Consider the following 72089-nt stretch of genomic DNA (forward strand, 5'->3'; position numbering starts at 1 on the left):
AGAGCAACTAAGCCCATGCACCACCAACTACTGAGCCTGTGCTCTATAGCCCATGAGCCACAACTATTGAGCCCATGTGCCACAACTACTGAAGCCACGAGTCTAGAGCCAGTGCTCCACAACAAGAGAAGCCACCGCAATGAGAAGCCCACGCACTGCAACTAAGAGTAGCCCCTGCTCGCCGCAACTAGAGAAAGCCTGCGTGCGGCAACAAAGACCCAATGCAGCCAAAAATAAATAAATTTATTAAAAAAAAAACCCAAAAACCTGCACATGGATGTTTAGAGCAGCTTTATTGCCAAAACTTGGAAGCAACTAAGATGCCTTCAGTAGTGAAAGGATAAACAAACTGTGGTACATCCAGACAATGAAATCATTCATCAGAAATGCGCTATCAAGACAAAAAGACGTGAAGGAAACATATTCCTAAGTGAAAGAAGCCAATCTGAAAAGTCTACATACTATAAAATTCCAACTATATGAAATTCTGGAAAAGGCAAAACTATGCAGACAGTAAGATGATCAGTGGTTGCCAGGGCTTGGGACTGGGAGTAAGGTTGAAGGGGTAAATAGGCAACAGAAGATCTATAGGGCAGTGAAAATACTCTGTATGGTGAATTCACATCATACATTTGTCCAAACCCATAGAACGTACACCACCAAGAGTGAACCCTAAAGCTATGGATTTTGGGTGATTATGATGTGTCGATGTAGGTCCATCCATCGTAACAACTGTCCCACCCTGTTGGGGGATGTGGATGATAGCTGAGGCTGTGCATGTGTGGGGTGAGGGGGCATAAGGGAAATCTCTGTACCTTCCTCTCAGTTTTTCTATGAACCTAAAACTACTCTGAAAAAATGAAGTCTTTAAATAAAATCCTCAAAAAAGTGAAATAAAAATTTAAAACCATCTAAAAGAACATGTGAAAAGAAACAACCAACAATTTAGTGGATAATTAAATCAAAATTCAATTTAGTGGTTACTTCTTGTTGAGGAAGAGGGTGTGATGAGGGAAGGCATATAGGGAACTTCTAAATTAATGGAATATTCTTTTTTTTTTGAGGAGGGAATTGCTATTTACTGGTAAATTCTTATGCTAACTTGGGTATTTTATTATTCTTTAAAGGTATACTTATTTCTATACTCATTTTCACATGAATTATGGGTGAATTTTTTAAATACACAAACACAATTCAGATTTCAGTATGCTCAAGACTGTCTCTGGAACTTGATTTAACATATTATTTCCAATGTTGATGTGTTATTAATATTCTTGTTAAGGATGAGACATACTAGTTAATTCCAAGGCAGGAATAGGAGAAATGACAGACCATGCTTTTCTAAAATCCAGGTAATGTTCTTAAAATTAGCCAAGTGGGCCAAAGAGCCTCCAGGAAGGAAGTATGGCATCTCAGCCTCCATAAAGTCCACTCTGCCCTCCAAGCTGAGCCTAGTCCCTCACACTCGGCCTACACTTGGCCTCTACATTCGGCTTTTCTCCTGCAGTCACTCTCTCTTACCATTCATTTTTGGTCACAAGTCTTGGCTTTCAGACTTCATTCAATCCACTTTTCAGCCTGTTCACGAGTCAACCTGGTCTGAGGACAAATGGCACTCCTGGGCACAGGCTTGTCAGGGAAAGATTAAGCCAACAAAATCCCTTATGAAGGAGTCAAAATGGACTTGACAGCACTGTTCTCCAAATTCAGCTATCCTCAATCTAGGGGTAGCCTGAGATGCTGAGATCTCCATCTGGGGCAGTACTTCTCAAAGTGAATGTCACAGAGGTAAGAATCCCAAGGGACTTTTAAAAAAATGCATGTTACTGAGCCCACTCATTTCTACAGAGTAAGTATATCTGAGCATAGGGGCCAGGAGTCTAAATCTCTGAGAAACACCCCAGGTGATGGTTCCGATGTATTTTGACTTCCCTGTGAGACTGGGATCACTGAAACTTGACCTGTTAAATATGAGGTTGACCTAATCATTGGTAAAACCTTGGATACTGTGTGTACGGGTTTTTACTTTGTCAAAGACAGACACACCACCAATCAGAATAATGACCAGCAACCATGCCCTGTTTCAGAAAGAAAGAAAGAAAGTGCAGTTAAACTTTTCTCATTTACCAGGTATACTATTTTAATGTTGTTCAGACTTGACTGTGAAGGGGGTCTAGCTTAGGCAAAAACAAAGAGAAAATGGCCTCTGTAATTTAAATTACCCCTCCCCATTCTCACTGGTCCAGCCAGATTTATTCTGGAGGATGGGGCTAAGTTGCTAATATTAAAAATGTTTAACATGTGTGCATGGGCAGAGGGGACCAGCCCACTGGAAACAGCTGATCTGGCTTTACCAGCACAGATCAGTTGAGTGCCAGCCCTGCCTTTCTTCTACAGTAAATAGTTTCACCCAACACTGAGCCAGAATACAGCATGTCTCTATTCATTTTCTTTTGGAGAAAGATAACAGATGTGACTAGAGCCTTAATGTACTTTTGCTAGATTTGCTTTTTGTAAAGAACTGATTAAGGATTAAAACCTTCAACTTTCTGAACTGCTTGAAATGTTACTATTGCTTCAAATTTATAGAGCTTTCATGACTTCAATATCCCAGTAATGCAAGCATTTGTTCTATTGTTAAAGGTATAGTGAACTGGTATCTGGGAATTTCATATGAGAAAAGGCAATTCCTGGCACGCAGCCTTAATAGACGTGCATGTATGATACAAAGCCCCGTGTGCCTTGGGAAAGTGAACTAGAGACTCAACTGGAAAGCTTTCAGACCAGTTAAAAACATAAAATATAGCTACCACAGAGCTTAATTGTACAGTGGCAGTTTCAGTTTCTGTATTGAGAGACAATTTTTTGCATTTTCTTTAGGATTGGCCCACAGCTACAGCCATACTGGACACGTTTTTAACTCTAAATGCAATGCAGAATTGCCTATCATTTCTTTGCTATACAGACTGAATATTCTGCATGAGCATTCAAAAACGCATGTTTATAGTTTGAACTTATGTTTGTGTTCTACTACCAAATGTACTGTCTACAGAGTCTTCGATGATGGGTGGTGAGGAAGATTCAAAAAGATTCAGTTACACACAGAGAAAACATATTACACATAATGTTGGGAAGGGCTAGATTACATAGTTATCGAAATATGTACAGGAGCAATCTTCATCTAGAAGTGTTTCAGGGATTCCAAATGATCACACTCAACAGCTGGGCCTATTTGTAAGATTTGGTCAATGGGAAGCTTTTCTCTGCCTTATGGTCCCCCACCCTAATACTTCTTTTTGAAAGCAGAGTGGCATGCTGCCTTATCGCTGTTGCTAATTACCCTCAAACAATGGCAATGAAAGCAGGCAAACCGATTAAGCAATGTGGCAGCCCATTTTTATGAATTTACCTTTGAAGACAAGCAAGAGAATTTTAGAGAAGTAGGTACAGGGCTTTATAAACTACAGGGAACTGCAATGGAGTATTTATTTTTGAAACTCAATGACTTCCTTGCAATTTAAGGGTGCTAATCAATAATGAATAGTTATTTTGAACAATTACAAAGATAACATGCTCTTACTAGGAAAAGAAAAGAAAGCATGCAGAATAAAGTTACAGAGGGGACCAAACTTTTTGGAGTTCCTTTATTTTGCCGTAACTTGCAACTTTTTACAAAAAGGTGTTCTATGAAATTTTTTTCAATCCCAAAGACTTGGCTTTGTGTTGAGAATTTTGTGGTAATCCTCAACTGCAAATATGCTTAAATTATCAAGTAGATTTAAAGCCACTGTTTTAAAATATGTAGTCTAGTTTTAGGGTCTCAAAATGTTAAAAACTGTAATTTACCTTGATCAGAACTAATCAAATAATCTGGATAATGCTTAGTATATATGTATGAGTATACAAACATTTAAGTACTGCTAATCGTCAGCAAATTATACTTTAAACATCAAAATTTAATCTTTGGTGATTCAGAAGGCACTCTTTTTCATGGAGTACATGCAATATGAAAAATCTAGGTTCTATTATCAACAACTGCAATTCCCCAAAATAATAGTGTCACAGAGATTAGACCAAAAGTGTGCAACAAAGTGTTTATAAAGTCCAAGTTGTTTACAGAGAGGGACCTTGGCCATGGGACTGCAGTCATATACATGACTCTCCAGCATTCGTACTAGGCACTGCTCTGCTGATGCACTGCATTGGAACCCACTGTAAACTATCTCCAACTCAACTAAGAGAAATTATTTTCTCATGAAAATCTCTTAATTTCATGAGAGAGCAGCAAAAATACAATGTACCAAAATGTGCTTTTATAAACGAACTCGGCTAGATTAAGAAACTGAACAATATTTACACTCCTGAATTTCAAGGATCTAAATCTTGTCACATACTACCCACCCAAATCCCCACCATTTTTTTAAGATGACATGAATAAGTAGGTTAAAACACTTTTGAAAAAAGGTTTTATTTCTATTTATTCATTTATGCAAGACAGTATCAGCATAGGTAATAGGAACACACTTTTAAGTTTAAAATTAATTTTCCATTTTGAAAGGTTCAGGATTTTGTCTCTTCTTTCTACCTTACTCTTTTAAATACTTCAGTCCAACAAAACAGCAGACAAAAATTTATTTCCTTCCTTTACTTAAGGTCATATTGGGATAATCAGAATTGGCTCTTTAGAATATGGGTATCATTTACAGTAACCTGGAGATTTAATCACAGAATAATATGTGTAAGAATGTTATAGCACACACACAAAAAAGTACAAAGAATTTTAAAAAGAACAAATTTCAGGGCACTTTCAAATTTTGAGGCCTAAGAAAGCTCTCTTGGGGATCCTCAAGTTAAAAGACTCCTCCCTTCAGATTCAGAATGAAAATTATTAGGGATTATAAAACAATGGGCACTGATGATATGGCCCATGGAAGCTTCATTAGGATAAGGATAAATGGAGTTTCCATGTTTTAGTGAAGGGGCAGGCCAATGAAAGAAAAGCCAGGAAGCCACTTTAAACTCATGTCCACGGCAGGTCAAATGATGCTGATACAAGTGTTTCCCTTAGAAAGGTATTATCCCATTGCTACCTTTCCAAGGCTTAGCCCACATACTGCTTATACTGCTACTTCTCTTCTTTACATCACCTATCCTAAAAGCAAACCTCCTGGAAGAATGGTGCTACAGACTGGAAAAGCAAGACTGTGGGTAGAGCAAAGGGGCTCTGGATCTCTAGTTGTTTGTCACGATTTACAATGTCTAACCAGGAGCCTAGCTAATCTAAAAATGGATTGTTAACACAACGCTAGTATATTTTTGGGCTATGCGTATTACTCAACAACTTTTGTGGTTTAGAAACGCCAAAACTAATTCGATTCTCCTGGACGTATTTTACTTTAAAAAAGAAAATATAATAAGCTAAAAAACAAAAATAAAAATCGACCTGCTCTTTAACAAATAACTAATATTTTAATGTTTTTTATAAAAACTATTCCTTTCAGATACTCTGATTAGCTTTTAAGTGACATAAAAGAAGTTTCAGCCTTCTTTAATACCAACATTTTGCACAATTTAAGATACAGCCATTGAATTTATCATTTCAAGGAAAAAAAAAGTAAAAGAAAAAAAGGAGAATGGTAACTCACTGAGAAGCTTATGTACCTAGTAAAGTTTAGTTTGTTTTGGATTCTTTAAAAATAAAAATTAGGCCCAGAATTTTAGTTATCCTAGTTACCATCCCAATCGGATATCTCTATGTGTGGATTCTAGATAAGATTAAATATTTTGAACTAATAAATGTAAGACCCACTGATTGGACTATTTGTTTAGAATCTGTTTTACTGGGTTTAGATAAGGAAAACTTCAATAAAGCCAACTATATACTGAGTTCCACTGATTAAAAATGCAGTTTTGAAAACTCTGCTTTTGTGGTAAATTTCTAGGCAAATCATAAAAGCACAATATTGTAGATATTGTACTGGTTCATAGGTACTTGTTGGAGAAGTGAAGTGCTTGTAGTTAAACAATCAAAATTCTGACCTTTCAAAATAGGTTTTCTAAAACAATTTTTCTGGAAATCAGCATTTGCTTTTAAACTCTTAAAATGTCAATTAAAAAAATCCTTACAGATAAATCTTAAAGTTATTCCTTTCAGTCTCACTTTTTTTTACTTTTAACCATATATTCAACACAGAACCAGTTTCTAAGTAAATGTCTAATGAAAAACAGTTCTAATGTAAAATAAAACTAGGCAATCTAATATAACTTGTATAGAAAATCTAAGTGTGATTTATCAAAACTCAGAATTAAATCTCTAAAATAGTGGGAAAAACTTTCAGTCTCTTCTTACTATTCAAAACCTCCAACTTCCTGTGAGACTAGAAAGTTAGCAGAGGATCAAACAGACTTAAGCACTGCCCGACTTCTTCTGAAGTGATGAACTCGTTTATCCTAGAAAAGACAGAAATAATGCTCCATTTTACTTCACTGAAAATTCCTATTACCATTATCACCTAAGACAGTTGAAAAATATTGTACTTAAAAAAGCATTTATTTTGGGTTTAAACGCTATAAATAATGAAAGAAAAGTGATCCTTTTGGGGAAGCATTCCTGAACTTTGCGATAACCAATGTACCAATGACCAGTTTTATTCAACAATTTAGTTAAAAAAGAAGTATGAGTAACTCAGAAAAAGAGGACTTAGAATCAATACCCTCTTATGTACATTAACTCATGATTTGGCAGTGATGTCCCCAAAAGACAGCTGGTGAAAAGCACATGAGAATTTTAAAAGTCCTATTTTTACTAAAATACATCTGACAGAAATCATGGCTCTAGAAGAGTAATCCACTTCAATCTGAAACCCTATGCTTTCAGGTTAAAAGATAGAAGTTTTGGCATATTTAAAGGCATATTCTTAACCTGTAATGAAGATATATAATTTTTTTTTTTTCTTTTTGCGGTACGCGGGCCTCTCACTGTTGTGGCCTCGCCCGTTGCGGAGCACAGGCTCCAGACGCGCAGGCTCCGGACGCGCAGGCTCAGCAGCCGTGGCTCATGGGCCCAGCCGCTCCACAGCATGTGGGGATCTTCCCGGACTGGGGCACAAACCCGTGTCCCCTGCATCGGCAGGCAGACTCTCAACCACTGCGCCACCAGGGAAGCCCGATATATAATGTTTTAGGAAATGAATAGAAAAATAAAAATATATGCAAAAATTTCCTTTCACTTTATGTTGCTTGCAGATGTGCAGACAGAAGAAATGAGGCCTTACAAAGAGGAATGGAGCTGAGTAAACCAGCAATAACATAATAATAGTATTTCTTCTCTACACTTTTAGCTTAACTGTGCCCTGTTCCTAGGGATTAAATTCCATTGTCACATAAAGAAGGGTGACTTCTGGAAATTATGTAATCTGTTAACAGGGTAATATCCTATTTAGGTTAAAGCCCAGAAAACTGGTCACAAACTCAACTATCTTCAGAGATCAGGCAGGATATGAAAGATTATGAAGGAGCTGGAATTTATCATGGCAACAGTGTATATCCCGCCTCAGTGCATTCTAATTCAATTAAAACAACAATAACATTTAGCTAATCAAAGTAGGTCTAGATATGCTATACAACTTCTAACTCTTAGCTCAGAGAAGCAGAAAATTCTGGAAGGTTCAAAGAGAAACTTTTAATACCAGGTAAAAATTCAAGTTTAAAGACTTGCTGGTTAAAGATTTTCTGCTTTGCAAACAAATCCTTTAGTACTACCCATTTAACCTGCAGAACCTTGGGCAAAAGTAAGCTGTCCTACAGCTCCCAGTTCTTTCCTTTTAAATTGTCCTATGCAGAATGAAACAAGAGAACAAAGATCAACTTTAAATGAATGGGTTTACTCCCCAATGAGAAGGGGGTTAAGAACTTAACTCTGCTACAGCTCTAGCCTTCTGCATTAAAGGAACTCCTAAGTATTCCTTTTAAAAACACTTTAAGCTTTATCCAATTTCCATTCATAGATGGAAAAAGCTATTCTCCTTTCCCTGTTTTAAGATACAAAGCAATGGCTTACAAATGGTTCCAAAATGGTGCATTTTAGAAAAATTCTGGCAGCTCCTTGGAAAGTTAAACATAGTTACTATGTGACTCAGCAATTCCATTCTTAGGTATATACCCAAGAGAAATAAAAACGTATATCCACACAATAACTTGTACACGAATGTTCACAGCGTTACTCATCAGAGCCCAAAAGTGGAAACAACCCAAATGTCTATCAAATAAGTGATGAATGGATACACGCAAAGTGGCAGATCCATAAATAAAAAGAAATGAAGTCCTGATACATGCTGTAACACTGATGAACCTTGAAAACATTTCGCTAAGTTTAAGTCACTCACAAAAGGTCACATATTATACTATTTATATGAAATATCCAGAACAGGCAAATTCTTAAAGAAAGGAGGTTAGTGGTTGCCTAAGGCTAGAGAGTTTGAGAGAATAGAGAGTGACTGCTAATGGGCAGGGGCTTTATTTTGGGGGTGATTAAAATATTCTAAAATTGATTGTCGTTATGGTTGCGCAACTCTGTTAATATTCTAAAAAGTACTGAATTGCACACTTTAAAATGGGTGAACTGTGGGGTATGAAAATCGTTATCTCGATAAACCTGTTACAAAAAACAACAAAAACCTTCCCTTTACTAAAAAGCACAGTATTCTTCCCCCATTGAAGCAACCGGTTCCTTTCCATATTCAGAGACTCACAACTTAAAGGGATCTTAGAGACTCATTTCAGACTTGTAAAAACTGGAGCCTTAACAAGATTTAAATGATTTGTCCAAGGTGACAGAACCAGGATCAGAAACCAGAACTTTCTTAAATTCAAACACGCATATTCTTCTCCACTTCACCAACTCTGAGTCAACTTCCATTTCTTTCTACTCAGCTCTTTTTACTACTTCATTTTACCTCTTTTCTCCCCCTCAAAACACTGTTGGTTCAAGCATCATCTGAGTGATCAATTTCTTTTCTTCTCTTTAGTCCAATACCTACGTACTCTTAAGTTTTGCTTTCTCTTTCTAAAATTTTCTCTTTTCCTATTTGGTCAAGCCAATATTCTCATTCAACTCTCATGAACCCTATCAATTACAGTATAGGCTTCTGCTAAAGATTATCTTCCCTAAGGGCAAACTACACTATATCAAGATTTGAGCAGCTAGAATACACTGCCACTTAAAACTCACTCACAGATTTACTGGGTTACAGTCAAAAGCTAACAGTTCAATTACTGATATATGCTCTATGTAGTATCAAAATATATAGACCACAGAAAAAAGATACTTTATGGCTGACAAGTGTGCTTTTTATCCTGTACACTATTCCTTTCATACCTTGAAGTACTCTTCTTGAGTAACAAAGGAGCTTCTCAATCTGTTCTCTGGATTAAACAGACAAGATACCACTGTCTGTATGCTTCGGTCCACAGACTTCTGAAACACAGAAGTTTTCGGTAAAGACTATTCCTCCTTTTACTCACTGGGAACAAGCTTTTTGAAAAAGTTTAATGAACACATACACTTATTTCTAAAGAATTCTCAGGTAATTTTGTAATACGTGCCACATGTCACTTAGTGTGTAACTTTTGTACCAAATTTAAGAATTATTTCAGAAACTTAGTGATAGAGTACTGATTTAAAAAGCTCAATTAGTCAAGCCCTAAGATACTTGCTTAAGCCTCTTTAATTTTTCCTGTTAGATAAAAAACAGTGAACTTCAACGTTTCAAGAAACATTTAGGTTAAACTTTGGTAATATAATTATACTGTAAGTTATTTCGATATTTTTTCAAATTTTAAGTTGTGTAACAAATCTGGGAATTTTTTCACCCCACAGTTCAGTAGTTCTCAACATCTTTCCACTGAGAAACACATGAACGAAGTACACATACTCCAAGGGGAATCATCCTATGTTATTATGCACATTCCAATCACATCGATTACTTCCATATTCTCACCCATACGAGAAAACACAGAATTCAAGAGTGAGGGCACTGTTATTATAGGGATCTGCTCTAATGATAAAAAAGAAACAACTCTGCCTGTTTTAATATTTCAATTACTAGTGGCTCCACCACTCTTGAGAGCTGCTACCATATATAATGTTACGGAGAGAATACCGTAAATAACTGTATATTATTATTTAGCTAAATAAATGTTTAAATTGGCAAAAGACAAAGTAGATATAATTCGTACTAATTCCTCTTTTGAAGAGTAGGATTCTTGAGGAAACCAACCCACTCCACCAAATCATGTTAATACAATATTAAACTACGGTTAAAAAACAACAACAAAAAAACCCCAATGAAAACAGAACAGAGGGAAGGACTACTGAATCAGCAACTATATATACACACTGAAAGTTTGGGGATGCCTAAAATTTCATTAACTTTTATGTAAATTGCAAAGTTATTAGTCAATGACTCAAGCTCTGTAACGTATTTAAATTTGGGCAAAGATGCTTGCTTCTCAAATGGCCATTATTAAAACCTGAAAAACAATAAAAATATAAATATTAATAAGCAAAATTAGATGTTTGCCTTTTGTGGGCCATTTCCAGAGGATGCAGTAGCTTCATGAACTGAGCATTCACTTGGCAAAACTTCAACTCCTGGATCAACTTCATTACAGTGGTAGTTAACGGCTGTATAAGTCTACATTTAAAATGATAAAAGTGTAATTAAAGAGATGTACATTAGATACATTTCTAAATCTATTCTTCAAAATGGTGAGCTGACACTGAAAGTCTAAATGTGGATTGTGAAGTTCAATTACATTACTTCAGAAACTATTTCAAACTGTAGAGTTGAAATGCAATAAGGCAATTTTTTATTTTGAAATGTCAACACAATCAGAATTAGGACAATTTCCCTAAGAAAAAGAAACTCCAACATATAGTAAGGGAATGAGAAGGGAATTTCCTAGTGCCTGAGAATTTCAGCTCATACTATATCCTTCGAATATCCAATCTTGATGAAAGACAGAAGGTAACAAAGGCTCAGGTGTTTTAGAGGTAGCACCCTCTCTTGTTTTTTTTTCCTTTTCTTATATAACATATAACAGTACTGACAGCAAAACATTTTTGCTTCTCTTCATCACATTTTTTATGGCAAGAAAACTAGAGGCAGATTCAATACTAATTCTAAATCCCTGGAGTTAGAATTAGCATAGTTATTAAATAACTACCTTTCTTGATTACATATTCTATCAACAAGTAACTGAGCACTTGTTGTATGCAGGGCAGCCATTGCTTAAGTACACACACAACAACCTGAGAAACAAAAAGCACAGTTTCTCCCATGGGAGTATATACTTGGGTTGACAAGAAATAAAACATAACACATAATGTAAAAGAGCATTTAAAATATTTCTAGGCATACTTGATATTGCAAAAGGTCAAGAAATATATAATAACTGAACAGTAAAATACTTTAAAATATATAATAAACAGTAAAAAACTTTAAAATAGGAAGTACATGTTTTGCTAATTCACCTTACCGGAGAAATAACATAACTCCTTTGTTCCCCAACAGGCCACTGCGGTGGCATCTTAGAAAAAAAAAGGAAATAATTATTTAAATATACCTTCACATTTTCACAAAGATATGAGATAGACAATGTTGAGGTATCTGTCATGCTGGCTCCTTGACCTTGTTGTAATAAAAGAAACAAAATGGAAGAATAAAGTACTTTCTGTTTCTGATACCTAAGGATTTTATTGTTACTTTCATATATAAACTCCATCTTTTTCTCAATTTTCTGGAGTTGGTCTACAGGAAAACTCAAACATACAGTTCTTTGAATATATTACCATAGATATCGTCATATCCATGGGCAGAAATTCAGAGAACTACTATTGTAGCAGCCAGCTAAAATAAACACTATCAAACATAATTGGAGTTCAATGCTCTAAGAACTGAGTAATCATTTTATTTCAACCTATGCCATTAGAAAAACTCATAAAAGTCAGCCTCGATGTTTCAGCTATTTGACAGAAAAGATGAAGAACACATGTTGAAATATGTAAGGGGACACCAAATCTTGTACAAGAGGAAGCTTCTTCCTAAACTCATTCCTGTCAAAAGCTTCTTTCTAAGTTCATTCCCTTATTTCTAAGTAATAGAGAAGCCCTAATTCTAGACTAATTCCAACTTTTTTCTTAAATTTTAAGCACACTCAACTACTTTAAATGACAAACTATTAGGGAAATTTACATAAATAAAGGCCTCAATAATATTCCAATGTAAATCATTTTGATCCCTCTTAAATTACCTGATAATTATAAACAGGCAGCTGATATCCAGTGATAACCTGAACTGGTGAACTTGGATAAGGAGGATAAGCCTGAAAATAAATTTTACAGAAAGAATGAATGAACGAGATATATTTTTAAAAATCAGAAAGAAGGAATATTATTCCCAATGTAACAAAAATATGAAAATAAGGAAATCTTAGTTTTTTCATATACAATGCAAGATTCTATTTGAGTGACTGGCTTCATGAAGAAATAAGCATTCTCTGTCAAATGTTAGTCTTTTGGGCTGGGAGAAGGAAGAGATAAATAAGGTGAGTGACTGATTTTGCCAGCCTAAGTTTACCTTATCTGTATATTTATTCCCATCCAGAAGTTCTTTCTTACATGATGATAAGACTCTATCAGAATAGATTTCCATGTTAGAGTTGTATTAATGTATGTGTTTTCTTTTTTTGTAAAAATACTTTCAAGCAGTTTTGTATTCCTTTGACAGTATTTCGGGGTAACGTGGGATCCTCCTACAGACTTTCTGGCTCTTTCTGTATTTCACTTCTAAAAGTTAAGGGCAGTTTATTACCCCAAACTAGAAAAAAGACAATACAATGTCTTGTATCTTTCAAAAGGTATTTATTGATTGAAAATATCTAGGTAGTAGCATACATAAATATACCAGAATAGGTAATAATACCTCATGGTAAATGTTAGGAACAAGTAGGGCTTTTCTTCTATCTGTGTTTTAAGTAAGAAAAGTATAAAAAGATATATCCTACACTTCAGGTAGATGGAAAATGTAAACAAATGAGAGACACTGCAGAACTACTTCACTATTATTTTCTTTCTTTTCCTAAAAATAAAATGTCTTTTAAACTGAAGAAAGTAAACTGAACTAAGAAGAAAATAAATATTATCAATGGGAGATAAGTATTCCAAATCCCACTTCAAATATTAAAGTAACCAAGACAAGACAAATTATATGCCAGAAACTCATAGAGTTTACAAATATAGTTAAGTCACCAGAAATTTATCCATTCTAGAACCATAATACATCCAGAAATCAACAATCTATATGAGAAGGCATCTGGAAATCATTGCAAATAAAGAATAGCTGACCCTAGAAAAGAACAAACCAAACAAACACATGAGGAAAGCTGCCTTCAAATATTCTAGGAGTTATCTGGGAAAAAAAAAAAGATATATTCTATGTGGCTACAGCCATTAGTTCTAAGATAAAGGCTTACAAACTATATAGAAGCAGATTTTAGCTTAGTATAAGAAGTAACACTGGGCTTCCCTGGTGGCGCAGTGGTTGAGAGTCCGCCTGCCGATGCGGGGGACACGGGCTCGTGCCCCGGTCCGGGAGGATCCCACATGCCGCAGAGCGGCTGGGCCCGTGAGCCGTGGCCGCTGAGCCTGCGCGTCCGGAGCCTGTGCTCCGCAACGGGAGAGGCCGCAACAGTGAGAGGCCCTCGTACCGCCAAAAAAAAAAAAAAGTAACACTAAGAATGACAGATTTCTAACAGGAGTAACAGATGTCCCGTCACTCAAAAATATTCAAACAGGAATAATATTGTCACTTATTATGGAAATTGTTGACGTAATTCCACAGAGAGTAAGAAGTGAGACTGGCTTAATTTTTAAGGTGCCCCCATCTCATTGTATAAGATTTCTAATAGCATACACACAACAAACAGGAATGTAGGTAATTCTTACCTGAACATACTGAGTAATAGGGCTCATCATGGTTGGAGGCTGCATGTAAGCTTCCGTGTGTGGATTACTCCAGACACTCTGAAACTGTGGTGGAGGAGGAGGATTAAAAACCAAAGGACGTGGCTGCACATGATAAGCACCTTTTTAAAGAAAAGAAAACAAAGCCTATTTTTAGTTCTCTGAAAAGCTACACATGTCAACGAGAACAATTCCTTTCTTTACTCACATAAAGTTTGTTTCCTAATTGCAGGGCCCAGTTTCAGCTTTTTACCATGGAAATTTATCTGTGACTGAAAATAAAACAGTAACAAAACTAGAATCAATGTCTAAATCTTTACTTCCAAGACTTTGGTAAACACGCAAGTTCTCTAAAATTACTACTATCGGAGAAGATCAGTGCTAAAAACATACCAAATCAAAATTTATCAGCCTGAAGCTACCTTACTTACCTTCACTACTCTAATCAAATGTTGAGAGGTGTTGTGGAATTTGATCAAAAACCTTTACTATCTTTCCTGTCTCTGGATCATGAGGCTGGATGCCCAATCAAAAATAAACAGGTTCTCACAAGTTATGTAAGATTATTCTAAGTCTGGATTTCAAACAGAAAGTATATTTATTTCTATACATTATACAAGACTAAGTAAATATTCAGGACTCAAAAACAATACTGAACACTGCATCCATAAGGTAATTAAGAGAGTTTTTCCCAAAAGAAGATTACTTACTTCTACTATCTTCTGCACATCCACGTCATTATAAAATGAAACAAATCCATAGCTAGAAAGGCAAATAAATGAGTATAAAATCACTACCGTAACAGTACATGGTTTGAAACTTCATTATTCCATGAAATAACTGACAGAAGTAATAATGATAAAGGATGAAGAATATACTGAGATAAATAATTGTAAGACGTACATGATAGATCCTCTATAAATACTACTGTTTTATTTTCCTACGGTCATTTGTATTAGAATGCACAAAGATTAACAGAAAATTCATACCTATGAACCTGAATTTAACTTACTATCTATGGTAAGATAGTTAAAATTTAAGATACTGTGAAATGTGTGAAGAAAACAATTCTTCAATATAACTGATTAATCCACTTAAGTGAAACAAATGAAGATGGGAAACATTTAAATACAAACACTAGGCAAATGATTAAATAAAAGAGCTGGCAACAAACTTTTATCTTCTACATGAAAGGAATTACAAAGTAACAAATTACATTTATACAAATGTTATAATACCAGATTTGAAATTTTATTTTCTGAAACTCTATAGATGCTATAGTTCAGATATTTATTATAATTTATATTGAACATATGTTTCACTTACCCTTTGGACACACCACTTCGATCAGTGATTATCTTCACTTCTTTTACTGAACCATATTTAGCAAAGAAGTTTTTAATTTCGGTTTCATCCATCTATGAAGAAAAATTTGACTTCAAGATTAAAAATTCAACATTCAAAATTTTCAATTATACTATAAAGAAGATTTGATGATGTGCAAGTATCTCCTCCACGTATCCCCAAACCACCTGTAGTTCTTTGTCAAAGATATTTTTAGTCCCTATTAGGTTAAACATAAAGACAATCCCCCCAAAAAGCCTTATGTTTACAACAGGGCCCAAATCCCACTATTCACAAAATACTTTTTAAAATAAATGAAACATGAATACAATACCCTAACATCAATCCCACCAACGAAAACAGTGTTCGGCATGATTCTGCCTTCTGGTAAAACATAGCCTTGGCTGGTGGCAGCTGATGAAGACTGGGTGCTGGCCTCTCTGGAGATGGTTGAGTTTGGAGTGTCAGGATCTGCAGCAGACTGTAATTTGGAAAGCAGATATCACCACTAGACATACAGGCTAAAATGACGGATGATATGAAATATAATTTATGTTTTTAAAATACAAAATATTTTCATATAAATTACTTTCATTGTAAGTTAGTCATCAATATAGCTTAGTTCAGGCTCAAGGTCTAGGGTAATCAGCATGAAATTTTAACAGAAGGGTATATAGTACTTTCTCAAACCCAGTGTCACTCACCACTGCCCTGGTACAGTGCTGTGGCAGAATACTGATTTTATATTGAGTTTGTGAAATCCTACGTGAACTGGTTAAGTAATTAGAAAGTTCAGCTTTGTAAAAAGTAAAGTTACTAAAATCATCCTGTTGTATGTCAATAAGCAAATTCTCATTTTTCTGAGTACCTTATTCAAAAGTATGGTTTTAAAGATACCATTTTTTTTTAAAGTTGCATCAAAAAGGAAACAAGAAAGTTTTAAACCAATTTGTTTTGCCTCATCTTCCTATTCACCAAAACTAACACGGACTTTATAATTTTAACACTCCTTGTGTTAGTATGCCTGCTTTACTTTGGAAATGGATCATGAAAACATCATTTGCTCACATATCATAGCTCCTGCTTAAAAAAAAAGGGTTTATAATCCTCTTCCCTAATGGTAGGGTGTTCATAGCATCTTTAAAATAATGTTTTTCTTCTTGAATAATACCAAGTAAGTCCTACTGATAATTCTAATTTTCACAAGGGGCTGATAGATACAAATGATATCATCTTTATTTTCAGAGACCCACACAAGAAACTTATTATTTTTCTGAATTCTGGTCAGAACTCTGTCTTTAGGCTTCCCACACTGAGATTAATGTAGATTTTTCTGAATCAGAATTTACTGGTAATACATATTTCGGAAACAAAAACTGATTTAGCCAGGAGATCTAAAAATTGATTTAGTCAGACATTTGTGTCCCTTACTAAGTTATAAATCACTTACTTGGCAGTTATTTATCTCTTGGAAAACTTCTTTGAGAATGAAGTGAGATAACATCTGTGAATTCGTTTTGTAAACTATAAAGTGGTATGCCAATACGGTTAGCATCCTGGTATCTGAATTTATTTTCAATAGGTTAAAGAAAGGTTTCTTTCCTGGTTTTACGATTTATGTACTTATTTTGTAGATACTCTATTAATTAACAACTAACTTGAGTTGGAACCTCAGAAAACTAGTTTATGGCACATTTGCTCATTTGAAATTCATTTATGAAGTGCCTATTGATTATAAGTAGTAAATATAAAAGGCTGCAAGAGAGAGATATAGCTATTACACTTCAGCTTATAAAGGAAAACAAAAGCAAGGACAAAAGAAACCAACCGATACATATTTTTTAAAAGATAAGCAAAATAATTTTTACAGAAATTAGTTACAATAATGAAAAGCAGGTAGAGTTCCTACTTTGTTAAGTGTTAGAAATTACTGATAAATTTAAGATTCTACAAGCTGCTGTACTAATTAGCTATGAAATCAAAATTGTTAAATTACCAAATTTGAGTGTTTGGGCTTTTCTCTATTAATTTGTGTTCTTACTTGCTATTCAGTGTTTCTGTTTGAATAGTTCCTGATTCTTTCCTTTAACTATGGTACAGTGATATTCCAAGACAATAAAATCAGAGAAAGTAAAAACTATTTCTAAAGCTTTTCCATTTTTAAATGTTTTATAATTTTATTTTTTTTCTAAATGGGACTATATTACATAAGTCACATACCTTGAACTATCGAGAAATTTGACTAGATTTCCCTTCGTGACAGACAATTTACCAATCTCTTTCAATTAGCTCACATTCAAAAACCCAAAACAGGAATAAAACAAAATAGCGGTTCTGAAATTCTTATAGACTTTTCTCCTTCTCAATTTTCCGTTCGTTTGTGGATGAACTTTGGATACCTTTTTATCTGACAAACTATTTATAATATTAGCTGTCTGTGAACCACAATGGATAAATGTATTTTAAATTAGAGGTATAACATTAGGCCAGAAAACTGTGCCAGATTATAAAGAGTTATGATAATATACTGATTTTCAACCGGGGAAGATTTTGTGGCCCGGGGGCATTTTTGGTTGTCACAATTGAGGGGTGTACCTGGTATCTGGGTGGCAGAGGCCAGAGATACAGTAAGCATCCTATAACGCAAAGGAGAGCCTCCCACAACAAAGAATTATCTGGCCCCAAATTTGCACAGGGTCACAGCTGAGAAACCTGTGATAGTGTTGCCAGAATCGAAGAGGGAAGTTCTAATTCCTTTTTTTATGCGGTACACGGGCCTCTCACTGTTGTGGCCTCTCCCGTTGCGGAGCACAGGCTCCGTACGACGCGCAGGCTCAGTGGCCATGGCTCATGGGCCCCGCCACTCCGTGGCACGTGGGATCTTCCCGGACCGGGACACGAACCCATGTCCCCTGCATCGGCAGGCAGACTCTCAACCACCTCGCCACCAGGGAAGCCCGGAAGTTCTAATTCTTATATCCTATTTACAAAAGTAAAATGGATGTCTGAGACAACTAAACAGTAATTTGCGAAAAAGAAAAAAGCCATTAGATATTATAGAAAGTTTGGTTTCGGGTTGGGTTGTACAAATTGACTGTCTGCTTAATTGAGGTATTAAGTATAAAACTGATCAAATCATTTCACTAGTGTCATAATGTCTTAAGGAAGGCATCGTTATGTCCGTCCTAGTCCTGAGCCAGCAGATGGTGCTCAAAGCTAAAGTAAGGAAAGTACTCCATTTTAAGACGCCTGAACAATAGGGATTTTAAAACTTTGCCTGTGTGTGTATTTACATACAGTTATAACTTATATATACAAATCCAGAACCATACACAACCTTTGGTTACTTCTAAACTATTGCTAAAAATACTTCACAAATGAATTCTTAGGCTAAAGCAAAAAGTTTGGTGAAGAATTCATCTTACCTACCAACAGCATGTAGAAAATAAACTGCATGTAAATTAAATGAAAGAAATAACTATTTTTCTTAATTACACCTTCAAGTGAGTTGATGGGTTCTGAAATGAGTAATTCTGGAATATTAAGTAGGGGTGAACTTGGAGGCCATCATATACACAATTCTCGTCACTGCTATTCACAGTAATTCCCTTTTATATCTGGATGACCAAATGACAAAGATAACTAAAAGCTGGAAAAAAAACCTTTATCATTACTAAAGCTTCTGGGATGTCCGCTCTTTGACATTTTATTCAACTATTATATCTTCATGCAAGCAAACTGAAATAATTTGCAATCATCAGTGTCATATCCACAGAAGGAAGTAGTTATTAAAGAGAAAAGGAAATTCTATTAAGGAAATAGTAAATGAAAATCAGAATAAAACCCTTTAAGTAAATCAAATAATGGACTCTGGGGGGCAGGGGGAATCCAAACAATAAACAAACAATCCTGGGAAAGCTAAGGAAGAAAAGGCAAGAATAAAAAAATACACATTAGTCCTGAAAAAACGGAATATGAGTACGGATTAGAATGCTCTGTAGGAGTAAGTTTGGAAATCTTGATGATATGACTAACCTTCCAGAGAAATGAACTTTTAAAGACAATCTTAAGAAAAGAAAGAGCACTCAATTCCTGGGTCAGTTTCACTGGGAGTTTTCTCAAACTGTGAAGAAACAGGTAATTTGTGTGTGGAGGGCAAGTGGGGTGCTAAGAGGGGGGCGCACCTAGACAGAAACAACAGTAGACAGGAGAGAGAGTGGAAGAGAAGGAAAATTCAAATGTTTTAAAAATTTTTTCAGAGAAAAGAAAAAGAATATTTCTCAATGCATTTAATAAAACTAATACCATCTAAATAGCAAAATCTGGTTAAGATGGTCCACCCCTGCCCCCAACACTGAGATGCAAAATTCTAGCAGCATACAAAAAAATATACAATTAAGAACAGTTTACATTGTAAATTCAAGGATGGTTCATTCTTAGGAAATCTGTTACTGTAATTCACCACTGCAAAAGCATTTGATAAAATACAGCATCCATTTCTTAATTTTTAAAAAACCCAAGTAAAATAAAAACATCTTATTTTCTATTGATCTAAATCTAGGCTATCATCAAGCTTAAAGTGAAACATGGTAGTAATTTACATTAAAATTAGAAATAAGGGTCTCTCCTTATCACACCTATAAATTTTTTCCTATATGACTAATGTATTACTATAGAGTTGTTATAAATCACCAAGAAAAGATAAATATGCAAATAGAAAGGTGGATTAAGAATTAAAAAAAAAAGAAATGGAAAAAGCTAATGACAAACTTCAACTTCACTAATGATAAAAGAAAAAGTACATCAACACAGTGAAATATTTTCCAGTTATTAGACTGGCAACTTTAAAAACTGCAATACCTTTCATTGGAAAGTGTGTGGAGAAGGGGTCACACTACACACCACCAGTGGGAATACATACTGGTACGTGCTTTATCAAGAGTTACTAAGAAAAATGTATCATAATTCAAAATCGTTATAAAATGGGCATAACCTTTTCACCCAGTGATTCCACTCCTGGCAATTTATTTCAAGTTATTAAGAGAATAAACATGCCAAAACATTTGCACAAACATACTCATTATGGTATTGTTTTAACGTAAACAAATTATTCATTATAAGGGAATTAGTAAAATTAAGTAATGGTAATATAGAAATATATAATTTTTGGTAAAATAACTAAGTATATATTCAAAATTATTTTAAATTTCTCTTTGGAATAAGGCCCACTACACTAAGTGAAGAATATAGGTTGTAAGATAGTATTATATAGCACGGGAAAATTTTTATAAAATAAAATGTACCTGTATATATGCAATACATGCTTGAAAACAATCTGAAAGGGCATGCATACGTACATCAAAACTTCAATAGTGGTTAAATGTTGGGATTAAGATGGACCTCTACTCCCTTACATTGATTACCTTCCAATGAGTTAACGTATTAATTTTTTTTTTTTTTTTGCGGTACGCGGGCCTTTCACTGTTGTGGCCTCTCCCGTCGCGGAGCACAGGCTCCGGACGCGCAGGCTCAGCGGCCATGGCTCACGGGCCCAGCCGCTCCGCGGCATGTGGGATCTTCCCGGACCGGGGCACGAACCTGTGTCCCCTGCATCGGCAGGCGGACTCTCAACCACTGTGCCACCAGGGAAGCCCAACGTATTAGTTTTGTATCAGAAAAAAAATCAATGAAGTTATTAGCATTTCCCCCCTTTTCCTCTAAAAAGAGGAGAGAACAAAGTTGGAAATAATTACAGTAACTCAGATTATTAATTATTGATATGGATACGTACATGACATAATTATTACAAAGTTACATACAATCACAAATTTTTACTTTAAAATTTATATGTTCTAATAAATTGTATATAAAGTTCCTCCCTTTGCCTCTAAAAATACAGAAAATAATAGTTATTACACTACCGACAACTACACATATATAATACACCTGTGACTTGATGGTTGGTCAAGTGTTCTCAGAGCTGTACCTTGAGGTGGTGAAATCAACTAAATGCACTTAACAAAACTCACATAAATGTCACCCAACAGAGCATGTAATACTCTAGGGACATTTTGTTGAAGGTTTCTGGTTTCTCTTTGGGAAAAGTGTTCCCCGGGGTTAAAAACTGCTAGACTTCCCCAACCTGCGGCCGCTCAGAGGCGTGGACAGCGCCGACCTCGTAGGGAAATGATGGCGTCAGGTGAGCTTCCGCCCCGCGGTCCCCGCTGCCGCCACCGCGCAGGCACAAGGCTGCCCCAGGAGCACCGTGGGATCGAGCTCTCCAGGTCTCGACACGCCCCCAAAGTCCCGCCAGGAAGCCCGACCCCAGCCCCGAGCCGGACCCGTGGGGCCCCGCCTCCCGAGGTGGCTTGGGCCCGGCTTCCGCATCTGCACGGAGGCACCCCTGAGGCCACGACACGCGGTGCTCGGCAGGCACGACGCCATCTCGCGGAGGCCTCACCGCCTAGCTCCTCAGAATAAGCGCGGGAAGAGAGACTTCTAGGGTGGGGTGGGGGTGGGGCGGAGCGGGGTCCCCGCCCCCCAGTCCACGGCGGAGGCCGAAAGCCCCTCCACACCCTGGCTGCGGTGGCGGCGGGATGGCCGCGGGGCTTGCACGTGCTGGGCGGGGCCCCGGGCACTCCCTTCCCACAGCCAGGCCTCCTGCCCCTCCGCCAGCCCTCAACGCCCTGTAGACCGTGCTGGACCGCCTCCCCCTTGCCCTCAGGCCGGGCCCAAGTACAGGAAAGCCGGGTGGCCCCGCTCTCGGCTCCCGTTCCCCCGCCCCCTTCAGCGCCCCAGCCGCCCTGAGGACCCCCTCAGGCCTCGTCCACTCACCATGATGGCGGCAGCCCGTGTTCCCACAGAGGGGCTCGAGAAGGAGCTGAGGCTGGCTTCAGGCACCGGGGCTGCTGTTAGGCCTGCTCGTACCCACCGCCCAGCTTGACTGGGCAGAGGAAGCAGAGGTGGACAAGCGAGGAGAAGCTGAGGCTGCTGGTTAGACCGAGGGGCGCAGGGGGACTGAGGCGTGGCCGGAGCGCCGGACGTGGCTCCTGCGTAGGGTGAGGGGGGCTCGTCGGAAAGACGCGTCAGCCAATGGGCGGCCGCGCCGCCGTCCCCAATGGCGGGGGGCGGGGGGACTCGCGGGGCACGACTGCGCCGGCCGGGGGGCACGCAGGGGTCGCGCGCGGGCCGGCATCGTGCCCCTCCCCCCCCTCCGCCCCAGGCACCGGCCCCAGACGAAGGGGCCCACCGACCCACAGAGACAGGCATCACCCCAAAAGTGCCTTAGAGGCATAAGTATGCATTCTCAAATATGTGTTAAAATTAAAAACAAACTTTTAATGTGTCCAGGCGCTGGGATCAAAATGGCGTCCTGAAGTCACAGGATTAGCCCGATCGATGGCGATTATTGCTATCATCGGCTGCAGAATCAATTGAAATGCCAACAGAAATAGAAAATAGAAACACCTATATGGAGAACAAGGAGGGAGACATCAGAAGTCCAGAAACTTGGACTACTTTCTGTCAAGTCTGAGGGAGATGGGGTTGGATTGGAAGGAACACCAGTTAGGGCAGGCCAACTTGGTGTTCAAGACGTTCATGTTTTCAAGAAATAGTTATCTAGGTCAGCGATTTGCCGGATACCCAAGGTGTAGGAGTGAACAAAACAGCCAAACATTCCTTCGCTCCGGGAGTTCAAGTTGTGAGGGGGAGAATTTTTCTTCTAGGCCTTACAGGAAGCTAGGCCTGCCTAGAGAATTCTAGAACTTTCTCAAGGTCGGAGAAACAGGGCCTAGAGCAAGGGAGAGCTGTGGGGCAGTTGGTGGAGAAAGTCACATAACTTTGGGAAACACTGCAGCACCCTGTATCCACAGGGGGTAACTGACTGTGACTTTTATCCTCCAACTTCACTTTGGTACTGATGAAAAGTTAGAAAATGTTACTTTGTGAGCTGGCAAAATGGTGGTCATCTGTAACCGGAAAACTGACCACAAACAGCTAGCATTACTGGATAATAACTTCATGTCTTGAGTTCAATGTGCAGTTAAACTCAAGAAATGAAGGGAAATCCCAAGAGGCCAGAAATCAAAATAAACTGAAAATCAGAGAGCAGTGATTTGTTGAACAGATTCTTCTCCGCCCCTGGGTGTCAGGGCTGGAGTGTAGGGTGACTAATCAACTGGTTTGCCCGGGACCTTCCTGGTTTTAGCCCTGAAAACCCCCAAATTCTTGGAGACCAGGTCCAAGGCAAACCAGGAGAGTTGGTTATCTTCGGTGTGGGCAAAACGTTAGTTTCTGTAACTTGAGGCCTGAAAGTATAGGGACAGGAGGTAAGGGTCTGGAATAGCTCAGGGTGGGAGCTGGTACTGAATATGCTACAAAAAGCCATTGTCCCAGAGAGACATCAGCTCACGAAAAGAGTGGACTAGGGACAATGTAAAACACCCAGTGGACAAGCAAGTGAGGAAGCTTATCCCATTTCTGAGTGAAAATGAAAATTATTTAACTCCAATGAAATTTTAAAATCCTAGACCTGCATTTCATGAGTTTGGAGTTTGGAGTTTAAATCTGGAGCACTTATTTGACGTTGGGATTTCAAAAACTAGAAATTGATTCCCCTTAACCTTCGCCTCCTCCCCAAGAAAAGATCCCAGACAGGGTGCAACTGGAATGCCTAGCAGAAAAAAATGTAAAACCAACCTGGAGGGATGCTTCCGTAAAAGGCTGAAAGGGATTCTTATGAGAAAAGAACTCTTTAAAGTTAAACTCAGAATGAAAAGTTATAACATACTGTTTACCATGAATAAGAATGGCAAAGGATGAAGATTAAAATGTCAAAAACTTAACAAAAGAAACTTCTTTTGGAGTGTGTGTGAATACACCTGGGCACATGTCTTTTTCTCTTATTTGGAGTCATACATTCTATGTACATCGTAAGGTGATTTTTCTACTATATTATAACTTGTAAACAAAGTCTCAAACAAGTAAATATCTTTGCTCTCCTCTCGAATAATTCAAAGACCTTAGGATGTTTTAAGTTGGCACACCCCTCCCAATTTATAAGCTATTATTAATCACTACTTTAGTTCTATCCTGTTTTCCTTCTATGAATTAGACATCATGTTTTTTAAAGCCACCTGCATGTGTAAAAATATTTTGCTCACCATTTCTTTGCATATCTCAGATCTTCCTTCTGCATTGTTTTCCTTGTGCCTGAAGTAAACTCTATAAATTTCCTTTAATAAGTGTGATGTGTGGTAAACTCAGGTTTTTTCTCACCCGAAATGCTTTTATTTTGCCCTTGTTCTTTGAAGATAATTCTACTGGATATAATTCTAGGTTAGCAGTTGTCTTTTTTCCTCAGAATATTGAACATATTATTCTGTTATCTTCTGGTTTCTGTTGCTACTGAGAAATCTGCTATCAATCTAATCGCTGGTTAAGATCTGTTTTTCTTTGGTGTTCTGAAATTTTACAGTAATGTGACAAGGTGTACAGTTTAAAAAATTTTTTCTCCTTAGGAGTTTTTGGGCTCTCTGGATTTGTAGATTAGCTTTCAAGAATTCTAAAAAATTTCACCCATTTTCTTGTCAAAGATTAACTGGTTAGGGAATTTAACCTATTTTTCATATTCCATAAGCAATTCTTATGGTGATTTTTGTTTAGCTCATGACTTTTTCAAAGGTTGATAGTATTTTCTTAAAACCTTATGAAATCGTCACGTAACGTAGAGAAAAAGAATTGATTTAAGTTGAAGATTGACTGTAACTATTTCTATGTGTTAAGATTGGTAGCATAATTCACATAAATTCAGAAATAAATCTCTATATTGCTTCCTTATCCTCCAAGACTGATAGGGAAGGGAGAAGAAAAAAGACTGATATTTTTAAACTCCTCTGCCAGTTCTTTTGTGCTCTTAAAGCCTGTGACTTTGGATAGAAGGCTTACAATTAGCAGTATAAACACTCTCAAACGTCATTCATTTGCAAACCATTTTCATAACTTAAGTTGTATCTGCTCTGAATCTCTATTTCATTATTTACCTAACTTTTAAAAAACTGACTTGTCATAAGCAAAAATATTTATGAAATCACATTTATTGTGTTAGTTACATTTTTCTTTTAGCAATGCATGTTAAAATATATAATTATTAACATTTAAAACAATATTGGTCTGTGGATCACTTCAGATCACACTTTCCCAGAGCAATAGAAAAAATACTGGATTAGGAGAACTTTTTACCCAGTCTTTGGATATGCAAAGTTAGGTCCCAGGAACTAGGGGGTGGAGTGTCATATCGTTCTTCATAATAAATGAGAGTAATTCGATCTGAAGAGGGAAACCAAGCAAGGCTGGAAAAGTGGAAATCTGGGAATTTGGAAAAAAGGAATAAGCTTGCAAAGTGAAAAGTTGGAGCCTGCAATGAAAGATGTTATCTGAGTACATTGGAGTCATCTGGAGGCTTTTAAAAGTTCACATTCCCAGGCCTTACCCCAGACCAAATAACTCAGGATGAGACCCAGACATTAGTATTTCTTAAAAAAAAATGTTTCTCGAGTTAATCTAATATGCAACTAAATTTGAAAATCTTTGGTATAGAGCTTTACTACTCAAAGTGTGGTCCTCAGACCAGCAGGTTTGCATCATCTGGGTGCTGTGGAATCTCAGGCCCCACCCTAGACTTACTGAATCAGAATCTGCAGTTTGATAAGATCTCCAGATGGCTCACAAACACATTAAAGTTCAGGAAGCACTGACATAGAGAATATTTGCCATAAACAACTTGCATTCTTGGTTTTGAGAATCCCTCACTTTACAGGGAGAGACTGCTTTCCCAGCCTCTCTTTCAGCTAGACCTGGGCATGTGACCTAAACAACACCAATGAGATGCACCTACTCTAAATTTTGAATAGGGGACTAATTATGCCACAAGGCAGTGACAGCAGCAGCAGCCCAGGCATCAGTCAGAGCAGCGATATCCACTGAGGTCAGTTGTGCAAGCTGTGATGCCATTCAGTACCCAGCAGTAGCAGCTGAAGCTCCTTCACTGGACCAGTTCTGCAGCATGATTCCACGTGTTGTTCCTGGAGACACAGACTTCCAACCTGGTTCTTCAGTCCTGTATGAGATTCCTTTTCTATTTAAATCAGCCGAAAGTACTGTGGCTATTGCTTGCAACAAAAAACCTTGACTGAAATAGGTGGAGAGTGAGGTCAGCCAAAGTACTTTTAAGTGGATGGTTAACAGCCAAAAGATTTATGGCTCTTTGCTCTAACTCCATAACACAATACCCCTCTATTGCTTCCAACCTTTAGTAAGCTTCTACTACATACACAAAGGCCTTGTGCCAGTGGCGTTTTGTGAGGGTTGTCAAGAAAGTGTCTCTTTTCCCTCTCCGGAGCAACATAGTATAGACAGGGACTGCACAGTCTGCAGCAGGATGATCCACAGATGAAATAATTCATCAGGAACAGAAGCTTAGAGCCAGAAGTGACCTGGAAACCATAAATCATACTTTCAGAATCCCCAGATATATAGAAAGAGATGTGTGCTATACCAACTGCGCACTGAAGTCTGAGCCAATGCCATTTAAATATCAAGGTATGGTACCTTAGCTTCTATTGGGCCTATGTTCACATGGCCCAGCATAGCAACACACATCTCAAGGGCACTTACGTGTACTTGCAGAGATGTCTGTCCACTGAGCAATGTTGCTTAAGCCCCATTTATTCACCTTTAACCCTAGTACCTGCATAATAGTTTGTTCATTTAACACTTAATCTCATAAGCAGGTTGCCTGAATTTGGCGGTTGGCCTGAGCCACGCTGACCTAATCTTCACAGTGGCTTCAAAAGACCTGCCTAAACAGATGACCGTGAAAGTGATTGACTTATTAAAAGCAACAGTAATGACAAAAATCACTGATGCTGATATGGTGCTTACTACGTACCAGGCACTATTCTAACCGTCTTACTTCTGTTAATTCATCCAATCTTTATAATAATAATAGGTACTATTATTATCATCACCATTTTATACAGAAGGAGGCAGAGGCACAGACAGGTCAAATAACTTGCCCAAGATCACACAGCTGGTAAATATCAGAGTGGCAGTTTTGATCCAGTCTGTCTTCTGAGTCTGAGTTCTTAACCATCATGCTGTATTAGCAAGCTTCGTGGAAGATGAAAGGGCTGATGTAGTGGGACAAATTAAATCCCTGACTTCCGTGAGAGTAGCCAAGTAAAGAGGAAGGTTGGGAGTGTTTTCTCACTTTAAAAAAGGTTTTTTAGTCATTTCTGATATATTCACATTAATAAGTAGGGCCAGGACCAGGACTTCAGTGGTTCCATCAAAATGAGGGAAAACCCCCAAATCTACGTTCAAACCAACCTACACCATTGAATTGCTCCAACACAATTGGCCCTTGAGGAGGCTACCCGATTAACAGAAATTTCCCTCTGAACTTTGCCAGTCAGAAAATCTTCTATTCCTTTTTCCAAGTGTTGGGGTCACAACTATACTGTTTGACAATCTCATCTCTAGCCCTGGCTCACACTGCTGGTTCCCTACTCATGCTTATACTCCTCGCAATCGCTTTGAAACTGCTTTTTTCTGAGTCAAGAGGCATCACTGAGCAGACATTTGCAAATCAGAGAAGCAGAGGCTGTTTTACACCGTGGAGGAGCAGGGAGAAAAGGCTGGTAGAACTCACTCGTCTCATTTTCCTCAGGCCTAGTCAACTTCACCTTCATTTCCATAGTTTTTCTGTATTTAAATGTTTTCTTTTCCTTATCCATTTTTTTGAGAATACAAGAATACGTTTCCCTTTCTAAAGAAATGTAAAACATTAAAGGTAAGGTTTAAATTCCCTTTGACCACCAACTCTCTATCCCAGATCCTTCCCCAGAGGTAATAACCACTGTTGGTAGTTTGGTGTGAATACTTGCACACCTTTTTCTAGGCTTTCCCTTTTGTATACCTATATGCAATATTTTCTGTTTGTATTTATAGAAAGTACTTATGCTAATGGAAATATGTACTTCTTTTAGTATACTTGTAGAAAATATACACTACTTATGCTACTTATGCTGTATATACTATATATAGTTTATATAGGACAGGTACTATATGCTATAGTATATACTTATAGACTATATATGTATATTTATAATATGTAGTACTTTATTGTATGTTGTTAACACAAATGGTATCATACTGTACACATCTTGCAACTTGATTTTTTTCCTTTAACAGTATGACTAAGAGACTTCTAATGTCAGTATATAGATCTACCTAATACCTTTTAACTGTGGCATAATCTTACATAATATGGATATACCATAGTTACTTAGCCATTCCCTGGTCAATGGACCTTTAGGTTGTTTTCACTTTTTCATTGCTACAAATATACACAATGAGCCTGTCTAATTGGAGCCACATGAGTATTCTTCTGCAGTGAACACCAAAAAGTGTAACTGCTGGGTCATGGGATATGCACGTTTCAAATTTTAACAGGTAGCAGGAAACTGCCCTTTAAAGTGCTGTGCCAGTATATACCAGCTTACAGCTGTGAGTGTGAGTCAATTCATTTGCCAATATTGATACCATTACACTTGAATTTGTCGGCCCAATGGCACAGAAACAGCATCTAATTTTCATTTTACTTTGCATTTCTTTGATTGTTCATGGGATTAATTGAGCCTCTTTTTTGCTGTCTGTTCAGTTTCTTCTTCTGGCCTGTTCTTAGCCATTGGCCATTTTTCTTTTGGGTTGCTTGTCTTTTGTATATTGTTTCGTGGGAGCCTGGCTTCTTTCTTTTCCTCCTCAGCCCCTTGGGCAAAGGTTGCAGTGGTATTGGTGCTTCCTTGAAATTCTAGTCCAGTGTAATGCATTAGAGTTACCTTCATTTCCAAGAGTTTCTTTCCCTAAATCAAAGAGATGTAAGCCACAAACAAGAGAGGAAAGGAAATCTGTGGTGTAAACGTCAACTGTTGAAGCTTTCAGTGCCTTTGAACATCAACCCGTTCCTGGACATCCTCCTAAAAACCCGATAAGAGCTCTTATTTAAATAAGTTAGTCCCTCACTTTCAAAGAAAGTGCCTAAAAAACCCCAGAGAGGGCTTCCCTGGTGGCGCAGTGGTTGAGAGTCCGCCTGCCGATGCAGGGGACACGGATTCGTGCCCCGGTCCGGGAAGATCCCACATGCCGCAGAGCGGCTGGGCCCGTGAGCCATGGCCGCTGAGCCTGCGCGTCCAGAGCCTGTGCTCCGCAAGTGGAGAGGCCACAACAGTGAGAGGCCCGCGTACCGTAAAAAAAAAAAAAAAAATCTTCCCCAGAGAAATCTGCTCAGGGCAACAATGTACTAAGATCCAACAACTTTGGAAGTCCTGTTCTTGCCCCTGGTCCCCTCTGTTTAGAGTGAGAGTACCTGTAGAGAAAAGAGGCGAGACTTCAGATGAATAAATACATCGTTCACAGGACCAGCATTTAGAGCCTAGCAGGAAAGGCTCAGAAAGCAACTTGATTAACACAAACATAAATTAATCTCTGATCACCCTAAAAAGGAGAAACTGTTTCCTTTTCCCTACTAAGGATTTTTCCTGTGTCCTATGTGGAATTGACTGAAAAAAAAAAAATCTGTCTTTAATTTTAGAGCTCCCTTTTGGCAAACATTTTGTGTTTTGTAGCTGTAGCTAGCATTTCAGCCAACGTAGACAGAGAAACGGAAGTGAAAGGGCAGAATAGAACCCAAACTGAAAGAAAATCAGAGAGTAAAGAAAGAAAAGACATAGAAAAGGAGAAAATGCACATACTTAAAAAAAGAATGGAAATAGTTAAGGGAAACATTCTTTTGTCATTTTCCATATCTGGTCAGTCAACAAGTTCTGTCAGTTTTCCTTCAAATTGATTCTCTAACAGAGCTTCCTTTCTGTTCCTACCACTTTCTTTTAGACCATGGGACATACTCTTGGTTAAAAAAAAAAAAATCAGGTCATGTTCTCTTCTTTTTGTGCCTGGATGATTCCAATAGCTCTGTGACTGGAATCCATGCCACCTAAATTTCCATCAGAAGCTACTGTCAGTGTATTGCTCTCTTGCTCTGCTCACAAACCTTCCAGCATTCCCTAGTGCTAGCTTTATTATATTAAATTTTACCTTTTCAGCCTGGCTCTTAGATCTCTTTACTATACGACCTCGCCCTATATAGCCCTAATCAGACTGTCTCACCAACTCCCTTCTCATTCTGCCTTCTGTATTCCTTCCTTTTATTTTTTTAATAAATTTATTTACTTTATTTATTTATTTTTGACTGCATGGTGTCTTCGTTGCTGTGCGCGGGCTTCTCATTGCAATGGCTTCTTCTCTTGTTGCACAGCACAGGCTCTAGGCGCGTGGGCTTCAGTTGTTGTGGCTCGTGGGCTCTAGAGCACAGGCTAGTAGTTGTAGCTAACGGGCTTTGTTGCTCTGCAGCATATGGGATCTTCCCGGACCAGGGCTTGAACCCGTGTCCCCTGCATTGACAGGCGGATTGGAGTTTAATTACTTTACAATGGTGTGTTAGTTTCTACTTTATAACAAAATGAATCAGCTATACATATACGTATATCCCCATATTCCATCCCACTTGCCGTCTCCCTCCCACCCTCCCTCTCCCACCCATCTAGGTGGTCACAAAGCACCGAGCTGATCTCCCTGTGCTATGCGGCTGCTTCCCACTAGCTATCTGTTGTACATTTGGTAGTGTATATATGTCAGTGCCGCTCTCTCACTTTGTCCCAGCTTACCCTTCCCCCTCCGCATGTCCTCAAGTCCATTCTCTACATCTGCATCTTTATTCCTGTCCTGCCTCTAGGTTCTTCAGAACCTTTTTTTTTTTTAGATTCCATATATATGTGTTAGCATACAGTATTTGTTTTTCTCTTTCTGACTTACTTCACTCTGTATGACAGGCTCTAGGTCCATCCACCTCACTACAAGTAACTCAATTTCATTTCTTTTCATGGCTGAGTAATATTCCATTGTATACATGTGCCACATCTTCTTTATCCATTCATCTGTCGACGGACACTTAGGTTGCTTCCATGTCCTGGCTATTGTAACTAGTGCTGCAGTGAACATTTTGGCACATGACTCTTTTTGAATTATGGTTTTCTCAGGGTATATGCCCAGTAGTGGGATTGCTGGGTCATATGGTAATTCTATTTGTAGTTTTTTAAGGAACCTCCATACTGTTCTCCATAGTGGCTGAACCAATTCACATTCCCACCAGCAGTGCAAGAGTGTTCCCTTTTCTCCACACCCTCTCCAGCATTTATTGTTTCTAGATTTTTTGATGATGGCCATTCTGACTGGTGTGAGATGATATCTCATTGTAGTTTTGATTTGCATTTCTCTAATGATTAATGATGTTCAGCATTCTTTCATGTGTTTGTTGGCATTCTGTATATCTTCTTTGGAGAAATGTCTGTTTAGGTCTTCTGCCCATTTTTGGATTGGGTTGTTTGCTTTTTGTTATTGAGCTGCATGAGCTGCTTGTAAATTTTGGAGATTAATCCTTTGTCAGTTGCTTCATTTGCAAATATTTTCTCCCATTCTGAGGGTTGTCTTTTCGTGTTGTTTATGGTTTCCTTTGCTGTGGAAAAGCTTTTAAGTTTCATTGGGTCCCATTTGTTTATTTCTGTTTTTATTTCCATTTCTCTAGGAGGCGGGTCAAAAAGGATCTTGCTGTGATTTATGTCATAGAGTGTTCTGCCTGTGTTTTTCTCTAAGAGTTTTATAGTGTCTGGCCTTACATTTAGGACTTTAATCCATTTTGAGTTTATTTTTGTGTGTGGTGTTAGGAAGTGTTCTAATTTCATTCTTTTACATGTAGCTGTCCAGTTTTCCCAGCACCACTTATTGAAGAGGCTCTCTTTTCTCCATTGTATATTCTTGCCTCCTTTATCAAAAATAAGGTGACCATATGTGCATGGGTTTATCTCTGGGCTTTCTCTCCTGTTCTGTTGATCTATACTTCAGTTTTTGTGCCAGTACCATACTGTCTTTATTACTGTAGCTTTGTAGTATAGTCTAAAGTCAGGGAGCCTGATTCCTCCAGGTCCATTTTTCTTTCTCAAGATTGCTTTGGCTCTTCAGGGTCTTTTGTGTTTCCATACACATTGTGAAATTTTTTGTTCTAGTTCTGTGAAAAATGCCATTGGTAGTTTGATAGGGATTGCATTGAATCTGTAGATTGCTTTGTGTAGTAGAGTCATTTTCACAGTGTTGATTCTTGCAATCCAAGAACATGGTATATCTCTCCATCTGTTTGTGTCATCTTTAATTTCTTTCATCAGTGTCTTATAGTTTTCTGCTATAGAGAGATGTTTCTTTCTTACATCTCTCTTTTATCTGGGAGGAAAATCTTTCCTAATAGACTTCCTTTTGTACCTTATTGGCCAGAACTGTGTGATGTATGTACTTCCAGCTCAAAGGGAGTCTGGGTAAGTGCATATATGGCCAAAGGGAAATGCATTTATAATAATTGACCTGAACTAGTCATGATTCATCCTCTGGGCTTGGGCACATTCCTGCTTGATACCAGAAGTGGGTTCTATTGTCAAGGAAGAAGAGGGGATGGCTACATTTTAGGTGTCAACCATTACTGTCCTTTGGGCAACTCAAGATGCCACCTGAGTTCTTCCGGCCACGACTGTATGGAAATGAACATTGATCTAACCTGGGTCAATCAGATTCTCTCCCATTAGCATTTGAATTAAGAACTCAAGAATCAGTATTTCCTGATCCCAGCACCTTACATTCTATGATAGAGCTCGGCATCTTTCCAATAAGTCTCCTTTTAGTGGGTTTCTGTTTCTTGAAATCAGAGAGCCTGATTAAGCCAGAGGCTCAATTTAATGGTCTCAATTACTAAGATAATTATTATAACATTTACTTCCTATTTTGTTTTTTAATGGTTCCATGCATGTTAGTCTCATCTTGCACATAGCCTATAAATCCCTCAAGGCCGAAATCAATTGTGTATTTTAGTTCCCGTAGTATTAACCACAAGGGGTGATGAGCTCCCTTAACACTTGTTGAATAATTGTTTGGTTGGTTTCTACTCTTTCTTAGTTAATATTTTTAACTGTTCCAGAAGTAGATAAAAAGAAAAACATGGTGATGTATAATCCATCAGATTAGCAAAATGCAGTTCCAGATTGCTGGTTTGATGAATTTAAAATCTCTTAAAATATAGCAAATTGACCAAAGAACAAAGAGACATAAACCAATACAAACAGGAGTTGTTATCTCTGAGAGGTAGTATTATGGATGTGTCATCATCATACTAATCTAAATCTTTCAGATTTTCCACACTGGCCATGAATCGCTTTCAGAATCTGAAAAGAAATAAGTTAATTTCAAAAGAGGCAATCAGGAAAAAATATATTTGGCCACTTAGTACGTGTTTTTTAATTTCCTTCTTTTGTCTAAGGGTATGCTACAAATAAACTGTAACATTAGAGACACTTTGACCTTCATTGAATAGTGTAAAATTTGGATTTTGACTTCCTTTTAACTCAGAATAACATTAATCTCATAGAAAAGTTTAACACAATTTAAAGCACACGATACCAAATCATAAGTTTTCCCTTAAAGTACTTTAAAAAATTCCTATTTAATTGAAAGCAATTTTAAAAATGAACAAAAGTCTGCTTGGCTATGTTTTAAGTCTAAAATCATTTGAGTTTTCTTGACATCTCTGCTCATTGTTTAAAAGGAATGCTACTTTGTTATCAGAACATCCAAATGTTTAATGGGCATTTGTGCAAAAGTCTGACAAGTAAAAACAAAATTTCTCCAGAATTCAGTATCACAAGAGCTTTTGTTTCAAGCCACAAATTAGACAAATCTGTTTTTCTCCTAACACTCTGAACATTTTATATCATACAGACCCCATGTAAGTAAATATCCATGTTTTTAAAAAACAAAATTAATATTAGACTTCTTTTTGTTTGTAAAAAGAGCTGGATTCAACACGTTCCAGATGTCGCAACTGGACCACAGATGTATCCACAATAACAATAAGGGTAATACATTTTTTTGGTTCTGATTCCAGGCAGAAACAATCTCCACTTATGAATTCACATTAGGGCCACAAAAAAAGTACTCTTTCACCCAGTAAATAAACGCTATTGTTTTAGCAAAGTGCTTCAAGACGTGATGTTATATGAGGACCACACCTTCCTGTCACAGGGTTGGCAACAGATACACAGGCTCCTCATCTTTAAAAATCCACTGTTGTTGATGTTACAAGAGTCACCAGGGTCCAGTGTTCACCCAGGCTACATTCAGAGGTGCAGAGAAAAGGCAGCTTCTTTAACTTTCTTCGGTAGAGCCCTCAGAATGGGACAAAATATTTGCAAATGAAGGAACCGACAAAGGATTAATCTCCAAAATTTACAAGCAGCCCATGTAGCTCAATATCAAAAAAAAACCAAACACCCCAATCCAAAAATGGGCAGAAGACCTAAACAGACATTTCTCCAAAGAAAATATACAGATAGCCAACAAACATATGAAAGGATGCTCAACATCACTAATCAGTAGAGAAATGCAAATCAAAACCACAATGAGGTCTCACCTCACACCAGTCAGAATGGCCATCATCAATAAATCAACAAACAATAAATGCTGGAGAGGGTGTGGTGAAAGGGAACCCTCCTGCCCTGTTGGTAGGAATGTAAACTGATACAGCCACTATGGAGAACAGGATGGAGGTTCCTTAGAAAACTAAAAATAGAACTACCATACGACCCAGCAATCCCACTACTGGGCATATACCCGGAGAAAACCATAATTCAAAAAGAGACATGTACCACAATGTTCATTCCAGCACTATTTACAGTACAGGACATGGAACCAACCTAAATGTCCATCAACAGATGAATGGATAAAGAAGATGTGGCACATATATACAATGGACTATTACTCAGCCATAAAAAGAAACAAAATTGAGTTATTTGTAGTGAGGTGGATGGACCTAGAGTCTGTCATACTGAGTGAGGTAAGTCAGAAAGAGAAAAACAAATACCGTATGCTAACGCATACATATGGAATCTAAAAAAAAAAAAAAATGGTACTGATGAACCTAGTTGCAGGGCAGGAATAAAGAGGTAGACATAGACGATGGACTTAAGGACACGGGGTGGGAGGGGGAAGCTGGGGCGAAGTGAGAGTAGCATCGACATATATACACTACTGAATGCAAAATAGCTGGCTGTTGGGAAGCATCAGCATAGCACAGGGAGATCAGCTCAGTGATTTGCGATGACCTAGAGGGGTGGGATAGGAAGGATGGGAGGGAGGCCTAAGAGGGAGGGGATATGGGGACATGTGTATGCATGTGGCTGATTTGCTTTGTTGTGCAACAGAAACTAACACAGTATTGTGAAGCAATTATACTCCAATAAAGATCTATTAAAAAAACATAAGGACAGTGAAAATCAGGTCATATTAATACCAACTAACATCTCTAATGTATAACAGAAAGCAAGCTTCTATTTCTTTGTATAATTTTGATCACCCAAGATTAATATGGTTATACACACTTGGATGAAAACCAACTGGCATTAGGGTATTTACCAAGGAAGGACTGCAGAGGCATCAAACAAGGAAGCTGGGGACACCAGCCACTCCCAGGAGTATAATCATGTGGTTTCTCAGGAGATAAATGTAATCTAACCAAATGCCTAATTTGGGCACAGAAGTAGGTGGCATTGTGGAAATTGTGCAGCCCGGACGCAGCAGACGTTGCTGACTGGCTGACTCAAACTCATCCTCCAACCCCCTTCTCCCTTACCTGTCTCAACTACAGAGGCTGTAAAAGGTGAAATTTTTCTTTTCTAGCCTCTATTATGGCCAGTGGAGCAAATGACACACTTCAGGTCAGTGAGATACAGGCAGAAGCTCTTGAGAGGGAGCCCCTATTGTGTCACTTCCTGCATAAAAAGGCACAGCCTCCTGAAGAGAAAGCCCCTGGCCCATCATTCTTGCTCTTTTCCCTCTTGGACACGGTTGCGTGGCTTGGAGGGGCTGCAACCATCAGAGGACCATGAATTGACAAACACGACGTGAAAATCATTATATTAAAGATGAAGGAGTAGAGAAAGAAAATGCCTGGGTCTCTGATAGCATCATGGAACTTCAGTACCACCTCTGCTTAACGTAGAAGGTCATGTTAAATGAAAAAAAACATACTCCCTTAAGGGAGTTATTTAAGTCACCAGTGCGTGCGGGGGGAGGGGGGATCTGTTATTTGCAGTGAATGCAATCTTAATTGATACAGTGATCAGAGAAAGGGAGGGTTTTAGATTTAGGATAGTAAAAACGTGCACGTTTGAGAGAACTTGTTGAGTGCTTTCGACTTGTTACGTCTCCTGCTGACTTTAGTTAATTCATTGTATGGTTTTATATCCAAGATGTGGTACTTATTCTATAATGAGTCAATGTGACTCTATGAAGGAAATCACGAACAGGGAAAATCGGTGGCTCAAACTACTAGAGCCCTCCACAACTTGGCCTGGGATTGGAGCTCGCTATGTAGCCCATTCCTGAGATGGCTCCCCTGCCCCTGACATTGCCTCTGAGCAGGGAGTAGAACAGACAGTCAGCAGAATGCTGTGCCCATTGCCAAGGAGGAAGGAGTCAAGGGCCTGCTCAGTGGGAAGAGTCTGAGACCCCAACCCCTACTTTCTGAGATTTGAAGTTAGAGGCAGATATAGAGATGGGGTAGAATGAGATGGCTTCGACCAGGAGGTGTGATCCCAGTACAGAAGGACCCAAACGATCTCAAAGAACTCACTGAGGGGAATGGAAGGTGTGGCTTGGTGACTTAGGCCCTACACGAGCGTCCAGATTTTGTGGGGCTTTCTGGTTCTGGTCCCATAGTTGACTTATTTATTGTTCACTGAAATTCAGGTCCCCTCACTGTAGTGCCCCTCCCCATGAGAGGGTTGTACATCCTCACCCCATGAATTTGGTCATGGCTGTGGGACTTGATTTGCTCTGGCCAATGAAATGCAGGAGGAAGTGATGTGTGTCACTTCTGGGCAAGGCAGAGAGCCAGGGTCTGGTTCAGCCTGCTCTCTCTTTCCTCTTGCTGGCAATGTTCCAAGAGAGTGGCTGCTTTCCATGGGGATCCTGGAGTGAGGATGACACAGAACAGAGCCACAGCAGACCCACGTGGGCATATAACTATGTGAGAAATAAACCTTTGTTATTGTAAGCCAGTTCAAGTTTGGGGTCTTTTGTTTCTGCAACATACCTAGCTATTCTAACTCCTCATTTGGGACTAGTTGAGGACATCTAGGCTCAAAATAGATCCTTTGTGTGGCCGCACGCTCCGGGGCGCTTCATTTCCAAAACTGGGTTCCATAAAGGGCTAAGGTTGTGCCAGGTGGGGGAAATTCACAGGGATACTAGTGAATGTCTTTCTTCTTAAATGTCTAAGAAAAATATCAAATCTATAGTTATTCTTAGTCTCCTGGGATAATTTATCGTTAAGAAACGGTACGGCATTACTGAGCGCACTGCTATGTGGGATAATGTTGAAAATGATCACTTCTTCTTCCTCCTTCTACTCTGAAGTTGTATATAAAAATCAGTTTCCTTTACTTGGGCTTTTCACCTCCTCCTTCCCCCAACCCAGGTAGCCAGACATGGTTACCCTCTCCTCTGGGTAGAGAGAGGCCCCGAAGACAGGAAAATACAGGTGGCATATTTGAGTCTTCAATTCAACATATGTTGGTGAAAGGTAGACAGTTGCAGAGGTGGTGAAAGGCAGGATAGTTTAAAAGAACCCAGAGGGGCTTCCCTGGTGGCGCAGTGGTTGAGAGTCCGCCTGCAGATGCAGGGGATGCGGGTTCGTGCCCCGGTCAGGGAAGATCCCACATGCCGCGGAGCGGCTGGACCCGTGAGCCATGGCCGCTGAGCCTGCACGTCCGGAGCCTGTGCTCCGCAAGGGGAGAGGCCACAACAGTGAGAGGCCCGCGTACCGAAAAAAAAAAAAAAACCCACAGCGGGTGGGAAGAAATATACTGGGAAGGATTGGGAGGAAGCACCTGAAAGGGGTGCAGCATACAAGTGAAGGACCATGAGCTCCCACCAAAATCGGCGTGGTGTGTTTCCCATGCCAGGAGGCCCTCTCAAAGCCGAGCACGGGTCCATCCGTGCCTCCTATTGAGGTGCAGAGAGGAGTGCACAATGCTCATCAATCATCCGACGTGAATGATGCCATCTGTGCTCTGAGATTTTGTTCAGGGCCCCCTCCCCAACTCATCACAAGTGGATGACAGCCAGGATGCTCAGGAGCCCCCTGGAATACAGAGTGGGGTGTGGATACCTAGTAGAGGGTGGTGGTGGTAATGGGGGCTTGAAGACAAAGCTCCTGTCTGTACCAGCTGGGTCCAAAACAGGCCAGCCGGCCGTCTCCCAGCATGCCTCTATTCCCCAGGAAGTCACCTGGCCTGATGCACAGATGCAGGACATTTAATCTGTACTTTGCTATAAGGACACCCAAATCTATGCTATGCATTTTGTCTTAAAAATTATTTTTTGTCTCAAAATTTTAATTTGACCCAAGATAATTAAAAACATATTTTCACATAAAAGCCTGTATAGGGATGCTCCTAACAGTATTATTCGTAAGTCCAAAGTGGAGGCAACCCAAATGTCCATCAACTAATGAATGGATAAACAAAATGTGATAATTCTCCATACAATGGAATATAATTCATCCATGAAAAGGAATGAAGTACTGATTCATGCTACAGCATGGATGAATCTTGAAAACATTATGCTAAGTGAAGGAGCCAGACAGAAGACCACATCTTGTATAATTTCATTTGTAAGAAATGTCCAGGAAAGGCAAATCCATGGAGACAAAAAGTAGATTAGTGGTGGCCAGGAGCTGGGGGGAGAGGGGAAGTACTGAGTGACTGCTCATGGGAATGGGGTTGCTTTTTGGGGTGATAAAAATATTCTGAAATTAGCCGTGACGGTGGCATGACTTGTGAATATACTAAAAACCACTTTAAGAGATTGTGATACATTATATCTCAATAAAAAATTAATTTGTAATAATATTTAGTACTGATTTCATGTAAAAATATTTATACTACATAAATTTGCTCCCTGTGGATCTGAGATTGAAAGAAGAAAGTTTTAAACAAAAAGCAGTCTTGATAGTTAGCGAATTGTATCAATCTAAAAGAAGCAAAAAGTGAATCCTTCAAAGTAAAAATGAAAAATCACAGACTTTGTTTTCTAAAAAAAGAAGGAAGTGAGCTATTCGGGATGAAATAATTGAATTTTGGAGAAGCCCGTTTCAGTAGTCCCCAAATATAGCAGAGCACACTGATCATATTGTTCTTCATTTTCTGGAAAAATGTTATTTTTTCAGATCATAATGTAGTAAAGACAAAATTTAGGAAACAGACTAGGTGCTAATCCTTAATCAGCAATCGTGTTTCTGATGTTGACCAGGCTCACAATTTTTAAAAAGTCACAAAATATTATTCTTATAAAAAAGTTTTGATGAAATGTAATGTATTTTTAAAGTAAAATAAATGATTTTGATTTGTTCATTCTTAACATAAAAATGATTAATTTTTGGTTTTATTCTAAGACTAGTAAGACATGCAAGTCAGATTTTGATCATTGGCTGAATTAATTGATCTGTGTGGTCGATTTTTGCTGTCTTCACAAATCTGAGTGTGCATTCTATCTCATGAACTCTAATTACTATCCTGTCAATAAATCACACCTTCAAAGTGCTCTGTGGTTAAGCAAGTTTGGGAGAACGCTGCCGTGGCATAGTTCTCTGTACACCTTTACACTAGAAAGTTATATTTAAGAATATGTTAGCTGATGCTACAGGAATGAACGATCCCCAAATCTCAATGCTGATTTTAAAAAGTTGATTTTGAGCTCACATTCCATAGCTCAGGCGAGTCAGTGGGAGCCTCAGCTCACCACAGTTTGACTGCGATTAGTCTCCACATTCACGTCCACGATTTCCTTGGAAGGCGTTACAGTGTCCTGCATGGGCAGTTAAAGGCGCTGCCCATAAAAACGCGTGTCTTCCACTCACATTTCATTGACCAAAGCCAACTACATGACCACACCTCATTGCATAGGGGGCAGGGACCTGCAATCCTAGTGTGTGCCTGGAAGGAAGAGAACTTGACTATTGAGCAACCCTAATATCCACCCTCTACCAGCCACAGTCCAATGGAAGGATAATGTACGCCCCAAATGTAATTTCCTGTTTACTAAACAACATTAAAAAAAGGAAAAAAGCAGGTGAAATTACTTTTAATAATGTATTTTATTTAAACCAATTCATCTAAAATGTTATCATTTCAACATGTAACCATAAGAAATTATTGAGACATTTTATTCTTTTTTGGACCTACGTCTTTGAAGTCAGGTGTGTATTTTACACTTACAGCCTCTCTCAACTTGTACCAGCCCTATTCCAAGTGCTCAATAGCCACAGGTGGCTAGTGGCTACCATATCGACAGAGTATCTGTAGTGTTTATGGCTTGGGAACATAGCCTTAAACAACCACCACAAGCATGGAATTTCCTTGAAGAGACTTGTTTTAATTTTTAAAAAATTAACATGCACCTTTTAGTATAAAAAATCATGCGTTAATGAATTATTATTGCATGAAAATTGCTCCAGCAGGATGGGCCGTGTTAAGCCCATTGCTCTGCTTCTTGCCAGCATGTCACCTTCAACCCCAGAAGGACCAGACCAGGACCTGGAGATTTCTGTTCCAGTTTTAGGGAATACTAATTCGTTGGAGGGCCTTGAGTAAGTCATGTGGACTGACCGAGCTCAGTTTCCTCATCTGTAAGCTGGTATGCTTAGGTGAGATCATCTCGAAAGCACTTTATAAAATCTCAATGTCTAAGATTCTAGTTAGGATAACATGGGCTATCATGACAAGGGCTGGATTATTTTTTAAAGAGAAATCAGCCTTTTGTAGTGCTTGTAGAGTAACCTGTTTGGGGCCACTTAAAAAAATTATTTTATTGGTGCGTAGTTGATTGACGATGTGTTTATTTCTGCTGTACAGGAAAGAGATTCAGCTATACATATATATACACATTCTTTTTCATATTCTTCTCCATTATGGTTTATTACAGGGTACTGAATATAGTTCCCTGTGCCATACAGTAGGACCTTCTTGTTTATCCTGGGGCCACTTTTTCCAAGGAGGAAATGGCTGTGTTCTACCCCCACTGGTTAGCCGTCTAAACTTTATCATTATTGAGCGGCCCTTGGCAAAAGGGAGTCCTGCAGTCCCCCAGGCTGTGTGGCACAGGCAACTTCTGAGAGTTGCTTTAGGTTTAGGGATTTGAAATCAAGACCTTGTTGGCAGTGGGTACCCATAAAGAATTCCCTCTTCTGGCATTGCCACTGGAGTCCCACTGGCCATTTCAACTCAAGACAGGGAAAAAGTTCAGTGTCCATAACTGATTAATGATCCATAGGGTGTTTGCAGGCCCGAGTACTTATTTGAACAGTAAAGGGGAGGAGAGTGAAACCTTCCTGCTTTGCCTGCGGGCAGTGAACTAGTCTGACTGAGGACAAAGGGGCCTGTACTTCCCAGGGGCTCTTGCCTGTGCTGGCTTCAGGTACACTGTGGACAGATCTCAGTGCAGGGAGATAATGCTGGGACGGGCCTTGGGCACAGACTTTGCACATCCTTCCGTTGCCGCCCGAGGTGGTCTTCAGCCCCTTGCCTTTACTCCTACAAATTTTGAGAGCAGCAACGGAAACAGAAGCGTCTTTCTGTGGTCTGCTCTGAATTCACTCACAAAGCAAATTTTAGTTCCTGTATTCTAAATCTCATCTCAGACAAGGCACTGGGATTAATTAGCAGAATTCACTTACTGTCACGCGTGCACTTGGGAATAAAGAATTTAGAACCAGGTGACTGGTGAGTACAATTCATTACTAGCGTGCCAGGAAAAATCATTTATTTAGAAATATTAATAATGGTTCTTTATCATATGTAATTGAATACATACGGTATTTTCTAGTTTCTTCAAGTCCATGTAAAAATATACATTGTTTTTATGAGAATCTCCGATTTAAACTGTTGGGCCCCCTTCTGCTCAAGGAGGTAAGAAATTAGGAACTGAAAACTGCCTGCTTAAATAGGAATATTTAGACTCCAAAATTTGGGCTAGGATATTGATTTCTGACGCTTTATGCAGAAGCTAACCTTCAACATTTTTCTTACCCCTTTGTGTTTCCCCTTAAGAAACGGTGCCGCTTAGCTTTCCTTCCAACTGAGACATCTTATCAGTAAATTCCTACATTCCTGGATCAGTTTCCAGCGGGCAGGACAAAATGAGAGTTCATGTGAGTTCAGGTGAGGTGAAGTGAGGCGGTTTACTTGAAAAAAATACCCGTGTTTTGGTGCTGTGACAGCTGGATATTTATTTCTGGCTCTCTCTGCCAAGCAGTACTGTTGAGTGGGCTGGTGCTGGGCTGAGCATCTGTGAGTTGACCTGTTCTCATTCTCGCTCCATCACCTGTGGACAGCCTTATGAGGGGGATACGTCAGGGCCTCCTTCAATGGAAGCAGGGTTGAAATCATTGAGGGTGACTTCCAGTCTTCTGCAGGCCTGGCCCCTCTTGATTCGAGTGCCTACCCAGACCGTCGTGGGCTCCTGACCCCCTCCTGCCTTTCCTGTCTGTCGCACCCCCGGTTTCGGCTGCCTGCCACCTCTCACACCTGCGGCTGTCCCGAGCACGCTGTGCACTTTCTCACGCCCACGCCGTCACTCTTGATGTCCTCTCTCACTGAGATCATCTTCCACTCCGTCTTCGCTTGCTTGCTAGATGACTCTCTCCTTGTCCCTCAAGACCCCACCTGAGTTCCTCTCCCTTTGTGAAGTTCTTCTAAAATCCCCTGCTCCCATCCCTACCACCCTTGTCAGAGGTAACTGCCACCGTTCCTGTGCTTTCAGAGCAGACTCAGCATCTTTCTCTCCCTAGTATAGCATTTATCACCTGGTTTTGATGAGGGAACGGGTGCTGGGGGGCGTTCAGGACACGCTACCCCCAAATATGGCAACTTGGTGTATCAAATATTTAAAGCTGAAGGACTCTGAGAAATGGCAAATGCAAGAACCCTTTGACCTTCCCCTGAAGGAGGTCATAAGCCCTGCATGTGAGAGGTGTCCTCCCTATACCTGGAAGAAGGGAGAATCCTTATCTCCAGGACACAGGGACTCCAAGAGGAATCTGAAAGAACAGGTCTTGCTAAGTTTCCCTCAGTTTACAACTTAGCACAATACTGGCTCTAATTTCTTTTTTTTTAAAGTTGGACAAAACACCAACCAACTCTAAACTTCATAGAGTTGAGAAAGCCTAACTATGGCTCATTCATTTTCTCAGGAACATGTATTGAGTCCCTCTGAGTGTTGAGGTTATGCTAGTGAGCGACCGGGTGTGGTGGAAAGAACAGATAGGAGTTGAAATCATGAATCTGATTTTAACTTTAAGCCTCAGTTACCCTTTCTGCAGAAGAGGGGTAACAGTTCCTATGCATAGGATTGCTGAGAAGATTAAATGAGACAATGCCTGTAAGATATTTGCCATGCATGACACATTGCAGACACGACGTAACTGTCTGTACCCGCTTTTAGCTAGGTGTTGGTGGTCTCACGTATGTTTTAGGTCAGGTTCCGAGAAGTGAGCCTGAAATGGGAATTCTCAGGAAAATGATTTATTGAGGGAATGTACTTCAGGACAAACCTAGAAGGGAGGGTGTGCAGCAAGATAAGACAGCAGAAGAAGCCACTCGAAGACATGGATTCAGCAGCCTTGGCCTGACTCATGGGGGCTCTGGAGTATCCATATCCCCACAGAGTTGTTCCCCACTGAGACAAGGGGGCTGGCCCTTTGCACCTCATATTAGTCAGTTGTTGGCTGTCAGCTGCCCCTGTAGGACTGGGGGAGTCACTTCCAGGGACAAGGGGGATCCTGCCAGCTGAGGTCTATTCTCAGCACAGGGAAGGCATCTGTGAGCCATTTGCAGTCAACCCTCAGAGAAGCTGGGACATGGGTGCACGGGCCTGGCAGTGGGCATCTGGGGGCGGAGGGCATAGCATTTCCTACCACAGAGCCAAAACAGACATGGATCCCTCCATACATAAGATAGCATACTCTAAGGGAGATGAGATGCATGAGTCGTTAGTGAAGGGGGGCCTTCCTCCATTTCTAACTGGAGCGATTTTGTGAAAACAGACTCCATGGAGAAGGAAGCATTTGAGCTAGGCCTTAATAAAGGAGGTGGAAACGTATATGAGGAGATGGAGGAAAGTCATCACTGGTTTCCAACTGGAGGCTCATCATTGCCCAAGACTTGGGAGGAAAACTGGGGTTCTTTCATTCAGTGTGTCAAATACTTCGCTAGGTGCTGGAGAGACCACGTGAGTATGTGGTGAGCATACTGTTTGACTTGAATTTGGATAACGTGAAAGGGAAGCAAGAGAGATGAGGATGGAAAAGTAAATCCAAAGCAGGTTGGATGGGATGTTTGGGTGCCACCATAAGGATTTTGGAGTTTATTGTGTAGAATTTATTATGTAGGAGCCACTGAAAGTTTCTGAGTAACAGTGACATTATCAGAGCTGAGCCAGGCTTATAATCCTTAATGGTGGCTTGCTGTTACAGGGCTGAAAGCCAAACTCCTCGTCCAGACTTGCCACGACTTGGCCTGCCCCTGTCTCATCTCCCCCAGTGCATCCTCAGACATGTGCTCAGCCCTGCACAGCCGCTCAAGAGAGCCGGGTGGTGTAGGCCCCACCATTCACATACTGTAGCATCCTGGGCGAGTCACTTAGCCTCTCTGGGCCCTCATGCTTCTCATTCATCAACTCCTTATTATAGACTAGAATGCATCTTACAATGACAGGGCCTGAAGAGACCCTTGAGGGGCATGGCCATCAGAGGGTTCCCTGACAATTTATCTGGGGCCACAGCAAGCAAGCAAGGTATGACTTAACAGCACATGATAAAGCCATGCCTTGGAGCACATATTCATCCAAGGGCCAGGCCGTGAGAGGGGAAGGAGTCATCAGCCCTGGGAAGGGCAAATTCTGGAAGGCCTTCAGGAGGTGACCCTTGAGCCACATTAAAGGCAGAGAGGGACCATGCCTTTGGCAGAAGCAGTAGAGGGGAAGACATTGGTCCCTGGGTGACTGCGTGAGTGCAAAGACAAGGAGAGTGCTGAGGACCCCAGAGCCTGCTTCAGTCTGCTCCATGGGCAGTCAGGCTGGAAGGGGCCTTGACAGGTGGGCAGAGTGGATGGGCTTCATAAGTCAGCACTAATGGATCAACGCAAGGTACTCAGGCAAGACGAAACACTGTAAATATGGTGCTTAAGGTTTCTGGTCTTTGAACAAATAACGGGGGAGACTTTAACTTTCATTGATTACCCCTAATGTTAACATGTTACACAGACACAGTACTATTATTAATACCAAATTAACACTGGTAAAATATGATTAAACGATCTACAGGCATTATTCAGATTTTTCCAGTTTCCCTACTAATGTCCTTTAAACTGTTCCAGGACCTCACTTCGCATACAGTGGTTATGTCTCCATGGTCTCCTCCAAATCTGTGACAGCTGCTCCGTCTTTGTCTTTCATAACCTTGACACTTTGGAAGAGTCCAGTGCCGTTGTCAGTTATTTGGTGGAACAGCCCTCAATTTGGGCTTGTCTGGTGTTTTCTCATGGTTCCAAGTGAGGTTATGGCTTTTTGGCAAGAAAACCACGGAAGTGATGATGTGCTTTTCTCAGGGCATCCTGTCATCGGGTACGTGATGTTGATATGTCTTATTACTGGTGATGTTAATTTTGATCACATGGCCAAGGTTGATCTGCCAAGCTTCTCCACTGTAAAGTTATTATTAGGAAAAGAAAATGTTTTAAATCATATTTCATGGGATCTTACTGGGTTCTTACACTTTGAACCTAATTATGTGTTCTTTTAAACAATGGGCTGTTTGTTCATTAATTCAGTTTTTATTTACTGAGGACCTACTGTGTGTCGGGCACTGTGCTGGATCCCACCGTGAACATGACAGACACAGTCCCTGCCTTGTGGAACTTGGTGGGAGGAAACATTAAGCGGAATATTGCCAGAATGGAGTAGAAGCACATAACAAGGGGTTGTACTAGCCTGGGAGGAGGGAAGTATGGTGGCCAGGGCAGGGGGAGATGGTTATGCTGAGACCTGAGGGGCAGTAAGAGTTTTCCAAAAGGGGGTTTAACTCTTTGGATGGAGCCCCCTTCCTTTTCTTTTGAGCTCCCATTTTTAATTGGATAAATTTATATTATTAGAAGGCAATGAGATTGAGAAGGCAGTATTTTGCAGTATCTGTGGTGATTGATAACAGATAATTTAATTGACAAGTTTTATAATACTCTGTGTTGAAGAAAGGTATTCTGAATGGAGAAAATATGTATAAAAATATTTGGGCTGAAATATGTAAATACTTACATTAAAACATTAGAATGAGAGTATCTTCTATGTAGCAGAATTTACTGTGAGTTTACCAGGTACCTCAGTATCTATTGGGAGAATACTTTCCTTCTCAATTAAAAATAGTGTGATTTACAGCAAAGGAGCATTGAAGGTGTCAACAGTTTCAAAATTATTAACTACAAGATGCATCTTTAAAGAAGATTACAGGTTATTTTATGAAAAGAGGGAGACTACCTTGGAAAATATCAACAGTAGTATTAGAGTCAGCTAAGAAACTCATTAAAGTAGATGAGCATACATCAAGAATAACTGTTCTACTTGGTTATATTTTAAAACCCAAATAATCACTATAAAGAAGTTTAAAATTTTGCTTTAATGAACAAAATATATGATGCATTTATTTGGGAGAAATTACTTTTGAAAATAGTTTTTGAATAAAACTCTTTTATAGATCTATTAATATAATGAAATCAAATCGTCGCTTTAAAATATTTCACAAAATTACCTAATATGAATTCTTTTGCACTCAAAAACTATAAATTACGTGATCCCTTTACCCATGGCCCCAGCCAGCAAACCAAGCGCTGGTAGCCTGCGAAGGGATGCAGGCTTCTGTCTCCCTAGAAGGCAGGAAAGGGCTGTGAATCCTCATTTCTGTTCTTATCATCCATCTTTTTCTTGCCACTGGCAACTTATTCATGAGGCCACATAAATTGAACACATACTTTGTGTCAGAAGCTGCCGTAAGCACTTTACATGGATCAACTCATCTAATTCTTAACAGCAGCCCTATGAAGTAGGTATCGTTATTATCCCCATTTTACAGATAAAGAAACTGAGGCTCAGTTAGGTTAACTTGCCCAACAGTTCATAGTTCATAAATGGCAAACCCGAGACTGGAGTTGAGAATCTGTGTCATTAACCACCTTCTATATTTCCCTGTCTCATTCTGCTTTGCCTGCCAAATTTCCAGATCTCTAGTAACTGTTACAGTCATTCAAGGATCTTCTCTCACCCTCTTTCTTTTTTTTAACTTTAATTTTTATTTTTTTATTGTAGTTGACATACAATATTACGTAAGTTACAGAGGTACAATATAGTGATTAACATTTTTTTAAAGGTTGTATCCCATTTATAGTTATTATAAAATATTGGCTCTATTCCCTGTGTTGTACAGTATATCCTTGTAGCTTATTTTATACCTCTTAATCCCCTACCCCTGTATTGCTCCTTCCCCCTTCTCTCTCCCCACTGGTAACCAATAGTTTGTTCTTTATATCTGTGAGTCTGCTTCTTTTTGTTATATTCACTAGTTTGTTGTATTTTTTGGATTCCGTGTATAAGTGATATCATACAATATTGTCTTTCTCTGTCTGACTTATTTCACTTAGCATAATGCCCTCCAAATCCGTCCATGTTGCTGCAAATGGCAAAATTTCACTATTTTTTATGGCTGAGTAGTATTTCATTGTGTATGTGTGTGTGTGTGTGTGTGTGTGTGTCTGTGTATATATATATATATATACAGACACACACACACACACACACATACACACCCATCTTCTTATCCATTCTTCTGTTGATGGACACTTAGGTAACTTCCATATCTTGGCAATTGTAAATAATGTTGCTATGAACATTGGGGCGCATGTATCTTTTTGAATTGGTGTTTTTGTTTTTTTCAGATATATACCCAGGAGTGGAATTGCTGGGCCATATATGACAGTTCTATTTTTGTTTTTTGAGAAACCTCCATACTGATTTCCACAGTAGCTGCACCAATTTACATTCCCACCAGCAGTATACAAGGGTTTCCTTTTCTCCACAACCTGGTCAGTATTTGTTATCTCTTTTCTTTTTAATAGTAGCCATTATAACAGATATGAAGTGATATCTCATTGTGGTTTTGATTTACATTTCCCTGATGATTAGCAATATTGAGCACCTTTTCATGTGCCTGTTGACCATTTGCATGTCTTCTTTGAAAACATGTCTATTCAGTTCATCCATCCATTTTTAATTGGGTTGCTTGGTTTTGATGTTGAGTTGTATGAGCTATTTGTATATTTTGGATATTAACCCCTTGCTGGTCATATCATTTGCAAATATTTTCTGCCATTCAGGAGGCTGTCTTTTTGTTTTATCAATGGTTTCCTTTGCTGTCCAAAAGCTTTTAAGTTTAATTAGGTCTCATTTGTTTATTTTTGCTTTTATTTCCTTTACTTTAGGAGATGGATCCCAAAAAAATATTGCTGCAATTTATGTCAAAGAGTATTCTGCCTGTTTTCCTCTAGGAGTTTTATAGTTGTATATGGTGTTTAAAAAATATATAGTTTTATTTTTGTATATGGTTTTAGAGAGTTTTTTAATTACATTCTTTTACATGTAGCTGTCCAGCTTTCCCAGCACCACTTATTGAAGAGATTGTCTTTTCTCCATTGTGTATTCTTGCCTCCTTTGTTGTAGATTAATTGACCATAAGTGCGTGGGTTTATTTCTGGGCTCTCTATTCTGTTCCATTGATCTATATGTCTGTTTTTGTGCCAGTTCTGTGCTGTTTTGATTATGGTAGCTTTGTATTATAGTCTGGGAGTCTCTCACCCTCTTTCTTAATCTGAGTACCTACACTTCTTACTTGTGCCAGAAACAAATCAATACCACCCACCGTATGAGCACTGAATGGAAGAAGATGGTGGGCAAGCTAGGGAGAAAATTTCTTATGTTTGTGTAGAGCCTTCATCATACCTTTTTGCTGTATTGTTAAACTTGAACAGATCTTTTAAGAGCAGAGTGGGAATACTGCTGAATTTGGTGTCAGAAGACCTGGTTTTCTAGTTGTGGCTTCCAATTCCTCATTAACAAGGTGAGCATACTATCTGTTTTGTGTATAATACAGTTGTTTTAACCATTGAATTAAAGTGTTAAACTGTACAGTACTCTACAGATGTTGATTACTTTTATATAAGTAATCATGGAACAAGACCATGCATTTGTACTATTCTTTGCAGTTTATTAAAAACTCTCATTATGTATTATTTCATTGACTCTCTCAATAATGCTATGACTTAGGTACAATCATCTCCATTTTACAAATGAGGGACTGAAGCTCAGAGAAGTTTAATGCCTCCCTGTAACAGTCAGTTTGGGCTGTCACAACAAAATACCATAGACTCGGTGGCTTAAACAACAAATTTATTTTCTCACACTTGTGGAGGCTGTAAGTCTGAGATAAGAGTGCCTGCATGGTTGAGTTCTGGTGAGGTTCTCTTCCTGGCTTGCAGACAACAGCCTTCTTGCTGTGTCCTTACATGGCAGAGACAGAAGGAGGGGGAAGGAAGGGAGGGAGAAAGCTAGAGCAAGCTCTCTGGTATCTCCTATAAGGGCATTAATCCTTTATGACCTCATCTAAACCTAATTACCTCCCCAAAGCCCCATCCCCAAATATCGTCACCCTGGGGTTAGACCTTCCACATAAGACTCTGAGGATCTATAGCACTCCTTCCCCCTTTCAAGGTCATGTAGCTCACAAGTGGCAAAGCCAGAAATTAAATCCAAGTTTTCCAACTCCAAATCTTGAATTCTTTCCCTAAAACCAGAGGCATCTCACATGATGTTTAAACTAATTCTGTCAGGGCCTTTACCTGTTATATCAGATACCTCTTATGATAGATTCCCTTTAAATGGAGATCATGGTGTTTTCCTGTTCACTTACCTGGCTCTTGTGGAAACTGGATTCGAGAACATTTCTTCCCTGGAAGTGACTTCTTTATAAAAAGTACTAACAGATCCTGGGCTGAGCCTAATTGGAAACTTAGGAGTTGCCAAAGGACCTTCTGGTTTTAAGGTGCACAATAGCTTCAGAAATTATTAATATCATGGAAAGACGAAGTTTACAGAGAATGAAGTTTTGGCCCTTTAACCTATTTAACATAATATGATTTTTAAAAACCTCTTTGATATAATGTGCTTTTTCCTGGTGACCAGTGAAGTTCAGAAGTGTTTCATTATTCTCCTTCAGAAAAAGCAAGGAAGCAATGATTTTGTTTTCCTCAGGACTCTCACATCTATAAGCTTATCATTTCCTGTTGAATGTGGTGATATTTGCCGTGGTTAGGGTAAAAATGGAGGTTGTCTTTTGCTCCTTTTACCTCCTATGGATTCTCACTGCTTCAGAGTTTAGGATTTATTGTTTTGCTGCTTGATTGTCATGTTTTGAAGGTGAAAAATTATTTCGAAGAGTTGATTGCACTTAAAGTGTTAGCTCTTGAAATTTTTATTTCTATATTACTTTATTCCCAAAGAGAGAAATGACTAATTTGTGTTTTACTTTAATACAACATACTAGTAGGTTATTGTGGAAAAACCCAGGGAAGATTTAAGAAGATATAGCTATAGGAGAACTAGAATCGTTTTTAGAAGTCTGGTGACAACAACACAACTCCTAAAACAAAAATTCTTTGTGAGGACCAAATCCACCTAATGTAAATTATTATTTACAATTTTGTTTGGGTTTCTTCCACCTTAAAAGCAGGCATTCATTTAACCAATATCAATTGAGCACCTACTATGTCCCAAGGCCTTTGCTAGGAGCTGAGGATTAAAAACTGAGTAGAGCAGATCTGATAATAGTTGAACAGCAGTGAGAGGCAATGAAAAAAAGTCAATAAATGGTATACACTCAAGGTTCTATAGAAAGTCTGAAGAGAGGCACCCCTTATTCAATTCCATGTGTTTACTGATACACAATATAGGAAATGCTTTAAGCAATTTGAGATGGGTTATTTCATATGTCAACTTGACTGAGCCATGGGGCACCCAGATATCTGGTCAGACATTACCTTGGATGTGTCTGTGAGGGTGTTTCTGGGTGAGATTAGCATTTGAATTTGTAGACTGAGTACAGCAGATTGCCCTCCCTGATGTGGATGGGCTTCATCCAATCCGTTGAAGGTCTGGATAGAATAAAAAGGCTAGGTAAGAGAAAATTTCTTCTACCTGACTGACTTTGAGCTGGGACACTGGTCTACTCCTGTGTTCAGACTTGAACTGAAACATAGCTTTTCTTAGATCTCCAGCCTGCCAGCTTTCAGAGTGGAACTCCATCACTGGCTCTTCTGGGTCTCCAGCTTGCTGAGGATCGACCTTGGGGCTTGTCAGCCTCCATGATTGCATGAACCAATTCCTTGTTATCTATCTGTCTATCTAGTCTATCTATCCATCCACACATCCAGCTGGTTCTGTTTCTCTGGAGAACCCTCACATAACTCTTCCATGTATATCCTGCAGTGGCTTTATTTTATTATTAGTTTTTAATATTTATTTGTTTATTTGGCTGTGCCAGGTCTTAGCTGCAGCACGCGGGGTCTTCGCTGCCACGTGTGGGATCTTTTTTAGCTGCGGCATGTGAACTCTTAGTTGCGACATATGGGATCTAGTTCCCTGACCAAGGATGGAACCAGGGCCCGCTGCAATGGAGCACAGAGTCTTAACCACTGCACCACCAGGGAAGTTCCCTGTGGTGGCTTTATAATGTGTCAACTTGACAATGCTGAACTACATTTCCCAGAATTGTCTTCCCTCTATGTTGAAGGTGGGCTGCAAACATGTTTTGCCCAGGATTTGGAAGCAGTGGCCACGTTGCTTTTAGGTGGTGGGCTGGAGTCGGGGGATCGTGGGGGTGGTGGGAGCAGAGGCCCCAGGTGCTGTTGTAGGTCACGTACCTTGTCACTATGGGCGGGCCCATTTTGCTGGTTAGGAGCTCCAGCTGGGCCTGCAGCGTTTCCACCTGCCCCTGGAGCTGTCTTTGGCTTCCCTGACACATGAACCAGGTGCATGGTTAGCTCTGTGAGAAAAGGCACCCGCTGCTACCACAGGGCCCCTGCAGCCCTGAAGCTTTAAGAGGTAAGGGACATTGGTTCTAACCCATCTTCCTGGGCTCCAGGTTACACACACGTGTTGCAGTTCGGTCTCACTCTACATCAGAGTTTCTAAATCTTAGTACTAATGACATTTGGGTGAGATAATTCTTCATTGTGGGGAATTTTCCTTACATTGTAGGATGTGTATCAGCATCCCTGGCCTCTACCTATTGGATGCCAGTATCCTGTCTCCAAGTTGTGACAACCCAAAATGTCTCCAGACATTGTCAAATGTCAGGTGCAGGGGGGTGGGGGGGATAGGCCCTAATAAAGAACTGCTGCTTTATCTCCAACTTCCCTTCCCAACAACCTGCTGAAGTCTTCAGGTTCTAACACCAGACGTGGAGCCTTACTGAGACTGTAGAACCAATGCCCAAATTGCGAAAGGTCATATCCCTAAATAAACTCCTTACTGGTTATCTCTCTCCCGGTGGTTCAGCTTCTCTGATCAGATCCTCATTGGTGGATTAGTGGTTGAATCTTCCTGAATCTCTCAGACCACTTCCCTCCCTTTCCGCCTCCCTTTACACCAACAAGCTCCCATGCCGACCCCATCCCTCTCCCCCACCCCAAGGGAGGAAGCACAACCTTGAAAGACTGACAGTTGTATGCCTGCGCAGAATCTATGTGTAGCCCTGCCGTAGGGACATGCAAACTCTGACCTCTGTGCTGTCAGGGCCTCCGAGGAGCTGGCTGAGCTGAGGCGGAGCTGTGGACAGTCTCAGTGGGATTCAGAGCCACTGGGGATTTTACTGCTTTGTTGAGAACCTAAGCCTAGAGAGCATAGTCACAGGCTTTGTTTTTATAGCCTTCCAACACATTCTGATTACATATCTTTTTCAGAATGATTTTTGTATAGAAATATATTGTATATTTGAACCAATGAAAATAATTTGCTGTTCACCTAGTCTCTAGTTCCAGAAAACCTAGAATGTTTTATATAGCCAAGTAGAAATTATCAGCAGCTAGGACCAAAGCCTTTATTCCCTGGTAGAAGAGTAAGAAATTCTTGAAAACTTGGTGAGAATAAGACTGAGCTATGATCAATCTTAATTCATTAAGATCTTTCCATTTTTTTTGTTTTTGTTTTTGTTTTTGTTTTGCAGTATGCGGGCCTCTCACTGTTGTGGCCTCTCCCGTTGCAGAGCACAGGCTCCAGACGCGCAGGCTCAGCGGCCATGGCTCACGGGCCCAGCCGCTCCGCGGCATGTGGGATCTTCCCGGACTGGGGCACGAACCCGCATCCCCTGCATCGGCAGGTGGACTCTCAACCACTGCGCCATCAGGGAAGCCCAGATTTTTTCATTTTTTAATAAGTGTTATGATCCTGGCACTGTGTCTGATGTTGGGTGTCTGGTGGTCAACCAGACAACCAAGATCTCATGGAGCTTAAAACAGAGTAGAAAAAACATATGTTACACAAATAATCACATGGTCAAGTCTATAAACAATCAGTACAGGGTCCTAGGAGAGGCCAAATATAGACGGCAGGGGTGGTGAGGGGTGGCTTTACTTAGGGGATGATGGCTCTGGTGAGAAGTAGATGGAAGAGAGTTATAAGCAGGGATGGGAAAGAACTTGGCCCACTCAAAAAAAATGGCGGGAATGCCGGAGTGGCTGGATCATGTTGAATAAGAAGGAGAGGAGGAGGGAGATGAGGCTGCAGAGGAGGGAAGGGATTGGATTACTCCAGGGCTTGTAGGCCAGGTAAGGAGCCTTAAGGCAGAGTCATTGAAAACCTTGAAGTTAAGAAAGAGCACAATCTGCTTTAGAAGTTTAAAAGATCCCCCTGTCAGCCATGTGGAAAACAAATTAGAAGGAAGCCAGTATGGGGGAGGCTGTTGTGATGGTCCAGGGGAGTCCAGAGGAGAGATGACAGAGGCCTTGACAAGAATGGTGGCAGTGGAGGTGGTACAGAGTGAATGGGTTAGAGACCTCATCAGGAAGTAGGGTGGATACAACTTAGCTTTGTCTTCAACGTCAGAGATGCCTGAGAGGAAGGCTCCTGGCTTTAGCAAACCAGTGGGTGGGGGGACAAAGATGCATGGGTGCTATTCGTGTCCTTGCGGCCTCCACAGGACATCTACACCAGGACAGTTGGAAAAATTAGCACTCATTCATCCAAACTCAGTATTGAACCACTCACGCTACAAAATGGCACTTTACATTATGGACAGAAGATCAAGAATAACCGTGGAACCATTTGTTCTTTTTCTTTGTTGATATTTTTGGGGTTGAATCTATTCAATGAGCATTAAAAAATTTTAGTTTAGGCTGTAGCTGTCAGTTGCACTTTTCCAGCACTAATCCAAAGATGGACTTTAGTAAAAGTCAGTTTTGAAAGGTGGACACCTGAAAAGTGAGCTTCAGGTAAGGCTCGTTCTAGGCAACATGGTAAAGTGCATTTGCCACATTGGGGGTCCTCTTTGTGGTGGACCTCTGTGATATACTTGCTCCCACAGGGTGTCCACTTCCCTTATCCAGCCCCTGTTATCCCAAAGATTGAAAGAAGAGTGTCCAGAAGAAAACTGGAACTGTAGATGAGCCTTCCAGCTGCAGAAAGTGAAAAGCAAAGGCATCGCCAAATACTCCACACAGGTGCTACAACACCGGAACAAGGTGAACTTGCACGCATAATCATTTTGTACAATTTCGTACAATGTTTGTAAAGTGGTTCAACAAGTGAATAGTTTGTACAACAAAGTTTTCTCATGGGTACTATGGTTGGACCCATTTTCCCAATGTTTATGCTAGATGTACTGGTGAGAAAAAATGAAATCCCTCCAGAGAAGAATAAAAAGGCTAGGACACAGAGTCTGAGAGACAACGTCCCTCGCCATCCCCTGAGCTGGGGTAAGGATTTTTCCTTACCCCAAATCCTACCTAGCATTTCCCAAACTTTAACCACAGATCACCTGCATTAGAATCATCCCTAGGTGCTTCTTAAAAAATGTCATTGTGTTAGTTGGGTGCTCTGGGAAGCAGACCCTAAGGAGGAATTAGGAGCACAAGAGGCTTATTGGGCAGCAACGCCTGCGAGAGACAAAAGACGAGGCAGCAGTATTGGGCATGGAAGATTCACACCGCAGTGCCCATCTGACACCCGCGAAAGGAAGAGGGAAGGAAGTGGAATTGGGCAGAACGTGCCCAGAGCATGACACAGATCTGACAAAATCTCAGCCAACCCAATGGGGAGTTTTGGAGCAAAGACTGCCCATTAGAGCCTCACTATGGGTAGAAATGGCCATGTCCTAGTACCCCCACCATACTTAACTGGTTGGGGGGAAGAGTGTGGCTTTGGCTCAGAAACTAAGGTGGATCCTGCAGGTACTAACCCCTGGAGGTCGGCAGCTGACTGTACTCCTCACAGCTGAAAGGCAAGCTCTTTCTTGGAGGGCATTGGAGTGATTCTCCTCTGTGGCTCCATAGCCAGTGTCCCCTGGCCACCCTGGGCCTCCTGCCTCAGAATCTCTGAAGGTGGGGCCCTGGAACCTGCACCCTAACAAGCTTGCCAGGTGATCCTGATGCACCCTGAGGTTTGAGAACCTTTGTGAATCTGTGTACATTCAGTCGGGTATAGTGTCCCTTGATGTCACAGTTCACCCCAAGATTCACCAAGGTCTATATCCATTAGGCATGCTTTTGGCTATAAACGGCAGAGCACCTGACAAGCAGAGGCTTAAGCAAAAAGATATTTAAGTCTTTCACAAAACAGGAAGTCTGAAAGTAAGTATTTCCAGGATTTGGTCCAAAGGCTCAATAGTATCATCAAAGACCCAGGCTCTTTGTGTCTTTCTGCTTTGCCATCCTCATAGTGAAGGTTTGCTTTCTTATGCTTGTCAATGTACAGTCACAGATTGCTGCCATAGCTTCAAAAGTTATATCCCCAAATATCTGGAGATTCAGAGCAGGAAAGAAAAGGATGAAAAGAACTTTGATTTTATCAGACAGGAGAATCTTTCCCAGATGTGCCCCAGCTAACTTCTTCACGTTTAGTAAGAGTACATGGTCACCTGTAGGTGGAAAGTGACTAAAAAAATGAGTTTCTAAAATCACCAGAACTGGCTTAGATCCACTGTAATCCAACTGGAGGTAGGGACATGCATCCCAAACAAAATCAGAGTTGTATTAGCATAAAACAGATGGAGAGGGGAGAGAGGAGAATGGCTTTTGTAGGTAATGTATAATATTTACTACAATTCCTTTAAATTTATTTCTTTAATTAGAGTGATTTGCTTAGGTGTATAATAGGTTAAAATTCCCTGAATTTTTTTAACAGTCCAGCTTCTGACAGAGAATAATCTTTTTATTTATTTTTTAAAAAGATTTATTTATTTTTTATTTTATTATTTATTTTTGGCTGGGTTGGGTCTTAGTTGCGGCACATGGGATCTTCATTGAGGCACGCGGGATCTTTCGTTGTGGTGCACGGGTTTTCTCTTCTCTTGTTGTGGCGCGCAGGCTCCAGGGCGCATGGGTTCTGTAGTTGTGGCACGCGGGTTCCAGGGCACGTGGGCTCTGTAGTTTGTGGCACGCAGGCTCTCTAGTTGAGGCGGGCGAGCTCAGTAGTTGTGGTACACGGGCTTAGTTGCCCCGCAGCATGTGGGATCTTAGTTCCCTGACCAGGGATCTAACCCACGTCCCCTACACTGCAAGGCAGATTCTTTACCACTAGACCACCCGGGGAAGTCCCGGAGAAGGATCTTTTTAAAAAGAGCTACACATTCATTCACACCTGACTAATATTTTCTGAACACCTATTATGTACCAAGCTCTGGGCATAGAGCAGTGAACAAAATCCTGTCCTCATGGCACTTAGATTCCAGTGAATGCAGATGATATACAAAATAAATACATCTTATAGTCTTCTTAAAGGCTATAAATCCTATGGGAAACAATCAGGCAGCGAAGTAGAATAGGGAGTGATGAGGGCATGTGATTTTGAGCTGAGTGACTGGGAAGGATTCTGTGGGGAAATGGCTTTAACAAGGGAGCAAATCACACAGTTATATGAGGCAGAGGGAATAGCAAATCCAAAGCCCTGAGGCGGTGGCATGCCTAGTGAGTTAAAAAAGACTCCAAGGAGGCCAGTGTGGTTGGAGTGGAGAGAGCAAGGGGAGGACAGTGGGAGGTGAGTGGGAGCTGGAGCTTCGAGGGCCGGGTATGCCCTTTAAGGACCTTGGTTTTTACTCTGAGTGAAATGAGGAACCACGGAGTATACAAGGGACATAGTTTGACTTGGGTTTTACAGGGACTACTCTGGCTGCTGTGCTGTAGTAGACTGCAGAGATGGGACCAGGGTGGAAACAGGAAGAACAGTTAGGAGGTTCTTATAATAACTGAGGCCAGATGATGGTGGCTGGGACCAGGATGATAGCAGTGGAGCTGGTGAGAAGTCGACAGAGCCTGGAGATACCTTGCAAGCCAAGTTAAGGATTCGAGGTAGTTGGGATATGGGTAAGAAAAAGAGGGGAGTCAAGAATGTTTGCAAGCACTGCAAGTATGCGATGACTAAGTTTTGAGAAGATCATTAGCTGGTCTTGAACACGGTGGGTTTTGAGATGTCTATCAGACGTTTAAGTGCCTGTGTCAGGTACGTGGCTGGCTCTGAGTGTGGGGTCCGGGGGAATGTTAGGTTTGGAGATACGCATTTGAGCATCACCACTATATAGATGTATTTAAAGCCATGAAAGTGGATGAGCTTATTCAGAGGGGAGTGTAGATAGAAAAGACGTGAGGGCCAAAGACCGATCTGGAACTTCAGTCCAGGAGGAGCTAGCAAAGGAGACTGAAAATGGCCAGTGAAGTAGGCGGAGAACCAGGAGAGTCCTGAAGGTCAAGTGAGGAAAGTGCTTCAAGGACGATGGAACAATTGGTATGCAAAGTAATATTGGGACTGAAAATGGACCCTTGGATTTGCCAGCATGGTGGTCATTTGGTGCCTCCACAAGGACAGGTTGGATTAGGGGGTGGAGTCAAAAGTCTGACTGCAAAAGGTTAAGAGAGAATTGTAAGAGGACTGGACACAGCAAATCAGGTTACTCTCCTGAGGAGTTTTGCTCTAAAGGGTAACAGAAATAGGAGGGTAGCAAGAAAGGTCAATGGGGGTCAAGAGAGAGTTTGTTGTGTGTTTTTAGGATAAGAGAAATCATGCATGCTTTTGTGCTGCTGGGAATGAGGAGGTAGGGGACTGTGATTTTAGACACAAGAGGAAGTGCTGGCCTTGGATAGAGTTCATGGAGCATGAGGATGGAAGGCAGAGGACATGGGCTGTGGGTCGGTAGCTGTGATGGAGGGAATTTGCAGAACTTCTCCTCTGGTTGCTTCTATTTTCTTGGTGAAAAAGGTCATTGGCTAAAAGGGTAAGTGGGAGAGGGGCGGCCAGAGTTGAAGGACAAAAAGGTGGGAAAGTGTCATGTGGGAGAATGAACAGACCAGGGAGATGTTGTACAATTGGTGGGCAGCATGACGGTCCTACTGGTAGTATATTTTCTCTGGCTTTTTTTTTTTTTTTGCGGTACGTGGGCCTCTCACTGTTGTGGCCTCTCCCGTTGCGGAGCACAGGCTCCGGACGCACAGGCTCAGCAGCCATGGCTCACAGGCCCAGCCGCTCCGCGGCATGTGGGATCTTCCCGGACCGGGGCACGAACCCATGTCCCCTGCATCGACAGGCAGACTCCCAACCACTGTGCCACCAGGGAAGCCCTCTGGCCATTTTTTTAGCTGCATGGATGCAGGTGCAGAGCATGCAGAGAGTTGGATTTCACCCAACTCTTTCAGGTTTTGCCAGGTAAGAACAATGAAGCAAGAGAGGGGAACAAGAGAGTTGAAGGTGTATGAAAGACACGATTTTAATAACTGATCATGTAATTCTGGCTGGGAAAAGACAGAAGTGATGATATGAAGCAAGGTGACAGAAAGTTCTCAGCCGTGGGAACAATGGATCTTAGGTCCCAGAGGGCAGAAGGATTCCTGGAGTTGGGATATGTGGTAGGAAGAATAATTCCTCCCATAATTCCCATCCCGAGATGCCCACATCCTAATCCCTGGAATGTTAGGTTACCTGGCAAAGGGGGATTATGGTTGCAAATGGAATTAAGGTTGCTAATTAGATGATCTTAAAACAGGAAGGTTATCTAGCGGGGAGGGGGGCTGGCAATGTAGTCACAGGGCCCTTAAAAATGGAAGCATGGGGTTTCCCTGGTGGCGCAGTGGTTGAGAGTCCGCCTGCCGATGCAGGGGACACGGGTTCGTGTCCCGGTCCGGGAAGATTCCACGCGCTGCGGAGCGGCTGGGCCCGTGAGCCATGGCCGCTGAGTCTGCGCGTCCGGAGCCTGTGCTCTGAGACGGGAGAGGCCACAACAGTGAGAGGCCCGTTTACCGCAAAAAAAAAAAAAAAAAAGGAAGCATGTAGGAGAAGAGTCGGGCAGATATGACTATAGAAGGTCAGGGTGATGTGATTTAAGAAGGACCCGACTTGCTTATGCTGGCTTTGAAGGTGGCAGAAGGCGGACCTGAGCCAAGGAATGCAGGTGGCTTCTAGACGCTGGAAAAAGCAGGAAGTAGACCCCACCCAGATCACACCAAAAGGAACACTGCCCTGCCAGTATCTTGATTTGAGCCTGGTGAGATCCATCACTGTCCTCATTGTTATTCATCTCTTCCTAAAGATGTGAAAATCATACTCCATCCATAGTTAAGAGCAGCAAAGAGTGTCCCACCCTCAGGCATCCCACCCCTGCCGTGAGCTTTCCTTCTCCGCCCAGCAGGGGAGGCCCAGCACTTTATAATTACATGTTAATGAAGAACAGAACCCTTCCTCGTTTTATTTTGCATTTCATTTCCAGAGGAATTTGATGTGTGTGTGGAGAAGGCCGGGTGTGAGGAAATGTAAACAGTGCTCATTTATTAGGGCTTTAATTTAGACCAGATCTCCCCCAATCCAATTCTGCGTAGCACAGTTTATACTAGTGAGCAGTAAACACTAATAAAGATCAGCTGCAGAAAGGGGCGGGCCACATCTTCTGCTGGGTATGCCTGCTAGTGAAAAAACCAAACAAAAACCTCCAATACATTCACAGTTTGCCACATCATTTTGACCTACATATAGAAACCATGACAAAATGTTGGTTTTATCTGACTAGTTCTGTGAGGTGTGTTCTTCCAACTATCTGGTTGACTACCTTACCTCAGACTATATACACAGGGCTTTACCCTTGACCTTGTCACTACCACATAAGCCCTACAAAATCTCAAGTTCACTATCTGAATGTCTAGCTCCTTCCCTCTGGTATGCTGTGTTACCATTCTATTGTGCTGCGGCTTAAACAGCAACGCTGGGAGAGGAGTGTGGCCAGGCTCCGGGATTAGGCAGATAGCATCTTAGGCCAGCTGTGCAGGGAGTCGTACCCTGAGAGTCTCCATTCCCCCATCTGTGTAATGAAGATGGAAATAGTTTAACCGGCCTCACAGGGTTATTGTGAAAACTTGATAATTGATTTCTTTTTAAATTTTTTCCTTTAATTTTCAGCTCTGCTTCTTCTATCACAGACTCTTTCATGTATGTATGTATGTATTTGTTTATTTTGGCTTCAGAGCATGGCCTGTGGGATCTTAGCTCCCTGACCAGGGATTGAACCCGTGCCCTCAGCAGTGAAAGCACAGAGGCCTAACCACTGGATCACCAGGGAATTCCTGAGATAGTTGATTTTAAAAAGTGCTTGCACATTGCCTGGTACAGTGTTTAAGGAAGGAAGGTTATTATTATTGTCATCTCTGTCCTTGGCAGTGAACCATGGAAGAGATGGGAGGAAACCTCTGATCCCATTCCATACTCCCTCCCCCCCAATGCTGGCCATCTTGGGTTTAACTCAAAACTTTGCATTTGATTTAAAATTTGACTCTCAAGCCACGTCTTCCTATAACACTTTCCCAAATCCTTAATAAAGAGGAAATACTCAGGATATAAGATTAACATATAGAAATTGGTTGGATTTCTTTACACTAACAGTGAAATATCAGAAAGGGAATGTAAAAGAGCAATACCTTTTAAAATCACACCCCCCAAAAAAATTACTTAGGAATAAACCTGACCAAGGAGGTGAAAGACTTATATGCTGAGAACTATAAAACATTAATAAAGGAAATTGAAGATGATTCAAAGAAATGGAAAGATATCCCATGATCTTAGATTAGAAGAATTAATATTGTTAAAATGGCCATACTACCCAAAGCAATTTACAGATTTAATGTGATCCCTATCAAATTACCCAAATTACATTTTTCACAGAACTAGAACAAATAATCCTAAAATTTATACAGAACCATAAAAGACCTAGAACTGCCAAAGCAATCCTGAGGAAAAAGAGCAAAGCAGGGGACATAACCCTCCCAGGCTTCAGACAATACCACAAAGCTACAGTAATCAAAATGGCATGGTATGTCATTTGTAATCAAAACAGACATATGGATCAATGGAACAGAATAGAGAGCCCAGAAATATACTCACACACCTATGGTAAATTAATCTTCGACAAAGGAGGCAAGAATATATAATGGGAAAAAGACAGTCTCTTCAGCAAGTGGTGTTAGGAAAACTGGACAGCTGTGTGTAAATTAATAATGTTAGAACACACCCTCACGTTATACACAAAAATAAACCCCAAATGGCTTAGACTTAAACATAAGACAAGACACCATAAGACTCCTAGAACACAGGCAAAACATTCTCTGACATAAATCATACCAATATTTTCTTAGGTCAGTCTCCCAAGGCAAGAGAAATAAAAGCAAAAATAAACAAATGGGACCTAATCAAACTTACAAGCGTTTGCACAGCAAAGAAAACCATAAACAAAACAAAAAGACAATCTACAGAATGGAAGAAAATATTTGCAAACAATGCAACTGACAAGGGCTTAATCTCCCAAATATACAAACAGCCCATACAACTCAACAACAAAAAAACAAACTCCCCAATTGAAAAATGGGCAGAAGACCTAAATAGACATTTCTCCAAAGAAGACACAGAGATGGCCAAAACGCACATGAAAAGATGCTCAACATTGTTAATTGTTAGAGAAATGCAAATCAAAACTACAGTGAGGAGGCTTCCCTGGTGGTACAGTGATTAAGAATCCGCCTGCCAATGCAGGGGTCATGGGTTCGAGCCCTGGTCCAGGAAGATCCCACATGCTGTGGAGCAACTAAGCCCATGCACCACGACTACTGAGCCTGCACTCTAGAGCCCGCGAGACACAACTACTGAGCCTGTGTGCCACAACTACTGAAGCCCGCATGCCTAGAGCCCGTGCTCCACAACAAGAGAGGCCACCACAATGAGAGGTCTGTGCACCGCAATGAAGAGTAGCCCCTGCTTGCCGCAACTAGAGGAAAGCCCATGTGCAGCAACGAAGACCCAACACAGTAAAAAATAAATAAATAAATAAATAAATAACCCCAAAAAACCCAAAAAACTACAGTGAGGTACCACCTCACACCAGTCAGAAGGGCCATCATTAAAAAGTCTATGAATAACAAATGCTGGAGAGGCTTTGGAGAAAAGGGAACCCTCCTACCCTGTTGGTGGGAGTGTAAGTTGGTGCAGCCACTATGGAAAACAGTATGGAGGTTCCTCAAAAAGCTATAGGGTTGCCATATGATCCAGCAATGCCACTCCTGGGCACATATCTGGACAAAACTATAATTCAAAAAGATATATGCACCCCTATGTTCATAGCAACACTATTCACAAAAGTCAAGACATGGAAACAACCTAAATATCCATCGACAGAGGAATGGATAAAGATGTACATATTTACAACGGAATACTACTCAGCCATTAAAGAGAATGAAATAATGCCATTTGCAGCAACACGGATGGATCTAGAGATTATCATGCTAAGTGAAGTAAGTCAGAAAGAGAAAGACAAATATCATATGATATCGCTTGTATGTGGAATCTAAAAAAATGATACAAATGAACTTATTTATAGAACAGAAATAGACTCACAGACATAGAGAACAGACTTGTGGTTACCAAAGGGGAAGGGAGGAGGGATAAATTAGGAGTTTGGGATTATAATGTACACACTACTATATATAAAATAGGTAACCAACAAGGACTTACTTACGGCCCAGGGAACTATATTCAATATCTTGTAATAACCGATAATGGAAAAGAATATGAAAAAGAATAGATATATAATGAATCACTTTGCAGTACACCTGAGACTAACACAACATTGTAAATCAACTACATTTTGATAAAATTTAAAAAAAAAATTCAGCCTTGGACATGTTGAGTTTGAGATCTTTAAGTGGAGAGGTTGGATATAGATGTCTGGGTATAAGAGTGTGGAGACCCCTGCAAAAATCAAATGTTTGGAAATAGAGTAAGATAAAATTTGACAAACAGACTAGTAATTGGATCTAGAAACCATAAAGCCAGATAAGTCTAATCATCATAAATTATCAACTTCACTTATAAAAAAGGAAATACACAACTGGCTATGGGTTGGATCCTTTCCTCCAAGGTGTTTGCAGTTTGCTTGAGAGCAAGTGGGAAGATTAGTACAGAGTTACATGTCCTGTTTTTACGTGAATCTTGAATTTTATTAAGATCTGCTTAAAGCAACGTATACATGGACGGACACATATAGATTCAGCAACATCTATATCCACCTAGTTCAGTACAACAGCCATGAGCCACATGCTCCTCAAGGAGCACTTGAAATGTGACTGGTCCCAACTGAGATGTGCTGTGCTTGTAAGATACACATCTGAGGTCAGAGATTTAGTATGAAAAAGAGAACGCAGAACAGCTCATTAGTAATTTTCAAAATATCGATTACATGTTAAGATGTTGTTTGGGATATACTGAGTTAAATAAAATGCATTATTAAAATTATGCACCTATTTATTACCTATTTCTTTTTACCTTTTTTAACATGACTACTGGAAAGTTTGACGTGGTCCCCATTATATCTCTATTGACCAACACTGGTCTAAAGTACGTCTCTTAGGCTTAAATTTTTAAAAACAAATGGCTTTTCTTAGGAAGAAAGTACAGGCGAACCTGGATACGCTGGTAGTTTGTAATGCTTTCTCCATTGTGAAGAAGAGGATCCAGAAATCATCAGTGGCATGGGCTGTATCCTCCAGGAGGCTCTGAAATCAATCCTAATAGAGAAGCCGAATTACAAGGTCTTAAAATCCAATCCTCCCACCCCCAACTTGAAATTAAAAGCAGTGATTGTGTCCACATTGTCTGACTTGATGCTGCTGGTGTGTGACACAAGAGCTGGTTTCAGGCAGCTCAGCCCCGCGCTGTCCTCCCTGAATGGGTAATGAAGGCTGGGCTGAGCCCCCCACCGCTCTCCTGTGTGGCTTGACACCTCGTGCCAGCTCAGTCTTGCAAGATGAGAGGGAAGAATGGTTCTGAGAACCCCTGGGAAGTGTGGGGGGACCCCTGCTGTTCTCTAAAAGGCATTCTAAGGGAAGACTTCACAGAAAATCAATTGCTATCACTTAAGACCTTTTCTTTAACTCACTATATTCCACGGCAGGCTTAATTTTTTCTTAGAAGGGGACAAAGCAACGTGTGAAAAATTGTATACTTCCTGTGGCGTCTTTGAAAGCAAGTTTATAAATTCCTAATATGCATTCCTATTAGTGAGGCGTCTCAAAGAGAAGAGGGTGTCAATAAAAATCATCCACTAGGACAGATGACGGTTTTTGAAACAGGGAGAAAGGGCATTGTTGGAACAGATTGGTGTGGGTTCAGGAAAGACAAGTGAATTTGAAGAAAGGAAAGGCGTTGAGGTGAGACACAAAGCTCCCTACCCCCTCCCGGCCCTTTCATGCCTTTGCTTTCCTGTGGCTTGAGGCTTTCATTCTCAAGGGGAATCAGAGAGGATTTCTGCTGGAAAGACCGGATCCCCATTAGCTCATGGATTTCCTCCTTTTGCTCTCTCTGCCCCTAATACTCTGTATTTTTAAATCAACATTTTAAAGTATGTCGGCTGCTTTTACCCCAGTGTGCTGCGTGGTTAAGAGCATGGGTTCCAGAGGCAGACAACGCTGGGTCTAATGCAGGTCAGCTACTTCCTAGCTGTGGGACCTCAGTGAGCCGCCTCCGCGCCCCAGCCTCCTTCCTCCTCAGTTAGTGAGAGCACTGCCGAAGGTCTCTGCCCTGGGGGCTGTGGGAGGGAGTGAGGTAGCCTCTGTGTGATGGGGTGAGGGTCTGGCACATGGCCAGTGCTCAGAAATGTTAGCTCTTTTATCATTTTAAAAATCAGGTACAGTTTTAAGGAACAAACTGTAAAATAAGCATGTCTATAGTTAACAGACATCAGAATGTCACATTATTCAGTTGGACTTATTTTGGTGCAAGGCACTCAACAGTGTGTATCAGGTGCTTGGCTGTTGGCCATGGAGACCAATCAATGGGTCATTTCTTAGGTGTGATAACCAAGAACAGGGACAGCACGCTTAATACACAGACACACAAACAAGATCCCCTTCCCCTACTAAAATAGCGAGCATTAATATAATAAATCAGTGATTCCTAACATTTGTATATAGTATAAAATGTGGCTGGCTGCTGCTGTTTGGATCTAAAAGTCAGTCCACCTGTGGAGCCGGGGATGGGGAGAGCTGTCCAGGCATCCATTCGGAGTAAGGCCCTCTCTGTTTCCTCCTCTGTGACAGTGCTTTCTAGGACTGTTGTGAGGATTAAAGGGTTAATGCATATGAGCCTTAGCTCAGTGGCTGGCATATGATATCCATTATTCCTAATATTCTTGCTATTGGAAACCCTTGAAGGATCATAACTGGTGCTTTCCAGCTGCAGGGACTCGAGGGCCTCTGGAATGAGCATCTTTGGTGTTGGGTCATAGTCCTGATGTGGCCCCAGATCACCCCTGAAAGCTTGGGTCTGAAGATTTCATAAGCTCTGTGCCTACTTCTAGACTCCCAGAATGTTTGTGTTGAAGGGAACTGGAGAACATTTCCTGCTGGCCTAACCCAGGCCCCCGGAGGTCTAGCAGTTTGAGGTCCCACAGTCTGTGCCTGTCAAACTCAGGCCTAGAACACAGCGGAGTGGGTTACAGCCCACCCATTAAAACCTTTGCTGTGACTATCCAGGGATCTTCCTTGTTGCTGTATAAAATTTACCAGGACAGGGCTTCCCTGGTGGCGCAGTGGTTGAGAGTCCGCCTGCTGATGCAGGGGACGCGGGTTCATGCCCCGGTCCGGGAAGATCCCACATGCCGCAGAGCGGCTGGGCCCGTGAACCGTGGCCGCTGGGCCTGCACATCCAGAGCCTGTGCTCCGCAACGGGAGAGACCACAACAGTGAGAGGCCCGCGTACCGCAAAAAAAAAAAAAAATTAAAAAAAATATATATATACCAGGACATTTGCAATGTGGCACACTGGAACACTGCCAGGCCCAAATCTTCAGGCTTTGGACAAGGGAGAGAGGAACTCTTCATTCCTGTTCCTGTGGGCCCCTGTGGGGAGTGAGCCGGCCTGGAACAGGAGTCCACGGAGGGGCTGGGAGGGGCAAGAGTGATGGTCAGATCAGGTGTGGCCCAGGGGAGCCGAAGAGCATGCTCGTGGGCCCTGAACTGAAAGCTCTCTGCTCTCTAGACAAGAGATGCTGCAAATTGAAGTCAGGCTGCTCTGGGGTCCATTTCACTCTTGCTCTAGCACCTGCTTCCTCCCTTCCTCAGGAGGGCACAGTGGGGGCCGTGGGGCGGAGGGGAGGGGTGGGCAGGAGAGGAGGAAGTAGAGGTGGGGCAGTAATGGGCATAGGCTGGTAGTTCCATGTGGATAGAGAGTTTAAGAGGCAGAGGATGGGGAGGGAACACACTGGAGTAACAATGACCATTTATTAAGATATTTGTTGGAGGAATCAATGCCCAAAGCACTTCCTATGTATTTTCCCACTCTGTCTGGGGCAGGAGCATGGATATCCCCATTACACAGATGAATGAAAAGAGGCTCCCTGAGCTTAAGGCTGGAGAGCTAGGATTTAAACAAAGCCAGGCAGTCTCCAAAGCCATGATGAGCTCGCGCTCACCCACCAGTCCTTATCCCCTTAACCCGTGCAGAGAAGTGGAAATATGTCCATTCAAAACCAGCAAATAGTGGGTGGGCTAGACTGGGGAGAGAGGAGCATGTATCTTGTTTGGTAGCAAAAGTTTACTGAGAGGTTGAAGAAAGTTCCAGAGAGTAGATGCTATAGAATATAGCTTATGGATCTCCCTCTGAGAAACCATTCTAGGGGCTCCTGCTCTGAGAAAAGGAGAAAAGGGAGCAGAGGGTAGCAAATTCCCTGGATTCCTGGGGCCAGACCATGGGGGTAGTGAAGGAGTCTACAGTCATGCAGCTGCAACTTATTCCGTGCAAAACCCTGTGGTGAGTCCTGTGAGAAACAGAAAGCTGCCACAGCCATATCTCCTTTTTAAGAAAATTATGGTCTCCTGGGGGATGCACGCTGACACAAGTCACAAAAGATACTTCGAAAAAGTCAGATCAAGGGTCATTGGCATTAACTGGAGAGAGAAGTTACTTATGATAGGTTTACAAGGAAAAGCTTCATGGATGAGGTGGCATCTGAAGAATGGGTGGGATCTTTACCCAAGGAACTGGGAGATATTCCAGGCAGAGATAAAGGCTGCAAGCTGGAAAGTGTGGAGGGTGTGTGAAGAGAACTGTAAACAATTTTGTTTGGCTTGACCATCAGTGAGGGGAGAAAAGTGGGAAACAACGGCAGAAAGACAGGTTAGGTTGCGACTGGAGGACCTTGTGAGTCACTTTATTTTGAGGCAGTGGGGACTCATTGAAAGCATTTCAGTAAGGGATGGCATGAAAAGTCCTATGCAGGAGAGGATTACTCCTACCCTTCCCAATCTTTTGCAGTACTGGACAGACAGAGGGAGAAGGCAGGACCATAGAGGAGGCTTCTGCAGCAGTTCTGGGAAAGAGGTTCCACACTGGAGTTCCTTTGCCTGGAACATGTTCCCCACCCTCCTTTCTTCTCCATTATAGCCTGTATTACAACCATAACTACACGATTCCTTGTACAGTCAAGTTGTCACCATTCCAACTGTTAGCTCCATGAGGCCAGTGCTGGGACTCGGTCACACTGCTGTATCTCCAGAGTCCAGTGTAGTTCCTGGCACATGGTGGGCATTTATACCTGTTTGTGGGACGAATGAATAGGAGTGGGTAACTTAGGGCAGGGGATAAGATAGGATTCAAGCACTGAGGTATAAGAGGCATATAACTGGCTGGATGTGGCAATTGGTTAGCTGTGCAAGGGCAAGGAGACGGCAAAGACAAGGCCAAGTTTAGAACCCATAGGTTTTTCCTGGGACAAAACCCAGCAATACAGACAAAGGAAGAAAAGGGAGCTTGATGGGGGCATATTCAGTTTTAAAAACAACATCTAGAGGATCTGCCAGGTATAAATGTCTAGTAGGCATTTGGAAATACAAGTCTGGATACCAGGGTAGCAATCAGGGCTACAGGTAGGGGTGGGAGGCATGGGGCTGCTCTCTCTTTTTTTTTTTTTGTGGTACGCGGGCCTCTCACTGCTGTGGCCTCTCCCTTGCGGAGCACAGGCTCCAGACACGCAGGCTCGGCGGCCATGGCTCATGGGCCCAGCCGCTCTGCGGCATGTGGGATCCTCCCGGACCGGGGCACGAACCCGCGTCCCTTACATCCGCAGGCAGACTCCCAACCACTGCGCCACCAGGGAAGCCCGAGGGGCTCCTCTCTTGAAGTCCCGTCCTCCTTCCCTGCTTGCGGTGGTAGTGCTGGGTATGTAGGAAGGCTGCACTTCCTACCCCTCTGAAGTCAGACACGGCAATGTGACTGGATTGGCCAGTGAAATCCGAGTCAGATATGTGCGTTACTGCTGGGTGGAATCACATAAGAGCTGGTGTGAGCTTTTCCATGTGCCCTTAGTCCTGCCGTCTCACCAGTAGCATTCCACATGGTACAGGCATCTCAGACCGGGTCCTGAAGTGAGCGCAAGGACAGCACCCTGCCAGCCTGCAAAGGACACGCAGTGCAAATGAAGTAAACCTTTGACGTTTGAGCCACTGAGACTTGGAAGCTATTTGTTACAGCAGCATAACCTGGTCTGTCCTGACTGATACGAGGACCATGTGTGCAAGGAGGTCATCTGGTTGGTTCAGCACTCATTTACGGGTCCTTGTTCTCCAGGCACTGCATTAGGTGCTAGGGTCACTGTGGTGAGCAAGACAGACATGGTTCCCAGGGGGAGAGAAAGAGAAGAGGAAAGAGAACAGGAGCGGGGTGAGAGTAGCTCCTGTCAGGGAATGGGAAGAGGACACAGATGGTACAAGGCTCCAGAAAGCCCCTAGGAGCAGGAGAACACAGCAGAAGCCATGGGAGAGCAGCCTGGGCCCCGCCTCAGACCCTCAGGAGAGGGGAAAGGGCAGGAGGAAGTGGCTGCGGGGTAAGCCCTCCTGGGCTTGCTTCCCCAGTGCAGACGTTCTGAGCTGTGGTCCTGGACCAACAACATCAGCACCACCTGGGAAATGCAGACCTTCTGAATCAGGGTTGGGCCCAGCAATCTGTGGTTTAACAAGCCCTCCAGGTGACTCTGATGCTCACTTAAGTCTGAGAACCACACTCTGATGTAGCTCTCCCGAGAGCACCTGATGAAGTTCCCTAAAAGAGCAGTGACGTGCCCCCGAGGCCACCAGAAAGCCTAGCTCTGCTCCCTTCTAGTGGCTGTGGTGAGAATTACTGTGAGTAATGAACCCCTGTGGTCATCTGAGAGGACAAGGCCCCATTGGGGTCACAAGGGAGGGTAAGGATACTCTGCTGTGGTGACAAAGGACAACACTTCAAGTGAGGAGCAGCTGCAGAGCTGGTCGGGAAGCGGGCTTCTCTTGGGAGCACAGACCATGCATCAGGCTGGGAGCCCTGACTGCTTGGAGGTTTCTGCCTCTGTCCCCCACCATGAGTCCACTCAGGACAGAGGTGGTCAGCTCCATGGGAGAATGGGGAGGGGACAGAACTATGGTGTGATGGGCACTGCCGGGCTTGCTCCTCTCAAGATCTCATTTCATCTTCATAATTGCTCAAGGAAGGTAGATGCATTGTTCTCGCACCTTGTAGATGAGGAAATGCGGCTTAGTGAGGGTAAGGAACTGGCCCCACTGGGGTCACCAGGCTCTGTGATTGACAGTCATCATTTGTCCAGTTCCACTCGTCTCTGGATCTGTCAGCCTCTGGGTACCCACATACCCTGGGTAGGAGCTAAGCTGCATTCTGGAGGATGTATAGTTGTTAGCAAAGGGCAGGGAATATGGAAGAACATTCTAGACACAGAGTAGAGGCCTGGGAAGGAGCAAGTCTTGCTTGAAGCCTGTCAATGTTAAACACACCAGTGTGCACTGAGCACAGCTCATGAGTAGCTGTGTGTAAGGTAAGGCGATGGCAGATAGGAAGGTGCTAGATTGTGCAGGCCCACATAGGACATACAGGGTTCAGAGGGTACACTTGGGGAAAGTGGGGTAACTGGATGACAAGCAATACTTCTAACTTAGTGTAGAGGGTCTGTTACATTCAGGATATGAGTTCCTTCTTTCTCTCCAAACCTCACTTTGTGGCTCCTATACCAATTTAAAAATGGACCTAATACTGCAATTAGTTAATTCCCTAGGAATAAAAGTCCATCATAATAATGATATCATGCTAAAATCAACAGCAATAACAAGGAAATGTTATATCCTACAGCAAAGACAAAAACAAACCTGAATCACATAAAAAGTAATTCTTCAAAGAGGGAATTGCTATCATTTATTGAAAGCTTCCTACAAGATAGGCAGCACTTACTAAGTGTAGGCAATTTACATGCAGTATTTCATTCATTCTTCATAACAACCCTGTGAGGTGAACAGTAGTTTCCATATTTTAAAGATAGGAAAGTGAATCTCAGAGAGGTTAAGTCACTGGCTTAACCATCCAGCTAAGTGATGGCAAGGAGTCAAAAGCAGCCTTCTGATCCCAGCATCCAGGCTTTGAACCCCTGGGCTTTTTGTCTCTGGTGATCTCTGGAAGCCACAGCCTGCGGGTCTGGAGTTGGAAGGGGCACGAAGGGATGAAGTTCCCTGGTGTGGAACAGGGCTGGGGACCCCTTCTACTTCATTTTACAGCTAACTTAGATCTGATCAACCTGTGAGAAGTTACGCCAGGG

The 72089-nt window shown here is 41.2% G+C and overlaps 1 protein-coding gene across 2 annotated transcripts; it reads right to left on the minus strand.

The window, feature by feature from the left end:
* Nucleotides 1–4466: 4466 nt before the first annotated feature.
* DAZL (deleted in azoospermia like) lies at nucleotides 4467–22321 on the minus strand. Of its 2 annotated transcripts, XM_029214720.1 has the most exons (12): nucleotides 22202–22319; nucleotides 15702–15848; nucleotides 15350–15441; nucleotides 14734–14785; nucleotides 14232–14295; nucleotides 14006–14145; nucleotides 12313–12384; nucleotides 11539–11589; nucleotides 10581–10694; nucleotides 9377–9475; nucleotides 6350–6450; nucleotides 4467–4710 (listed from the first exon to the last, which is right to left on the minus strand). In XM_029214720.1, exons 1-11 carry the CDS (start codon nucleotides 22202–22204, stop codon nucleotides 6397–6399), a joined length of 888 nt encoding a protein of 295 aa, XP_029070553.1. In that variant the 5' UTR covers nucleotides 22205–22319; the 3' UTR covers nucleotides 4467–4710; nucleotides 6350–6396. The 2 variants fall into 2 exon arrangements, with proteins under 2 accessions (XP_029070553.1, XP_029070552.1); XM_029214719.1 differs by having other exon boundaries at nucleotides 4467–6450; nucleotides 22202–22321.
* Between the last annotated feature and the right edge of the window lie 49768 nt (nucleotides 22322–72089).

Source organism: Monodon monoceros, unplaced genomic scaffold (assembly GCF_005190385.1).
Source record: "Monodon monoceros isolate NGI ecotype Baffin Bay Population unplaced genomic scaffold, NGI_Narwhal_1 Super_Scaffold_11, whole genome shotgun sequence".
Taxonomy (NCBI): Eukaryota; Metazoa; Chordata; class Mammalia; order Artiodactyla; family Monodontidae; genus Monodon; species Monodon monoceros.

What these genes read in the sequence shown, in the direction of transcription:
- DAZL (XM_029214719.1), bottom strand. An exon ending in AATTAGGAAACAAACTTTAT is followed by an intron (nt 14,146 to 14,231) that starts GTGAGTAAAGAA and finishes TTCTTTAAAAAG; the next exon opens with GTGCTTATCATGTGCAGCCA. An exon ending in CTGGAAATGGCCCACAAAAG is followed by an intron (nt 9,476 to 10,580) that starts GCAAACATCTAA and finishes TCTGTGTTTCAG; the next exon opens with AAGTCTGTGGACCGAAGCAT.